Raw genomic sequence first — 72089 nt, forward strand, 5'->3', positions numbered from 1 at the left:
TGACAAAGAAGCAGCTTAAGCATAAGCTGAAAGAGATTAGGAATGTCAACAAGGTAAAGGAAGCTAGGAAAATAGGATTGGAAAGGAAGGTGTGAATAAAAGTAATAATTATATGCCTGTTCCTAATGCTCCTAGAAAGAAATGTTATAACTGTGGAAACTCTAACCATCTTGCTTCTTTTTGCAGGAAGAATAAAGATATAAACTCTTTACCTCCTAGATCAGGAGTTAAGAGTTAGTATTAGGTTTAAACCACAAAATCCTTGTTTTCATTGTGGTAGTTTATGACACTCCATTTATACTTGTAAGGAATATCATAGTTTGTACTATGATTATTATCAAATAAAACCTTCTTTGAAGAAAGTTAGTATTATTCCTTCTAGTGTAAAGTCTGATGCAAAGTCTGATATAAATTCTGATAAAAAGCATGTTAGTATAAACTCTGAAATTAAATCTGCTATAAATAGTAACAAACTTAAAAAGGCCAAAGGATCCAAGTAAGTCTGGGTCCTTAAAACTAACCATTAGTGGTCTTTGTGATTGCAGGGCAACATGAAAAACATCATAGTTCTTGACAGTGGATGTTCAGGACATATGACTGGAAATAAAGCCCTGCTATAAGACTTTGTGGAAAAAGCTGGCCCAGGAGTTTCTTATGGAGATGGCAACATGGGAAAAACTCTGGGATATGGCAATATAAATTTTAGGAATGTCATCATTGAATCAGTAGCTCTTGTCTCAAGACTTAAACACAATCTGGTAAGCGTGAGTCAAATCTGTGACAGAGGTTATCATATGGATTTCTTTGAAGAACACTGTAAAGTTGTAAGCAATTCTACAGGAAAAGTGGTTCTGAAAGGTTACAGGCATGGTAACATTTATGAAGCCAGACTTTCAACAAGTTCTGATGGTTCTGCAATCTGTCTGTTGAGTATAACATCAATTAAAAAAATCTGGAATTGGCACAAAATACTCTCTCATTTAAATTTCAACAACATAAATGAGCTTGTAAAGAAAGATCTTGTGAGAGGACTGCCAAAATCAGTATTTGCTCCTGATGACCTTTGTGATTCATGTCAAAAGGCAAAACAAAGAAAATCTTCTTTCAAGAGCAAAACTGAATATTCAATTCTTGAGCCTTATCACCTACTGCATGTCGATCTATTTGGTCCAGTCAATGTCATGTCAATTGCAAAGAAGAAATATGCTATGGTTATAGTGGATGAGTTCACAAGGTACACTTGGGTGTATTTATTGCTCAAGAAGAATGAAACTGCATCTACTCTAACTGATCATGTCAGACAGCTGGATAAGTTGGTCAAAGATTCTGTCAAAATTATAAGAAGTGATAACGGCATTGAGTTCAAGAATTCAATTATGGAAGAGTTCTGCAAAGAACATGGAATTAAACAGGAATTTTCTGCACCTGGAACTCCACAACAAAATGGAGTTGTAGAAAGAAAGAACATGACTCTCATTGAAGCTACACGAACTATGCTTTATGAAGCAATGCTTCCAACCTACTTTTGGGCTGAAGCTGTGCAGACTGCTTGTTTTACACAGAATGCTACACTCATAAACAAGCATGGAAAAACACCATATGATATGGTGAAGAAAAAGAAGCCAAATTTGAAATACTTTCATATATTTGGATATAAGTGTTTTGTTCTTAAGACTCATCCTAAACACCTTCCAAAATTTGATCTAAAAGCTGATAAAGGAATTTTTGTTGGATATCCACTTTCCACAAAAGCCTTCAGAGTCTACAATTTAAGAACAAGGGTTGTCATGGAATCTATCAATGTATCTTTTGATGATAAGAAGATTACTGGACTTGAAGATTTCAATAATCATGATCAGCTGAGATTTGAAAATGAAGATTTAAACTCTGATACTATATATTCTGATGACTTAAACTCTGATCCTGTAAATTCTGACGGGTTAAGTTCTGATGTCATTGAAACTGTGGTAACAACTCCAAAGGAAAATGCACTTATCCAGGGGGAGCAAGCTGAAGATCCTACCACAACTCAAGACTCTCAAGAAGCATCAGAACCTGTCACTGGCTCTTCAAGTTCTGATTTATCAAGTTTTGATGAGCCAAGTTATGATAATTCTGGAAACTCTGATACTTCAAATCCTGAAGGATACAACTCAAATTCTGAAGTTTCAGAGAGCATTACTACAGGGGAGCATCATAAAATGCCGATGGAGACAACATGGATCATAGGGGAGGATCAAGTTCTAGAGAACAACTTCCATCTGCAAGGAAGTGGATAAAATCACATACACCTGACTTGATAATTGGAGATCCTGAAACAGGTGTCATAACTAGAACTGCAACATCAAATGAATGTCTCTATCATTCTTTTCTATCTCAGACTGAACCAAAGAAAGTGGAAGAAGCTCTTCAAGATGTTGATTGGGTGCAAGCAATGCAGGAAGAGTTGAATGAATTTGAAAGAAATAAAGTCTGGACCCTAGTGCCAAGACCAAAGAACAGATCTATTGTTGGCACAAAATGGTTTTCAGAAACAAAACTGATAGTGATGGCATAATTACAAGGAACAAAGCAAGGATGGTTGCTAAAGGCTACTCTCAACAGGAGGGCATTGATTATGATGAAACATTTGCACCAGTTGCTAGATTGGAAGCCATAAGAATCTTTTTAGCTTATGCTGCTCACAAAAAGTTTAAAGTCTTTCAAATGGATGTGAAAAGTGCTTTTCTCAATGGAAATTGTAAGAAGAGGTATATGCTGAACAACCTCCAGGATTTGAAGATCCAAAATTTCCAAATCATGTCTACAGATTAGACAAAACACTTTATGGCCTTAAGCAAGCTCCAAGAGCATGGTATGAGACTTTAGCTCAATTTTTTCTGGAAAGTGGATTTCACAGAGGCACAATTGATAAAACACTGTTCTACCTCAACCATGGAAAGAACTTACTTTTGGTACATATATATGTTGATGATATCATATTTGGTTCTACTAATGCCAAACTCTGTGAAAGGTTTGCAAAATTAATGCAGTCAAGATATCAAAGGAGTATGATGGGAGAACTTAGTTATTTTCTGGGACTTCAAGTCAAGCAAAATGAAGAAGGAACTTTTATCTGTCAATCCAAGTACACCAGAAATTTACTCAAGAAATTTGGAATGCAAGACAGTTCAACTGCATCCACTCCCATGGCCACTACAACCAAGTTAGATAAAGATACTAGTTCATCAGTAGATATTACTAACTACAGAGGTATGATTGGCTCTTTACCGTATTTAACTGCATGTAAACCTGATATCATGTATGCTACCTGTCTTTGTGCAAGATTTCAGGATGATCCAAGAGAACCTCATTTAATAGCTGTGAAAAGAATTTTCAAGTACCTCAAGGGAACAACTGATCTAGGATTGTGGTATCCTAGAGAATCAGATTTTAAGCTAATAGGTTACTCAGATGCAGATTTTGCAGGATGTAAAATAGACAGGAAAAGCACTAGTGGAAGTTGCCAATTTCTTGGAGGTAGATTAGTTTCTTGGTTTAGCAAGAAACAGAAATCAATTTCCACATCAACTGCAGAAACAGAATATATTGTTGCAGGAAGCTGTTGTGCACAGATTCTTTGGATGAAGAATCAGTTACTGGATTATGGGTTAGAATTTTCTATAATACCTATTTACTGTGATAATCAAAGTGCTATTGCTATGACAGGTGATCCAAATCAACACTCAATGACAAAGCACATCAGCATTAGGTACCATTTCATAAGGGAACATGTGATGGAAGGTACAGTGGAATTGCAATTTGTTCCAACAGATTAACAAATAGCAGATATCTTCACAAAACTACTATGTGAATCTACTTTTACAAGACTGGTAAATGAACTTGGAATGGTTTCAGGTTCTTTTTCTAAATCTGCTTAGTTTTGATTCTCATGCATCAGACTTTATGATCAGTGTTTACATATTGTCTTATCTTCATGTAATCTGTACTTAAATTGAAATACATTAAATGCTGATTGTTATCTGATGTGGATCTATATACTCTGATAGTGATTTGAATATTCTATGACTATTCAATCCAATGAGGATTCTGATAGTGATTTGAATATTCTATGACTATTCAATCCAATGAGGATTAATGTGCTAGATGATGACCTAGTAGTCTTTAACATACTCCCATGTTTGAATTAGTTGTTTATGTGGAAATTCATTAACACAAGCAAATTCTAATTTTAAATTTAGTCAAATTTACTTTGTGTATCTTATTACTAAGTCACAAACTAGATTCTTTCTTCTTATCTGTTAAATTCTGATGTCAGTAAATCTTAAGGATGAACTAAATGCTAATAAGCCTCACTTATCTGAAGAAAAGAAAAGAAAAGAAAAGAAAATTAAAATCAGGTACTCCTTTGAGATCTAGAGTAAATATGTGGAAGGGAAGACCCAAGTGGATTGCTGGTATAAAGTAATATGCATTAGAAAAGCAAATAATTTTTTCTTGGTGACTTTTCACATTCTTTGATTACTGGAGAAATACTCTGATAATATCATAAATTCTGATAGCAGTTGTGACTCATTTACACTGAGAAGCCATTGTGAAAAAGAATTCTAAAAGATGCATAAAATGAGCACAAACAGTTGAGGTGGACTCATCCACAAATTTATCATATAATAGACTTCATTATTAATGACATATTTTAAGCACTTTTCTTAGTTATGCCTTATTTCTAAGATGTACTGAAGTATATCAGACTTTAATCTTTATCTGATATTTTGCTAATGCTTACACTCTCACTCCATATGAATGATGAAAATTATTGTGGTGATGAAGTTATCTTTGACAAACAGTTAAGTGTCATTTGTATAAATTCTAAGGACAAGTTCTGATGAAAGTTCTGATGATTAAACTCTGAAGAAATAAGTCAGTATTTGTATGAAGAATCACAGATACAAACATTCACTTTTTGAGTTGATAAGCCATATTCTGATGACTGTTAAAATCTGATAACAGTCAAGTTCTGATATTAAATTCTGATGGAAACTCTGATGCTTACGTGACATTATTCTTTACTTGACCTATTTGTGGTAAATACTGTAACGGTCATAATTAATCAGAATATAATTAGGTGAGATAAAACAGTCATAATCATTTGGGTTAGTGGTAAATGTGTTTGTCTTGAAAAACTGCATGTGCACAGTAATTACTACTTATTTCCCGTGCCCATTAACTCATGTACCTTGGGATGAAACTCATAGGGGAGTAGAGTGGACCAAGAAGTGGAATGAAACTGATTTCATTCCAAGCTCTAAAGTTCTGACAGAGCACATTGCTAAAGCTAATGAGCTTGTGATAAATTCTGATATCAAGACACAGCTCAAGATCACTGCTCTATCTACCAAGAACCTTCAAGGTCTACACTCACAAACTCATGAAAAGGTTGATAAGCTTCTTAAAAAAGCTGAAAAGATAGATATGGAGACCAAGCTTGACAAAAAAAAGTTTATCAGACCTATTTCTGAGAAAGTAGAAGCAATCGAGAAAGCTCAAGAGAAGCAACAGGCCCCAATCTCTGAGGTCTTGGCTAATCAAACTTCTCAACAGGCTCAATTGAATGATATTCAATCTTCAGTGGAACTTCTTCTCTCACTCCTACTATCAGATGATGCCAAAAAGGGGGAGAAGATAGTTAAGTCCAAATGCTCTAATGATCAAATACTGAAGAAGAAAGATGATGAAGCTGATGATCAGGGAAACCCTAGCAAGGGTAGAGGTCAAGTTCAAAGTAAAGGGCAGAGCAACAAGGTTTTTTCAAGGAAACTAATTACTGAAGCAAACAAATCTTCTATTCAAAAGAAGACAAGTTTTGAAGCTGCTCAAACTCAAAATCTGATAGCAAGTACTGAAACTCAAAATCTAATATCAAGTTCTGATGAGCAAAGTCTGATGACAAAGCCTGATGTTCTGATACAAGGTGGAAGTAAAGATTCTCAAAAGTTCATGTAAACTCTGAAGCTCAAGGGAAAGCAGACTACTGTCTACTACAAGGATCCCAAGATTCAGACACTTGATGAGGAAATTTCTAGAAGATTGTTTCTGAAGCATAATCCAGGAATGGATTTAGCAAATCTCAAGGAGGAAGAAGCTAGATTTAAAGCTGAAAAGAAAATTCTAAAGCCAAAAGCTTCTGTTGCAAAGAAACCTCCAAGACCCAAGGTAAAAGGCATTGTGATCAAGGAGAAGTCAAATACTGAGGCATCAAAGCCCAAAACAAGATCACAATTTGAGATTGATCCCAAAGACAAAGGGAAAGGAAAAGTTGATGAACCAATCAAGCCACATGAGATGAAAATTCCTCAAATTCTGATAAAGCCAGTGTGCAAAATGGTTAAAGTTACTGATGACACACTTGTTGAAGATGAAGATGTTCAAACTCTGAAAATGAAAAAGATTTATGAAGAATCAAAGACAACCTCTGACAAGGCTCAAGTTGTTCAGAGTGAAGAACAACAAATTACAACAGAAACAACAAGTTCTGATAAATTCATCAAGTCAACCTCTGACAGTGCTCAAGTTGATTTAGACAAGATGGAAGTAGCTAATAAAAAGAAACTTCTGTGGAAAAATGTCAAACCATCAGATCCAAAGAAAAGCCAATTGCTGTCTACTTTCATGAATTTTGGGTTAAATGCTAGAGAACCAAGAGACAGGGTTGGACTAGGTTCTGATGAAGCTGAGATTAAAACAGGAGTTGAAGTTGCTACTAGAGATCCATTTCTATTAACTGACAGACCTCTTGTAGATGTTACACAGAAACACCTTGATAAGGTTATCTCTGTTCAAGTGGTACTGGATGCTCATGACAAGCACAATGTCAAGGAAAATCTGATTTTATTTCTTGAAGATGGAAGGACATATCAGATGTCAGAATCAGATGTGTTGAATAAATCACAGAAAGAACTTTAATTCTTTCATTACCGTTTAGAGGTAAAGTCTGATATTACCAGGAGATGGTCAAACTTCATATTGAAGACCATAAGAGATAAAGCAAGAATTTCTGGTTCAAGGATTACATAATTCATTCCTAATATTATTGAAAATGATGGAAGTGAAACTCCAATGAAGAAGGATTCTGCTAAGCTTGAAGTATTACTGAATGAGAAATGTCTATGCTACAATGAAGATTCTTCTCATCCTAGGGTAATAAGACTGAATGATGGTTTAGAAAGAAACCATATCTCTGCTTTAAGGACTGCAATCTATCAGATTGGAAGTCAGAATGAAGAGATGAAGCAAGTCAAGACTACACTCTCTCAAGTCCTGAGGATTAAATAAGAAAAGCTGATATCAAGCTTTGTCAAGAATCATTATGAATTCAGATTGACTCAGTGAGATTGGTAAAAGCTACATGGACTATAAGTTGTAGTTATTTATCTAGTTAAACTCTTATTTGCATTTGTACTTAAATGTTTTTGACATTATCAAATATATTAACTTGTATATTTTGCTTAATTTACAAGTTGGGGGAGATTGTTAGATATATTTGAGATGTCATGTCTAATATGATTCATGTTTAGTTTTCAGATCTTAACAAACATGACATATCAGGACTTACTGAAATCAGGACTTATTAGAAGTCAGAACTTAAGGTCATATCTGAACTTAAGTGCGGGAAGACTTATAGTTAAGGAAGGAAGTTGATTTACAGTAGAAGATCGAGACTAAAGCAAAAGAAGATATGCATGGAAAGAGTTAGAAGACTGGAAGACTTGTAGAAGATATCTGATTGATATATTTTAGGAGACAGAATTATATTCCATATCAATTAGAAGTTATCCTGTAACTGTGTACTATATAAACACAGACTTAGGGTTTACACTATATGTGTTATCATTATCGAGAAGATTATACATTATAACCTAGCAGCTCTTAGTGATATTTGTTTATCACTGAGAGAGAACAACAGTTCATATTATAACAGAGTTTATTCAATATACTTGATCTTTGTTACATACTTGTGTTAAATCAATTTGATTGTATAAACACTGTATTCAACCCCCTTCTACAGTGTTGTGTGACCTAACATGCCTTCTTTCTTTTCTCGCAGGGTTATATCTTTGCAGATGTAACCGGATTACTGATTCATTTAAATTGCTATAACACTCTTTATATTTTGCGGACTTGCTGAGCAATTGTTGGCTCACCCCTTTTTGTTGTTATTCACCTTATTGTTTTCAGTTAAGAAGGAAAATAAAACCTATCAGGACTCGAGTAGTAAAAAAGCGAGTCAAGCCGCGAGACCCTCTTATACCCAAGGTGTTGATTCCAATCCAGGAAGAAAGCTTTGAGTTGCCCGAACATGTGGAGTGTAGATTGTTAGTGTGTTTGTTTGAAGAAAGATGAACTTAGTTTAAAACTGGTTAGACAATGGTTTGTAATAAAGAGAGTTTGTAAGATTTTGAAGTTGGTTTGTAATAAAGTAGTTAGTGGTTCTTGTTTTCATACTTCAACCTAAAAAGATCCTGGTTAGTGTTAAAGGGGTTTATATATATTTCATTATTATTGTTATTCAGGTTGTACAGGTTTGGTGATTAGCTAGTAACCTCCAGACTTATACCCCGGGTCTGGAGGGCGTTACACTAAATCTCTATCTGGATGAGCTAGAAGAAGTAAGAGCTATTGATACTCACAAGAATCTTCCAGAGAGATTGGTCTTAAGGTATAAGGGTGGAAAAGAGGTGAATTGGCCTTTTTATCGAATTCTCTATTAAGGCTATTCTACCTTAGTGAAGATATTCTCCATAATAAAGAAGAACTTTAGGTTCAATGTTGTTGCCAAAAGGGAGATACTGAACAAAATTGAAAAGATAAGGAATAGTTGGAAAGGCCCAAATGCACTCCCAAGAGTCTTATCAATTCCATACACTGGAAATAGAGTGCATTTGAGGCCATACTGGTTGATGGAGTTCATGGATGAGAAGTGCACCAGAAAATTCTTCAGATTGAAAGATCAGCTAAAGATTTCAAGCAATGAAACTCTCATGGAGATGCAAAAGATGTCGGATCAGACTAATGAAGATGAATCTGAATTCTACAGGCAACTTCAAACCCAGATTGAAGAGAACAATGATAAATTGGGAAAGAAGTTCAGACAGTTAAGGAAATAAGTTAAATTTGCTCAGTCTAGAGGAGCACCTTGAAAATGGCTTGTGAAATTCCCTATAAACTTTCCTTTGTATGTTTTTCAATAAATTTACAGCACATGTTAATTTTATCTACTATAAATCAGTTTGTATTCATAAAGTGTTTTGTTATTATCAAGTTTCTCTTAATTTATGCTTACAATTCCAGTAGACATAAATTGAGGGAGATTGTTAGGAATATGTTGTGTACTTGATGATAAGTTAAATAAAACACCTTAGTAGATTTAATTTAGTGAAATTGTAGCTTTCAACGGATGATCACTTTAACATCCGTTGAGAGAGTAGCTTATGTATCAATAAGTCTTGTAACACATTTCTGCATTCTACTATACCTTAAAGATCTAGAAGTTGTAGGATATTCAAAGTCATGTTCACTACTAATTTGATATGAAAAATAGATTGGCTAATTGTAAATATTAGATGCCTTGTAATTTTGCATAAGTGAAATGGAGTTAGCTGCTATGGAAGACTTTCAATGCATGATTCTACAAGGTTTCGACGGATGACCCAAGTCATATTCAACGGATGATCTTATGAAGCTTCAACGGATGATTCAACCCAGCTTTAACGGATGATCAAATGAAGTTTTAACTGATGTTCTAATTCAAATTGCAGTTGATAGTGACTTGAAAGTCACATGGGTTGATTAGATACAAATGGAATGTGGCAGCCTATTACAGGTTTTAGAAACAAAGAAGCATTTCCATTTCCATGCTAACTTCAAGATATTCAAAGATGCTGGATGGAGAAATGAAAAAGCATGTAATTAGACTAAGAAACATTTTATCTTATTAGTTTGTCTTTTTATCATGTAACTTGGTAATATATAAACCAAGAGTAGCAAGTAGAAAAGTATCAAGTTTATGAGCATTCAACTAGAGAAATAGATAAAGCAAAATCTGTAAAGAATTTCTCTATAGTTTGTAGTTCTACTTGTAAGCAGCTGCATACAATCTTTGTATCACAAAGTTCTTAAATTTATATATATCTCTAGTGGAAAATTTCAATCCACAAGAAAGTTTTTAAATACTTTTGTTTAATCACTTTGTGTTTGATTTCTTCAATACTTTCATTCCGCACTTTAGCCAAATCAAACACAACTATATATTTAAATGATAGGGATAAATAAATTATGATTGTATAATTAAATACTGTATTAATTGTACAAGCTGTGGGCTGCTAGGCCCAATAAAAAGATATATGAAACTCAGACCAGAAAGGTTAAGCCTGATGGACCAGATCAGGCCTGATGGAATAAAAAAGGCCCAAAAGCCCTAATTATTAATTAATTTCGTAATTAATTAATAAGGGAAAAATCAGCTATTGAGAAGAGTCCCGATAAGGATATAAATCCTTATAGATTAGCCTCAAGGGGACCTAAAAGGATAAGGAATCAGCTTCCTACTTCCTAGGACTCCTAAGTCTATCCTAATTCAGAGGCTTGTCCACCAAGTCTCCTATACCAAGTCCAATTCAAGGACTCCCACATCTATATAAGGGGTCTCACCCCCACAAATCAGAACTACGTTTTTTGGCTTGATTCTCTAATACACAGAGATACGTAGGCATCTCGTAAAGGCAGATCGAGCCACGAAACACGAGAGCAGCCATTAAAGGCCTTGAGCTCCCGAATCTTAGTAATAAATACAGCATATAATAACTTTCATTTTTTATCCATAACATTTGGCGCCGTCTGTGGGAAAAACGGAACAGCAACCATGGCGAGAACACGGAGAACAACCAGCACTCTGGAGGAGGGAACACCATCAGGGACAACCCAGGTGATTTCATCAACCTTGGAGGTTCCTCCCCATTCAACTTATGCATCTACTCAGGGGGAAGCCCAGACAGGGGCAACTCATCCTCAGCCACAAGGGACAACTCCCCCGACTATTCAAGGAAGCGGATATGCTGGGCGAAGCGAAGCACGAGGGCGGTCGCCCCCCTATATACGAGGTTTGGATCCTATCCCTGAGGATCGGGAATTTTCTGGTCCATACACTGAAAGAGACTCCGAATCTTCGGATGATGAAGTGGCCCCGAGAAGGAGGCGTCCTGGAAAAGAGCCAATGGCCGATGGAAGGCAACGCCCCCAAAGCACCCCAGGGGCGAATCCCCAAGAAGTGCAGGAAAAGATCAGGGCTCATGAGGCTGAAATCCAAAGGCTGAGGCGTGATTTGGAGGCTCACCAAGCCACCAGACCCCACATACCTCCTAGGGGGAGAAATCCTCCTCCTATCATAGACCTGGATGGTCCGGTAAGAAGAAGGGCTGCTGTCTCAAGAACTGATCCGAGCAATCTCCTTCCCCTTGGAGATCCTGATGATCCAACTCCACCCTTCACAGAAGAGATAATGAATGCCCATATCTCAAGAAAATTCAAGATGCCCACTATCAAAGCCTATGATGGCACGGGAGACCCCGCTAATCATGTTAGGACATTCTCTAATGCACTGCTGCTGCAACCCGTGAATGATGCTATAAAATGTCGGGCCTTCCCTCAAACCCTGTCGGGTATGGCTCAAAGATGGTACAGTCGCCTACCCCCAAATTCTATTGGATCATTCAGAGAACTAAGTCAGGCTTTTATTAAGCAATTCATCAGTGGAAGAGTCCATGAGAAAAGTTCAGCATCTCTTATGAGTCTTGTGCAAGGAGCTAAGGAATCCTTAAAGATTACCTGAATCGTTTTACAAAGGAGGCTTTAAAAGTCCCAGATCTTGATGATAAGGTAGCCATGATAGCATTGCAACAAGGAACTAGGGATGAGTTTTTTAAGATGTCTTTGGCCAAACGACCCCCTGAGAGCATGTTGCAGCTCCAAGAGAGGGCAGGGAAGTATATCAAGGTTGAAGAAAGTATGAGGAAGACCGTAGTAAGTAATGAGCCCACTGGAGGCAAGAAACGAAAAACTGATTTGGAGTATATCGCTAAGGACAAATATCCTAGAGCCGAACAAAACCCTGATTCAACCCCCAAGAAGGGAGGACCTGGGCAAAAGTTCACTGAATACGCTAAGCTGAATGCTCCCAGAAGTCAGATTTTGATGGAGATTGAGAAAGACAGAGATATTCGCTGGCCTAAGCCCTTGAAGGCTGATCCCGCCAAGCTAGATAGGGGCAAGTATTGCAGGTTTCACAAAGATGTTGGCCATGACACCGATGAGTGTAGGCAATTGAAAGATGAAATTGAGTTTTTGATTCGAAAAGGAAGATTGAATAAGTATACTGGAGATGGAGGGGACAGAAATAATAATGGAAGGAAGAACTTTGAAGATCGTAGGAGGGACCAAGATGATCAGGGGCGGAATCCCCAACCTAGAGGACCAGTTATAAACACCATTTATGGAGGGCCGAGACCTCAAGGGCCTGTGATAAACACGATCTTTGGAGGTCCAACTGCTGCTGGATTGTCCAAAAATTCCAGAAAGGCATATACTAGAGAGGTTATGCATATTGTTGGAGAAGCCCCGAAGAGGGCCAGGACAGAAGTAACATTGGCTTTTGATGATTCCGACCTAGAGGGTGTGAAGTTTCCCCATGACGACCCGCTGGTCATAACACCAATAATAGGAAATAGCCCGGTTAAGAGGGTCCTTGTGGATAATGGTGCTTCCGTGGATATCTTGCTCCACGACACCTTTCTAAGGATGGGGTATAACGACTCCCAGTTAACACCAACCGACATGCCGATATATGGATTTGCTGGAGTAGAATGTCCTGTGGAAGGGATAATCAAGTTGCCAACCACCATAGGTACGGAGCCAAGGCAAGCAACGCAGATGCTGGATTTCGTAGTGGTAAAGGCTAGTTCAACTTATAATGCTATCATGGGGAGAACAGGGATACATGCCTTCAAGGCAGTCCCCTCTTCCTACCATTCAGTCATGAAATTTCCCACCCGAAACGGGATTGGAGAAGAGAGAGGAGATCAAAAAATGGCTAGAAGCTGTTATGTGGCCTCCTTGAGGGCAGATGGAGTCGGGGGGCAGGTTCTTCCTATTGAAGATATGGATGTTCGAGAAAATGATGAGAATAGAGGAAGGCCAGCAGAAGAATTGGTTTCGGTTCCTTTAGATCCCAAGAATCCTGAGAGGATGACTTTCATTGGAGCCACATTAGAGGAGCCCCTTAGAGGGAAGTTAGTGAAATTTTTGCAAGAAAATAGTGATGTGTTTGCATGGTCAGCAGCTGATATGCCAGGCATAGACCCGGAGTTAATTACTCACAAGCTAAACGTGGATCCAAGTCGGAAGACAGTGAAACAAAAGAAAAGAAATTTTGCCCCGGAAAGACAAGAGGCTATAAAGCAGGAAGTGGAAAAGCTCTTAGAGGCTGGTTTCATTGAGGAGATTCAATTTCCGGAGTGGTTAGCAAACCCTGTAATGGTGAAGAAGGCTAATGGAAAGTGGAGGATGTGTATAGACTTCACCGATCTGAATGATGCATGCCCCAAAGACTGTTTTCCGCTGCCTAGAATTGATACTTTGATTGATGCCACCGCTGGACATGAGATGCTGAGTTTCATGGATGGGTTTAGCGGATACAACCAGATCAAAATGCATAAGGATGACATTCCAAAGGTATCATTTATCACCGACTTTGGTGTTTATTGTTATCTTGTTATGGCGTTTGGTCTCAAGAATGCAGGAGCCACCTATCAAAGGTTGGTGAATAGAATTTTTAAGGATCTTATTGGTAAGACTATGGAAGTCTATGTTGATGACATGTTAGTCAAGAGTCTAGTAAAGACTGATCATATAGCCCATTTAAGGGAAGCTTTTGAGGTCCTGAGGTACCACAAGATGATGTTGAATCCGACGAAGTGTGCTTTCGGAGTAGGATCTGGAAAATTCTTGGGATTGATGGTCTCAAAGAGGGGAATTGAGGCTAACCCCGATAAAATAAAGGCAATCCTGGACATGGAACCCCCAACAACTGTCAAGGATGTTCAGAAACTCACAGGAAGGGTTGCTGCGCTAGGACGATTCATCTCCAAGTCAGGAGACAAGTGCTTGTCATTCTTCAAGTCATTAAAGAACATTAAAGACTTTGTATGGAGTGAGGAAAATCAGAAGGCATTTGAAGAGTTAAAGAAGTATATGGGCCAGGCCCCGTTGTTGGCCAAGCCAGTTCTGAGGGAAGTTTTATTCTTGTACTTGGCTGTTTCAGAAAGCGCCTTGAGCGCGGTGTTGGTTAAGGAGGAACTGAAAGTCCAGAAACCCGTGTACTACGTCAGCAAAATTTTGCATGGTGCTGAGTTGAATTATTCAGCCATTGAGAAATTCGCTTTAGCCTTGGTAATGGCTTCAAGAAAGCTGCGTCCTTATTTTCAAGCTCACCAAATTGAAGTGCTAACAAATCAGCCACTGAGAAATATCATTCACAGTCCCAAGGCAAGTGGGAGACTGATTAAGTGGGCAATAGAGTTGGGAGAGTTCGATCTCAAGTATAAGCCACGTACGGCCATAAAAGCCCAGGCACTAGCTGACTTCGTGGTGGAATGTACCATACCCAACCAAGAAGTCGGGGGGCAGGAAGATACCATACCTCAAGACAAGGGAGTCGACAACGGGGACAAGGAGAAAGAATATTGGGTTCTCTATTTTGATGGAGCATCAAAAACAAATTCCAGTGGAGCAGGGTTGGTTTTGCAAAGCCCTGATGGATTCTTAATTGAGTATGCCATGAAGCTAGACTTCCCAACCACAAACAATGAGGCAGAGTATGAAGCCCTGATTGCTGGCCTTGGTCTAGCTGGGACACTTAGAGTCAAAAACTTAAAGGTCCGTGGAGACTCGAAGCTGATCATATCCCAGGTAAAGGGAGAATTTGAGGCAAGAGATGATACGATGGCTAAATATGTTCGCCTAGTAAGGGCTGTGATGACCCAATTTAATGAATGCCATGTTGAACACATTCCAAGGGAAGAAAATGCTAAAGCAGATGCGCTATCAAAGTTTGCTTCATCTGAGATTGAAGAAAGTTCAGGAAGTGTGTACTTCCGTGTTTTGAAGACACGAAGCATAGATGTTAAGCTTGTGGCTCCCATAGGCCTGGGGGCGTCATGGATCGATCCCATTAATGCTCACATTCAAACTGGATGGTTGCCAAGCGATGCAACTGAAGCACGAAAATTAATTGTTCGAGCACTAAGGTACTCCTTGATAGATGGAATTCTGTATAAGAGATCTTTCGTGGTTCCTTACTTGAGGTGTCTCAGGCCCGATGAGGCACGCTTGGCTCTTGAAGAAGTGTATGAAGGTATTTGTGGACAACACTTGGGGGGCAGGGCCTTGGCTCATAAGATAACTCGTTTAGGCTTCTATTGGCCAGAAATGATGGCTGATGCCAAAGAATATGTAAAAAAGTGTGACCGCTGTCAGAAGCATGCACCAGTTGTTAGACAACCCCCCGAGATGCTGACCTCTATCAACTCGCCTATTCCCTTTGCCATGTGGGGGATGGATATTCTAGGGCCTTTTCCTATGGCCACGGCACAAAGGAAATTTCTGATTGTAGCCATTGATTATTTCACTAAGTGGATTGAAGCCAAGCCCTTGGCCAAAATCACAACTAAGCAAGTTGCACAATTCCTGTGGGAAAACATTATGTGCCGATATGGAATTCCCCGTATCCTCGTCACTGACAATGGAACACAATTCAACAACGAGGAATTCAAGAAGTATTGCGAAGAAAATGAAATTGTGTTACGGTTCACCTCTGTGGCTCACCCGCAAGCCAATGGGCAAGCGGAGGTAGCAAACCGGATAATCCTGGATGGACTAAAGAAGAGGATCGAAAAGTCGAGAAATAATTGGGTAGATGAGATAATCCCCATATTATGGGCTTATAGGACTACCTGTAGAGTCACGACAGATGCAACTCCTTTCATGTTAGCATATGGGGCGGAAGCAGTAGTTCCTGTGGAGATATCACGTTCCTCTCCAAGGATTCAGGCTTTCGATGAGAAAGAAAATGAGGAAGGGCAGAGATTAGCCCTGGATTTAATTGATGAAGTGCGAGATAAAGCACATGCAAAGATAGTAGAATATCAGAAAAAAGCTTCATTCTACTACAACTTAAGGGTTAAAGAAAGGTTTTTTAAACAAGGCGATCTAGTCTTGAGGAAGATAGAAGCATCTGGTGTAGGACAAAAAGGGAAGCTTGCCCCAAATTGGGAAGGGCCGTACAGAGTCAAGAGTGTTCAAGGTAGAGGAACCTACAAGCTCGAGACTATGGATGGTTTTGAAGTCCCGAGGACCTGGCACGCACAAAACCTGAAGGTTTACTACGTGTAAGATAGGCGAAGTACGATTCTCACTTGTCATTGTGACAAGTAGGTTTAAAAGCACCTGGAAGCTTTGCTTGCATAGGATTTTATATTCCAGTAGAATTTACATTGTCTAGTTATTATTGATTAGGGTCGAACCCATGCTATGTAAGGTTTTGAAAAACCAGACTTCAAACTGAAGAAATCGAAATTATTTCAACCTATGGATGTTTGAGTTGTGATAACACTGGTGTGGCCAATTAGTTCAAGCTTGAATGCATATTAAAGTATCAGAAAGATAAAGGAGAAAAATGCGAATAAGGAAAGAAGCATATAAAATAACCCCGGAGGGTAATAAGATCTGATACAAACAAAAGTCCAGACATAAATTAAGGATCAAATTACAGAATAGAAAAACTACTCCTCCATGTGGGAGCCTTCATTCTCTTTCTCCTTATCAGCGCCTTCAGCGTCCTTCGCAGGAGAAGCGGGAGGAGAAGCAGTGTTAGGATCCAAGATGCGATCATCTGGCTGAGGGGAGTTAAAGAGGGCATCTATACTGTCCTCCGACTCAGCCTGCTCAGGACTTATAAAGTCCTTAGGGTCGACTAAGCCCGGGTACTTCTCAGAAACCGCCTTCACGGCCGCGTCCCATCCCTGAGTAAACTGTAGGGAATAAAGACCCTCATCATGAATCTCCATGAGATTCTTAAACTTGTCAGAATCCATGTAGTCATCGATGAGCTTATCCTTATCGCTCCTAAGTTTCACCAGCTCGGAATGAGCCTGAGCCAGCTCCTCTTTCTTCGTGTCCAGCTTCTTCTCCAGGACCTTGGCTCTCTCCTCCCATTTCTTCATCTCTTTCTCAAACCCATCTGAGTTACCCTTCCAGGACCTAGCCTGATGGAGGGCCGCCTGGAAGTAGGTATTACTCTGGAAAGAAATATGTATGAGTTAGCACAAGTTCGTTGGAATACAAGAAAGTTGGGATTCAAAGAAGGAGAGAAAGAAAATTACCGCAGCTTGGGCTTGAGAACCCAGAAGCTCAATAGTCTCAATATCACTCCCCGTAACAATGTCAGTAAAGTCATGGGGAGTGACGGAGTGATAAGACCAATCTTTAGCGTGTTTGGTGGATCCAACCACCGTATCGCTCCTCCTGAAGCCCCAGTTAGGCCTGAAGGAATGTGCCTTAAGTGGAGGATCCACATCGTCCCCCAGCTCGACCACCGGGACGTGGGGCTTAAGAAAAGAAGGACCGTCAGGTTTGCTCCTAGGGTCCCTGTTTAGCTTGGCCCTTTTCTGACGGCCTGACTCCCCCTCCTTAGGCCTGTTAACATTATTGATGGCCTCGCAAGCTGAAAGGAAAAGTAGAAGGAACATTAAAATCCAGAAAAAAAAAAAAAGAAAAAAGTGCGATTAAAGAGAAGGAAAAATAATTACGCAGGTATAAATTTACCCTTATCACTGGCCTGGGAGAGACCAACTTTCTTCAAGGAAAACTCCTCTAAAAGGGTCCAGGTATCCGTTTTCCCATCATCTGAAATTAAGGCCTGGTAGGCCACCTCCTCCTCATCAGTCAATCTGATACTACCAGGACTACCATCTGATACCTTGCAAAATGGCCTACGGAAGAGTGTGGCCCAATCACCCCCAGCCCAGGTCAGCCTCACAAACTCATCCCTCCATTTAGGGTTGTTCTCGACTATAGAGTTACTATCAAAGATATGGGGAACTTTGGGTCGTTGGCGAATTAAAACCCATCCCGGTTGACTCATGGAGCTATTATAGAATTGGAAAACTTTCCTAAAGACAGCTACGGAAAGAGGGAAGTTATTCCTGAGACAAAGGACCATAAAACAGATAATATTCCTCCAGGCGTTGGGAGGGAGTTGACAAGGGTTGATTTGTACATCGGCTAATAAACGAGGAATAAATTCGTGGAATGGGAACCTAAGACCTGCGGTCAGGGCTCCTCGATAAATGAACAGGGTATCCCCCTCCCAATTACAAGTCCTATCCCCAGGGGCGGCTGGAGTGATCCTAAGGTGGGGTGGAAGTCTGTACAGGGTATTCATAGACTCTATCCTACCATCTAACTCATGAAAAGTGTTACCATGATTATACGAATCTAACTCAGACAGAGAAGGATATTCATCACCTCTCGAGTTAATCATATCAATGAGGGAAGTATATGGAGATTGAATTTGGATGTTTGTACCTCTCTTAGAGACATTCATCTTCTGCAAACGAGCTAGGTCACGGTCCGCCATTAATATGCTTCGGTTGAAGGCTTGAAACCCAGAAATACTTGAGAATGGAGGAGCTGCGGTAGCTTTCGTCGCCGGGAATCGCCTTCAAAAGGGAGAACTTTAGAGAAAAATGTGAGATGAAATGAGAAGTGGGAAGTGAAGTGAGGATTCTCACTCCACACTCCACTTATATAGGCGAAAAGCTCGGAATACGAGGCGTTTTTAGGCCCATTTAGCCAGGCCCAACCTAAAGGCCCATCTACAAGAAGTATCAGGAACAATCTAGAAGCTCATATAGAAAATGAATGGTCAAAAATCGACCAGAGTTTTAAACTGGATCGATCGGAGTCCTGATCGACGCAAAAAAGGATCTTGATCGATATATTATTCGAACAGAAGGGAAGAAATCCCCTAAATTCGATCAGAGTCCTGATCGATACAAAAAGAGAATCCTGGTCGATATATTATTCGAACAGAAGGGAAGAAATCCCCTAAATTCGATCAGAGTCCTGATCGATACAAAAAGAGAATCATGGTCGATATATTATTCGAACAGAAGGGAAGAAATCCCCTAAGATCGATCAGAGTCCTGATCGATACAAAAGAGAATCCTGGTCGATATATTATTCGAACAGAAGGGAAGAAATCCCCTAAGATCGATCAGAGTCCTGATCGATACAAAAGAGAATCCTGGTCGATATATTATTCGAACAGAAGGGAAGAAATCCCCTAAGATCGATCAGAGTCCTGATCGACACAGAAGAAAATCCTGATCGATATTCCATTCGATCAGAATGATAGAAAATCACTTAATTCGATCAGAGTCCTGATCGAAATCGATCAGGAATCCTGATCGATTAAGCACGTGTAGCAATCGACTAGGGTGTCACTTTGAAGGCCAATTCGGTCAGAATCCTGATCGAAATCGATCAGGAATCCTGTCGACCAGAGTGTAAGATCCTGAGCTAATTCGATCAGGATCCTGATCGATTTTGGCTGCATCCTGATCGATTTTGGCTGCATCCTGATCGATTTTGGCTGCATCCTGATCGATTTCGAATGCATTCTGATCGATTTTAAGCCAGAAAATTAAGGGATAAATCCCAGAAATTAAGGGAAAAATCCAGAAATTAAGGATAAATCCCAGAAATTAAGGGAAAATTCCAGAAATTAAGGATAAATCCCAGAAATTAAGGGAAAAATCCAGAAATTAAGGAATAAATCCAGAAATTAAGGATAAATCCCAGAAATTAAGGGAAAATTCCAGAAAAATTAGGGAAAATTCCAGAAATTAAGGGAAAAATCCAGAAATTAAGGATAAATCCCAGAAATTAAGGGAAAATTCCAGAAATTAAGGATAAATCCCAGAAATTAAAGGATAAATCCCAGAAATTAAGGGAAAAATCCAGAAATTAAGGAATAAATCCAGAAATTAAGGATAAATCCCAGAAATTAAGGGAAAATTCCAGAAAAATTAGGGAAAATTCCAGAAATTAAGGGAAAAATCCAGAAATTAAGGGAAAAATCCAGAAATTAAGGATAAATCCCAGAAATTAAGGGAAAATTCCAGAAATTAAGGATAAATCCCAGAAATTAAGGGAAAAATCCAGAAATTAAGGGAAAAATCCAGAAATTAAGGATAAATCCCAGAAAAATAAGGAAAAATCCCAGAAAAATTAGGGAAAATCCCAGAAAAATTAGGGAAAATTCCAGAAATTAGGGAAAAATCCCGGAAATAAGGGAAAAATTCCTGGAAATCAAAATAATTCCTAAATAAAAAATTCGTTGTAAACGTGTAGGTCGCTCCACACTTTACGGAAAAATGAAACCCTGTAAGGGAACAAATAGACTTAACTTCTGCGAAACCTATTCAATGTTTCCCAAAAGTTGGGGGGCAAATGATATGGATAAATAAATTATGATTGTATAATTAAATACTGCATTAATTGTACAAGCTGTGGGCTGCTAGGCCCAATAAAAAGATATATGAAACTCAGACCAGAAAGGTTAAGCCTGATGGACCAGATCAGGCCTGATGGAATAAAAAAGGCCCAAAAGCCCTAATTATTAATTAATTTCGTAATTAATTAATAAGGGAAAAATCAGCTATTGAGAAGAGTCCCGATAAGGATATAAATCCTTATAGATTAGCCTCAAGGGGACCTAAAAGGATAAGGAATCAGCTTCCTACTTCCTAGGACTCCTAAGTCTATCCTAATTCAGAGGCTTGTCCACCAAGTCTCCTATACCAAGTCCAATTCAAGGACTCCCACATCTATATAAGGGGTCTCACCCCCACAAATCAGAACTACGTTTTTTGGCTTGATTCTCTAATACACAGAGATACGTAGGCATCTCGTAAAGGCAGATCGAGCCACGAAACACGAGAGCAGCCATTAAAGGCCTTGAGCTCCCGAATCTTAGTAATAAATACAGCATATAATAACTTTCGTTTTTTATCCATAACATTAAGAAAGAACAGTCCTTAAAATAAAAAAGAAACCAGAATTACATTCACCCCCCTTCTGTAATTCTTTGTTAGATTGTTTGGGAATAACATTTACTTTGTAATTGTATCCAATCCCACTTAAAAAATTACTTTATTGGGCAACAAGAACCAATAATATCTCCCCTTAAGATGAAGAACCTTCCCTTGGTATAATAAAGGTGAAAATTCTCCTCCTTAGTATAAGAAAGACTATTTTCAGTATACTCTCTATAATCTCTCTATAATTTATCCCCCTTAATTGAGCAATCATTTAAAATGTATCATAGAATTTGGGTAGGACCACACAATCAAGTGAAGAGATTATGTTATTCACTAACAATCAACTTAGGTTAATTTGTAGAAGGGGGTTGAATACAAATAAAAATTTCAAGTTAATTTGTGCACGGGAAAGGAAATATAAACACGTATATTTATAATTTCACGTGGGTTATTTTTTGACTTGCTACATGAAGTTTATTTTTGAAGAAATAATATGTTGCAATTACAAGTATAATCTCACTAATGCGGTTTTCAGTATTTCACTAAGAGGAGGATATTTCTCTTAAGCTCTGTAGAAATGAAAAACCTATTTCTTGAGTGAAACACTGCTACTACTTGGTTTATATCACTAAGTTACAAAGCTTGCTAGAAAAAACATATTGCAGTCTTCGAGGTCCAGCAAGGTCACTTCTTCGTTCGCTTTCTCGTGATGTTTGGCAATGAGAATAGATTTTATCTTGATATATAGCCTTGAATATATCTCCAGTTTATCATGCATGGAAATGGAATGCTTCTTCTTCTTCTTCTTCTTCTTCTTCTTCTTCTTCTTCTTCTTCTTCTTCTTCTTCTTCAGAATCTAAGATCACATGCAAGTTTGTCTTGGTTACTCATCTTCTTTTATTGAGATTCCCATCAACCTATGTGTTGTGACAATCCTAGGTTTTGACTAGTGATGACCATCGGGTCACTTCGGGGTCGGGAAGTGCTATCCCCGCCCACGATCCCAAAATCGATCCCCAAACCTGCCCCGATCCCCGAACATGGATTATTTTACTCCCCGTTCCCCGCCCCAAACGGGGAACAGGGATCCCCGCGGGGATTCAGGGATTTTTTTTATTTTTTTCGTTTAATAAAAATTAAATTTTAAATAATATTTTTCAATAAAAATTTACATAGTAAATCATACTATATAGATTTTCTTTTAAATTTAATATTAATGTTTAACCTTAATTTGAATTAATATTTATTTCTAGTATAATAATAAATAAAAATAATATTATTATAATGAAATAATATCACGGTAAGTAAATTTAAATCATATAAGAGATAAGAAATTGAAAATAATACAATATTTTATATATTTCAATATTTATTTGAGATATATATATATAATATTATTTTTATTTAAAATACGATTCAGGGTCGGGGATCGGGGCGGGGAGACACTAATCCCCGCCCCCGCCCCGATCCCCAAATTTTTTGCACATATCTCCCCGATCCCCGCCCCGTACAAGTTGAAGGGCACGAGCACAAGTTGGGCAGCAGTTGTAATATCATCCAAGGCCGTCTAGAATATTTACAATTTTAGCGTGGCAGATGCAACGGATAACCTGTGTTTTAATTATGTAAAACCATTTTGAAAAGGGTGGAATTTCGATAACTTTCATTTATTTTTGAAGGGTAATTGAAGGAGGTTGGGTGAATTTCAAGATTGCGTGTTTACCAGCATGCCAGCTGGAATGACTGTTTGAAGAATAGAACTTATCGTTGACTGCTGGTACTGGTCTCCATTTGCCTGTTGTAATTTGCCGAGCATTATAGAAGGTTTTGTATCACAGTTCTCTATGATTGAAAGGTACTAAAGTATTAATAGTAATGCCATATTTATCGAAATCCAAATCGAATCTTGTACCGCATTCTTATAATGTTCTGCCTCTTCTTCCAGAGAAGCGGTTTTAAGTTGCTCCTCCTTACATTGTTTTGATAAGATTTTATTTTTAAACTCATATCGCGTCTGCATGTGCCAATTCTTCCTGGCCTCAGCATAAAAGTGGCCAGACTGTAGATAGTACCAATCTCTGTCCACTTGAACTTTTTGTTCTAGCGGTAAGGTAATGGAAGGACTGGACTGCAGTGGACTAACGATGTTGTCAGAGGAGTTGTTTTTGGAGCCAAATTCATCAGGCTGGACGTGTCTTGCCATTTTCTAGATGAGTTAAAAATAATTCTAATAGGTACACATAATATAATTATAAAAGTAAGATTTTTAAAAGTTAAGTACGCATTTGATAAGACGATAATAAACTTGTTTGGACAACAACATCGTGTGCTTTTAGCAATGCACGTGTTAGAATACATTAAAAAAATTATAAACTTATAGTGAATAACTGATCATACCTTGTTGAATGCTGATAGACTTGAACTTACAAATAATTGAGAAATTTATAATGAGCTTTTTAAGTTTTTAAAGTAGACTATGTCAAACAGGGGATCAACGCAATTGAAGTTGAGCAATATTTTTCTTGATTATACATATCGAAATCATTTATTTGATGGATATTGTAATCTTGAATATTTTCATTGTTGCCTTTTGTATATGCCTTTCGATACGCCTTGATATGTCATGGGTTTCAGTATCATATTGTACACAATATGAGAGCAATTCCTAGATGGAAGTGAGGGGTGAATGAGTGATACAGTCGTAAATATTGAAACAACAATCTCTACTTTGATTACTAATTAACTACGGGCTAAAAAATTTCATTTGACTGATTTATAAACCTTTTTTTTTCTAGGGCTCAAAAATGGCATAAGTTATTATATATTTAAAGTTTTTGATCAAAGTTGTTAAAATTATGATTATGAGGTATAAGTTAAGTGTTTATAATCTTTTTGGTAATATGTTCCTTTTGTTAGTGAGTAAAGTTATTATAAATAACGTAAAGTGAGTTTAATTGTGATTGTACTCTACACTCTTTCATTTTACCCGTAGCTTATTTTTCCGCTCATATCTCAAATATTATTGACTTTAAAGTAAAAATTATTATTATTATTTTTTAAATAGAATTTTAAGTTATATATTTTTTTGAGAAAAGGATAATTTAAAAAGTTACTATTTTAAATATGCGGCTGAAGCAATTAGAGATGAGTGCAGTTAAAAGGAAACAGTTGAGTATAATTTTGATTGGAGTTTGTGCATATAATATAAATTTATGGACATATATAGTATTTATAGGATCTAAACTTGAAATAAAAAAAATTTAAAAATGATTTAAATAACGATATAATTACAATTTCCCTTCGAATTCTTGAAAAAAGTCATAAATATCAATAATAAGTCTTTACGATATAAATTTATTTTTATGTTACAATCATGATTGATACTCGATTGGGTAAAAAATATATATAAATTGTTTGTCAGTTATATTATTGGTGTCTTGTAAGTTGTATTAAAGGTGGGCGTTGGAAAAACCTGGAGTGATGCCTACGTTAAAATTTTAAGAGTCTTTATTTTCATTAAAAAGCTATAGTTACAGGTTGTGTAACTGACGTGCATAAAAATAATTATAAATGTTGTACATAAATATTTTTATCTTGCTTATATATATATAGTTCCACAGATTCTATCATTAGATAAGCACTCAACCCAATCAAGAAAAAGGTCATCTCAAGTGTTTCTATTATTTACTTTTAAAGATGATGAGGTCTAACAGTTACACTTTCCAGACCTTGCCAACTGCTATAATAGTGAGTATAATGCACCAAGTTGTGTTAACAGGTTGCTTTGAAGATTTTTATAATTATTTTATTTCCTGGTCACATCTACATAGTCCAATAGAAATCGTTGTGTTGTTAAGAGAATTTCCATTGAGCGAGTTTTACAAATTTGGAAATGCCGGTAGTCTAGTCGATAAAGATTGTTTTAATCATTTTTTTCATATCGGCGAACATTTAATGGTGGCAGAAGCGATCATTTATATTCATTGCAGAAATTTGCTTTCCCGTGTCGGAAATATCGAAGATCATTTTTTGGTTCTTAGCAATTTGGCGGCCACCGGGCATTTCTTAGCAATGGTGGCCAATTTTATTATAAGAGTTTTTTGTCGAAAAAGGCAAAGGATTTTTACATTGCAAAGTCTTCTCTCTATTTATAGTCATCCATGTTATGCAAGAGATATTGTTCCTGCTCTCAAATACGTAGAGGTTATACGGTCAAACATGGGAGTTTCATATATTGCATTTGATATTGATGTGAAAGCTTCATGTCCGTTCCATCCGGGTGGTGCAGAGTTATTACAACGGGATGAGATTGAACTGTCTGAAGACTGTTTTTTCTGTAATGTTAGAAGCATAATTAATATGTTTTCAAGCATGGGATCGTAGCTGTTATTGGTTTGACAAATTATTATGGACATAGCTAGTTTAATATTTCATTTGCGTCTAGTTTTAAGAATAAGGTAATGGTCAATTGTTAAGGTCTTGTTATTATTAATGGTTTGTACAGCTGAATAAATTATGTTTCATAAAATTATTGTATATAATGTTTTTGTTAGTAAGAGGAATTACCTGTGAGGATTGCTTGATCCACTCGTCAATGATCGATTAGCATCTCAACCATTCTCATATCTGCTGGAACATTTAACTGCAAGACATGCAGGTAGAGGTGCATTACATTAATAAATCCAAGAAAATATGACAGAAGCTGGTATTGTAATGTTTTACTGTCGAGCTCTGACCTTCGCATTTAATCTCAGAACTAAATTATGAATGAAAATGTACTATTAGTAGAAAAAGTTCCAGGTTGATGAAATTAGCTCAGGGAGGTTATCAGTCATTTTTCATAACAGGATGAGTTTGTTGCCTGTATAATTATAGGCACATTTTAGAATCACAATTACTAAAAATTTGGCTAAATCATCTTTTACTGCTCTTATACTCTATGAACCAAAGGGATTACAAAGTAAATATTAAATATATTTATTGTCTTAATTATTAATTTAGATTTTAGAATATACAGAAGGGAAAACAAGTGAAGTAGACAAGCCTCTATAATAAAATCATACTACGAAGCAGAAAAACTTATATACAAAACATTTACTTAGAATTATGACAAGTGGTTGTGCTAAGTGCAACACAAGGAGTGAACATGACTACAATGTGCTGCATGTGTGCTCAACACAGGTTACTCTGATATATGATGCATAAGGCTTTCTTTCCTCTATAAATTCAGAAAAAGGAGGGGTGGAAGAATAGTGAATAATCGTATACCTTAGCTAAATTTGTTAAAGAAAGTGTATTCTGTAAGAAGGGGATCATCTTGCACCGAGTTTCGATACTGAATGCAAATGATGTTATCTTGAATCCCAGTTTCACCAAAACATGCTAAAGTAGCCCCTGTATGAGAATAAATGTAGATAAGTCAATATGAAGCAAATAATGGCAGTTCATGTGAGAAAGGAAGGATTTTTATTTTTCGGCTTGTTTCCTGCAAGTATAAAAAAGAAAGCTAGTATCTCAAAATCATGAATCGGCAAATGAAGTATAATATCAAGAATGCCGTTTTCAGTTATACTATTCAGTTAGGTTTCCCAGTACCTTGTTTTTCCTTGAAGTGCATAGTTGGTATTATCACCGTCAGGCCTCTCTAGAAATGATGACAACATGATATACTTCTCCTTCCGAGGCGAACCAGGATCATTTACTCTCTTGAATAATTCATAAGGAAAAGGATATGATATTCTGAAATCAGCAAGTGACAATTACCAAGTTTGCATTAGTAATAACACTCAAGTATAAAACTTAAAAGAATTATAGACTAATATTTTATATGTTATACAAAAAAAAGATTAAAATTTTATTTTTTATTTTTTTAAACTTAATAAATAAAATAATATATTACACTTCCACGCTGTTGACCTTGTGCACAATTTTTCAAGTTCAAAAATTAAGAGTATCTGCCAACTATTGAGAGAGAAATACGATTTAGCAGGAGTGACGATAATCACACCTTTAAACACCCACAATCGAATTCTGAGTCCTGCTTCATAGAGAAGCCGGAAGAGGTAACATTATTCAAATAATGCAGTATACCCTAAATATCTCTTCGAAATGAGTTCTTGCAAGTATATAGATGCAGGTGTTGCTGCTTGTATCAACATTGTTATTGATGCCATGAAAATTATAGGTGAAAGAGAAAGTTGATCAAAGGAGGGGTGAAATATATATTATATGTTGCAGTATGTAGTAGGTAGTAGCCCCTTTTATTGTCTTAAGTAATAGACAGATAAAAGGGATGCTAACAAAAATTTAAGCACATACGAGAACGGAAGATAGATACCAAACTAACAAAGACACAGTAAAAAGACACATCAACACCCAAGGTATATACTTTCCCCACTTAGAGCAAATCCCATGTAAATTTCGGGTGCATTGTATTATTACCGCTTGATGGAGCCTGAGGTTTTGGATGGACAGGCATAGTCATTGCCGGTGCGGGATCAAAGGTCTCCCATTGAATTGTTATGATCTGACATAAGGTGAAGCCCAAACATGGTCCCACAAAAAATAGGATTTTCAACACAGGAAGTATCGAACTTCCTTTGAACAAAGATGAACTAATTGAAGTACCTACGGTTGAAGGAATGTATATATGAGCTGCTTTTTGTTCAAAAGCCTCTTATGGCCCTTACCTTTGTGTGTATAACCTATCGCCGCTATTTCATAACAATTCCTAGAGCCAATATTCAAGTGCCGGGAGCCAGAGAGCAACTAAGTGCTATGCCCGTGGCTGCTGGGGTGATCATTTTTGGAGTATGCCTGCTCTGACCATGATTCCGCTAATAATTATAGAATGGCAAGTGGTTTTCCATTCCGAAGAACCAAGATAACGAAGTTGAATTACTAACAATAGAAGACAAATCTAGATGATATGAATATATAAGGTATAGGGGTGCATAGGTGCTCCACAAAGGGGAACATCGTTGTAGGCACTATATATCAATTTAAATTATCCGACCATATCCAAGTATTTCAGAAAATATAATAGAATTTAACAATTGTGATAGTCACAACTACAATATATTATCAAACACTTCTCGGTAGACAATATTTTTGGTATAGCCTTTTGTGACCTCGTCATTATCAACTGTAACAATCCTCAATCCTTTTGGGGATGTCACCCTTGAAACTGCGATATATAATTGGCCGTGTCCGAAAATGGATTCAGGCAGGTATAAGCCCACATTTTGGACAGTTTGACCCTGACTTTTATTCACAGTCATTGCATAACACACTGCAATTGGAAATTGTTTTCTCTTCAAGACAAAGGGCAGTGTCTTATCAGCCGGACACATTGTTATTCTAGGAATGTATGTGGTATTGCCAATTCTATTACCCGTTATAATTAGTGCTTCAATCAGAAAAGGGTAGCATCGAGTGATTATGAGGCGAGTGCCTTTACACAACCCCTTCTTAGCATTGAGGTTACGTAACAACATTATCGGTGCACCAACCTTATCCTTGATTTCATGGTTTGGCATGCCACTAAATTTTAATGAGTTGAGATATCCCGGGGGGTATAAGATTTCGTCAGACTCGGAAGTGGATGAACCTTTGCAAATACTGTCACAACTCTTGTAGACTTTGAATTCTCCTGGAAGGCTTTGTAGAACGGTGACATTAACACTCTCTATGTGTTCATTAAGTGGTGTTAATATAGCTCTACTACGCAGATATTCTACATCCCCATGTTTTTTATGCAAGTCTTTGTAGATTTCATTGACTATTGCTTTGACAGCATCACCAGAATAATTCACACGGACCTGCAAAATAATATTTTAGGGTAGCTTTCAATCATGCTTGAGTAGAGTTATGGGTTAAGGATATACTAAGAACTGTTATTAGGAAATATGTTTCATAGTGAAAGTGGGTGGTGTTTAATGATATTTCTAAGTACCGCAATTGGGTGAGTGGAATAATGTGTGTGGAAATGTAGCTATAGGGGAATTTTATAATGAAAGTATATCATTAACTTGCAATTCTTTTCTAAGCTGGGTGGTTTTAACGTGTTAAGTCAACTATTTGTAGAAGTAACCTATATTGGCCATCCTTTGCAGAGAGAAATGATTTAATGCTGCCAAAATGAGAAGACACTATAATGTATGTTCAACTGTTAGACATTATGAAGATGCCAGTAAAGAGTTTAGACCGATTTAGTAGACTAAGACTACATTGTTAAGACCAGCTTACGGGCATTATAGGAGGAATAATTGTATAGCATGCTTTGCAGTTTGCATTGCATATTCGGCTGGCTAAATCGTGTCTAATATATATATTAGTTTATTTAAATTTTCAAACCATGTCACCTAGATTTGTGTATTACTGGTCGTCGAAGCAGGGCTTTTCGCAACCCCGTATCAAATACCATGAGTAATATTGGGCTAGGTAAAACGTGCTACACAAACCTCCTCAGGTAATGATACCCATGATGGCTCAAGGTCATCACCAATTGCAATAGTTTCCTCTAATCCATCTCCTAAAGCCAACACCCAGTCCCTGAACTGGACTTTGTCCCCACGTACAGTAACTGTAGGGACATTTATTTCAATGCGCATATTTTCTCGCAGAGTGAATACTTTACAATAATGCAACAAATCTGACTTGCTAATGCTTGCTGCAACAATTTCCACACGCCTCTTCTTTGGAATAACCGGCAAAACTTGACGAAAATCTCCGCCCAAGACCATGGTTAAGCCACCAAATGGTAAAGTCCCAGCCTCTTGATTAACCTTGGAGCATATATCTCGGAATGTGCGGTCAACAGCTTCGAATACATAACGGTGAGTCATCGGCGCCTCATCCCAGATTACCAAGCTTGTGTTGCATATTAACTCTGCCAGGTATGTATTCTGTTTTATTTCACAACAACTAAATTTGTCAGCGTCAATTGGTATTTTGAAGCGTGAATGAGCTGTTATGCCTCCTGCAATCAAAAGTGAAGCTATACCAGATGAAGCAACAGCAAGGACTATTTTTCCCTCACTCCCAAGCCTGGCTATGGTAGTCGACCACAAGAAGGTCTTTCCAGTTCCACCAGGGCCATACACAAAATAAAACCCTCATATATTTCTATCCACCGATTCCACAATGTGGTCAAAAATGATGCGCTGCATTTGATTCAAGAATTGTATACCCTCACTTGCTTTTAATCGAAGTTCCTCGCGATCATACATCATCTTTTCCATCAGTAATTCATTTTTATATTTAGTAGGGGAGACAACTCTCAGCTCTGGCAAACCAGGGTAATCGACCACTTTTTTCCCATACTGCTTCAACAACTCATTAACTGCTTCAAGTGCCAGCATTTCCTTGTCAGCATTTCCGATTTTCAATTTTGGGAAATTTGTCATTTTATGCCGTGTATATTCAATGTCGTCAGCCATGTCCACCCAATGGCTCATCCAAAGTTCCAATGGGTTGCTAACTTCACAGAAAACTAACAAAGTGACAAACAAATCCCGGAATTGAGAGGCACTTGCACATACAGAGGCATCAGCTAATGCAATGTGCCATTCTTTATCAGATTCAAGCAATCCTCTATGAAAACATGTCTCTTTGTAGGTAGGGTAAACAATTCCGTCAACAGTCCTAATGTTTTCATAGTTCTTGGGCCCGACAACAATGTTTAGCAATAACCGCAAGTAGAAGCGTTCACCAAATGCTGGGTGGGCATAAAACATACACCCAACTACATCAACATTTTGTTTTCGGTGAAACCATCATTTAGAAGCTGCATCCCATCGGAACTTTATTGGGTATTTGATAAATGTTAGATCTTGACCCAATTCATCATAACGATTATTCAACATCCATTGAATGAACATTGTGCCATCAGGATCAACCCTGCGAACAACTTCTGGCAATGTCTCGTTATCACGAAATCTAACCTCCTGTTCATTTTCCAAGTGGAAGTACAGTCGCTGTACAAAGGGCTCCCTGTGATGAATGGGGAACTCAAATAGACGCCAACATGCCTCAGCTGCTGATACATATCGACATGAAAGATAGTTGTTCACTTCATCTGAGTCAGAACTTTTAAGAGTTGACGATCCTGCATTTTGGGTAGGGGGTTGTTGGGGACCTTTCTCTAATCGTGTTGTTGCCGTATCGGGACCCTTGCCAATATACTTAACTAAATATTTTATGGAGAGTGACCGATTGCACCATTCGACATTTATGTGCCCTTGATATTTCACCAACAAACCACGATGGTATGGGACCACATGCCTAACAATGAAACCGAGGCTTGGTAATGAAAAGAGATTGGTTCAAACAATGTTATATTGAAAAATTAGGTGTTATGTAAGTAGGTCATTCATTTTTTCAGGGTGGCATAACTTGTATATTTTTTTATTATCTTAATTTGGGTTCATAGACAACATCCATGATCTCAAGCACATATATGTATATTTATAATTTGTAGAAGTAGAACTGTACTTATTAAAGGGGTGAATCCAACCAGCTACAAGGACCGTGTATTCTAGAAAGGATGTAAAAGTTTGAAGGCAACACATTAATAGGGGTAAATTATGTACAGTTTAAAATGACAAGTTTAAGAAATATTGGTAAAGAAATGTTACCTGTTATCCAACTGTATATTTTTACACTCCACTGTTACCTTTGTATCCCTCCTTCTATACAAGGCGTAGCCGTCAACATCAATAATTGTGTTATCGCTGAAAGGTTTCGGATAAAGTTTTGTGCATCGACCGTTGAACATGCAGGGACACTTAGGATTAGCTTCTCCACATGGTTCATGCATCATGAGTTGTGACACAGATTTGTACCCTTCTGGATCTGCAATTTTATCTGGGATTTCAGCACTAATGACATTATCAATGTCCTCTGGAGTTAGCAACTTGTCTGCCGCCGCCAACCATAGTACAATATGAGCATGCGACAGTCCCCGCTTCTGAAACTCCACTGTGTACACAACTGCAATTTAATGATAGAGAAGTAAATAGGTTCTTAGCGTCAAACATAATGACAAACAAATTTGTGCAAAATTAAAAAGTATAAAATTCTTAAATGAACATACAAAAATGAAGCATTTGACCTATTTTGCTTTCCCAGTATCAGTTTACGAGGTGTATTGTTAAAAAAGTGCGTTGCCTAAAAACCAGTAAATTAGATTCTTATATCCAATAATTTAACCCATTTTAAATTTAATTTTGAAAATGGATAAGGGGTAGCTCACGTCTAAATACAACTGTAACTATTTTTTATTTTAATTCTCCTTGCCCAACTTCAGACAATTTTTGTAATTTGGATCATATGCATGTATTTTTTTAAACTGAAAACATATTGGCTTCAGGTAGTTGTGCGCACCCACCAGGAGTTCAGCTGAACTCCTGACCCCCGCAAGAGAGTTCACCACCCCAGATTATTGATAGCACTCAAATATCCTGTTTACACACGTAAATTTACTTATGGTATTAGTTCCAATATAAAAATAACTTATAAGCTCTTAACCTTTTAGTCATATTCCAAGTATCTTACTTTTAACACTCATAATGGTCATGCACCACCAATTATATATTATTGTTGATTTGAATTATTGATGTATGTCTGCAGTTTTAACATTAATTTTATGTTATAATTTTCCTATCAGTGGTCCTGATTACTAACTCTAGCATGGGTGCTGATATTTCAAAAATTAATCATTGTTGAGTACAAAACTGATAATTTTTATATTTAAGTTTTAACGGCTTTGTCTTCCATAAAATTAATATTAAAGTCATATCCACAATATTTTTCGATAACAAAGAAATTTTTACGCATAAGCAAAAAAAATTGAATTACGAATTAGAAATGCAAAGCTGTGCGGAAGAAGTAATCATAAGGCAATGAAGAGAAACCTGCGAGGACACGACCCAATACATGTTTTTTGGTGAAGTCATTGAGCATAGCATCAAGCTTCAATTTAAATACACGTGCTACAATATCAGGACGCACAGAGGCATCATGGGATCCGGAAGACTGAACTGCCTCCTGTATTTCCACCCATTTTGGATTACATGTAAAGGTGATAAATAAATCAGGATGTCCATATTCCTTACAAACAGCCAAGGAATCCTGGAAATTTTGTTGCATGTATCGATAGCCACCAGTGAAACTCGATGGCAATATCACACGCCTTCCAACCTCTGTGGCATCCACATCACCGCGTCTTAGGCTGTCTATAATGTTGTTATAAAGATCTGATCTTATGATTGATTGATGTCTGTGCACCCATAGTAGCCGGCTACGCTCCACTGAGCACCAGGCGTCAACAATAAATTGTAGGAATAGGCGTCCATCAAGCAATAAGGTATGACCTTCACCAATACGATAATGTGCTCTAAATGCATAATACTCACGCATGCTGACCGTATCCTTTTCACGTTCAGAATTATCTGCATTCCGGTGTTTAATATTAATTCTATACCCATCTTCCCCAAATGGGAACAACAAAGGGTACTGCAGTGACATGAACGAAGGGTGCAAGTCACTAATGTGTTGTAGGCCAGTTGTTCTATGCTCGGCAACCACATCCCTAGAGCTCACAAAGTCATTATCGACTACAAGACCCGCAAATTCGTAATCATTGGCCGTTGGGAGGTTTTGAAAACGGCCATCAGAAGTTCGTCTTTCAAACAATCTAAGGCGAACTTGTTCCGGCTGAACACCTGCAAATCTTTCCCGCACTTGCTTAAATATATTGACTAAAGTATTCTCACACTCCAATATTTCTTCCAGAATGGAGACAATTGTAGGATCCACCTCTCCTGTTTTACGTGTAAAGTTAACCCAGTGGTCCACTGCCTCCTGACCATCATACATATACAGTTGTACAAATTTTGGCGTTTGGCCATTTGGCGGGACTAAAGAGCCTAGACTGTGATATGTGCGACCACACACTCGAAAGACATATGGCCCCTTTCCATTATTAACTGAATGATCAATATTTCCACCTAATGAACAAAATGCAAAAATATTATTATCTACCCGACTCTTGCTGAAGAAAACATTGAACCCGGTCCCTCCAAATCTTATCAATTCGTTTAATTCTGGTGGTGTTTCATGTAACAAAGGCAGTTGCACTTTTCCCTTCCCACAACAGATTGAATACCCCTGTAAATTCGGCGGCCCATACCCTGGCTGCGCAAAAATTGCATGTCTCTTCTTGCCTGCCAATATTGTGGACAGTATTGCTTTCCACTATGTCATGGCAAGTCAATTGTAAGTACATCATAAAGAATCATTTTTCTGGTATGTATCAAAACAATCATGACAAAACACAGAAATGACGTCTTACAAAATTCCCTTTTTCTTCGATTTATGGATGTGCGCATTCGCCGTGATTCTGCGAGTCATTCAAACTCAACACATAAAAATAAGAAAACATATCCTAGTATTTTTCCTGGGGGGAGCTATATCTGTTCCCTTACGATTTGCAAGCAACCATGATTTAACAACTTTTTTATTTGGAAAACGCATGCCTTTGTATCTACGTAAAGATTTCCCGCAAAAGAAAAATCAATTCATACAGTAGAAGGTTAGGTTTAGTATGAGCACCTGCAGGTGCAACTTCCTCAGCAATAATTCCTGCAGCTAAAAGTCACGAGCAGAAATTTTTATTGAGAACAGTCAAGCACAAGCAACCTCGCCAATTATTACATGTTTTATTATGGGGGTTTACTTTTTGTTCCGTGTGATTCAGGACTTGGTCTTGATATGCTGCGCGGATCCAACACGTCTTCGGTTATAATGCCACCAGACCTCCCTCTCTTCCTCGAAGGGTCTTCCCCTTGTTTTGAACATAGAATAACAAGAAAGCCGTTGAGGTACACATACATTATATGAGTCCATAAATAGATTTGATTCATGGCCAACTTGGGGGTGTTAATATGACATAAGTTGTGGATAAAATAAATTACCCCGGCTTGTTCCTTCCCCACTTGTCGAACCTGGGAATGGAACCATGTTACGCTGACAGCCTAGTGCTTGCTCCTCCGCTTGAAATAATTATTAAGAAAATATGAAACTAATTAACACTGAAAGGGATTCCTGATTGTTATTTCTATAACCATGGATGACCAGTTTTGGGCATAGAAGCATTAAATCAAAATTAGTACCTTCACCGGTAGCCTCGGTAGCATTAGTAAGATCTCCTACAAAAATAATTTATGGGCAGTACAAAGCTATGAGGATAATCAAGCATGACCAAATTCATTTATACTATATGTTTTATTGGTGTGGGTTATACTTTTTGTTGTGCATGGTCCAGGCCTGTGTATTGATAAACTCTGCGGATCCATGACATCTTCGGCCAAAATGACCTTAGACCTAGCTCGCTTTCTTGGAGGCTCTTCAACTGGTTTTAGACATTAGACAAACAAAAACTTGATGATCATTACATACAAGAGCAGTTTTAGAATTTGGAATAAGTGCAGGATTGGTGGTTGCACCGTTTGACCACAATACCTGGAAACTGACAATGATGTAGCTCATAACTCTTCTATAGTAACTTACTTTTTTTACGTCGAGAATTAACCCTCTGTCTTGATAATCTTCTTCTCTCCAAAACCTCTCCAGTCACAATAATTTTAGGACGCCCGTTATGCCTTGGTGGCCCCACCCCATCTCTACCTGTCAAGTGCAGATTTAAACCAATTCAGGCCTTAATCAGATTTTTAATTTAAAATTTTATCCAAAGTACATTACAAGAGTTTGTAAGCACGGAATATATGTACTTTGAATAGAGTTGATATGCACAGCAATGAGTCTACTAAATTAAACAGCCAACCATTTAATCCAAATTGTATGCAAATCAAAACTCTTTTACAATAACTTACTTACTGGACGGTGGGCATTCACCAATTGCCTTAATTCTCTTCTCCAAAACATCTTCAGTCACAGTGATCCGAGGACGCCCCCTTTTCCTCGGCGCCCCCACACCATCTTTACTTGTCAAGTGAAGATAAAAACCGTTGGAATAACTTGATAATCAATGTGGAAAGCAGCTCAAAACGTCCACACATGGGAACTTTAGGCTCTGGTTCTACGTTTTCACAGTTCTAGAAAGTTTGGCAAGCAATTTTTGAACCCATCTGTTCAGATCAGCTGACACAGCCAACACAAAATTATTGCATTGACTGATACTAATTACTACAACTTTACAACACACTTAGATTAAACATCCAGCAGGTACAATCACTTTCATTTCTGGCTACCTTTAAGCATTCAGTTCAAACTTGAAATATCATTACCAGAGTGATTGACTGTGAAGAACTGTACATGTTATTGACATTCTTTAGTTTATGATTTGCCAATAGGTCACTTTAGCACCCATATGAATTGCTTTGCAGGGCTCAAAGCAAGCCAAATCAAGATTGAGATGTTTACGGTAGAAGGGAAAGAATCGTTTAAAAATGATGATGTGATCAAGGTTCGTACTTTAAACTGCAAGACTGTATTAAACTATATACATAATCGTTGTAACAGTTCCCTTTATCAGTATAAAAAGAATATGATTACTTCAAATATGTTTTTGTATATTGCAATAAAAATTAAAAGTAGACGGAAGAAGATAGATTTATCAGACCATATAGCTCAGTTCCTATCAAAGGTAACAAGAAAGTAATCCAACTGAAGATGAACTGAAAATAATTTGAACACAAATAACTAATATATACACCCTTAGTTATTGCCAGTCTTAGTTGAATTGTAATTCTTGACTTATTTCAGAAATGTCTTAAGTCACTTTTCTGGTATATTTTTGATCACAGTGGAGCATATTGGTATGCGACCTTTAGAAGGAAACCCCGCATAAGAAAAGATTTGTTTGTAGGGGTTTTATAGTGTTCAACTTAATTTTAATACTACCATGTTAGAGAATAAGAGACCGCCCATACACTTATTCGATGCCTCTTGGCCAAATAACAGATTCTATCAGCTGAAGTAGTAGGCCGTTGGGAGAATCATGCTATTTTTTTGCAGCCTCGTGGAGTTGGACTTTGGAGAAACACCCTTGGAATCTACTATTAGGTATGATTTTGGAATATTAGTGGCCAGGTCAGGATGATGCATGACATTTGCAAAGAAACGACCATCACTGCCTGAGGACTTCTGATGTGCTTCAAAAGTTTTCTAAAGAACAAAATTCTGAGTACTTGCATATATTGCAAAAACCATTCCATAGGTTACCACATGATTTAGTACTTCTTAAAATTTTTCCCAAAGGCGGGACTTCACAATATCTAATCCTTGGCGTGGGAATTGGAATATCAATATACATCCCACAAATTCGCTTCTGAGCAAGACATATGGTATGTTTGGGTTAGTTTAATTGCAAGTTCAAAATCAGTCAGCGATGGGTTCGGGATTTTTGTTTCAATAGCGGCTCTCATCTATTTGACCAGCATTTCTCTTCTGAGGTATATATAAGAGGAAATGGGATACTGTTGGAATCTTCTGCATTTACAAATGTGTGCAATGGGTACTGTTAGTCGTAAAAATTTGCTTAAAGAACAAATCATTCCACTAGAAACTGAAAATATGCTTAGCAAAAATTAACACATTTTCAAATATTTGATATATAATGTATCTGCAGTCTGTAGAGGGGTTTCCACGAAGCCACTTAGGAATACATTCATAGCTTACAAACTGATCCATTTTTTACAAACATTAGTATATTTGAAAATATATACATAAATATAAAACAATAAAAAAAATTAGTTTGATAACTATTCACCATTTTAAATTTTTGTTACCGAGGACATGTCATACCTAACGCTCAAACAATCTTTAATCTCAACTTTTGCTTTAAAATATTGTTATATTCAAGTTTCAAAATATTTAATTTTCTAACCATTAATTTTATAATAATAAAAAAGAAATTCCATAGAAAGAAACATGAATAAGATAAACATCAAGCTTTAGCTACTAACTAACACTAATACGCTTGAAAAGTAGTGGTTTCCCCTCAGTAAAGCAGGATAAAAGGCGTGGTTTCTGAGAACAATTTGGAATAAGAGGTAAAAGCTGAAACTTTCTGAAAAAGGTAGATGTATCACTGATTACAAACGAACCAGGCGGAGAGCTTGATACATACCAATCTAGCTGCCACTATAACATGATCAACAGGCACTTTTGAAAATATATACATAAATATAAAACAATAAAAAAAATTAGTTTGATAACTATTCACCATTTTAAAATTTTGTTACCGGGGACATGTCATACCTAACGCTCAAATAATCTTTAATCTCAACTTTTGCTTTAAAATATTGTTATATTCAAGTTGAAAGAGGTGTTACTGATACAGAAGATAAAAAGCAAAAAACAGTATGCACGGAAAGGTACAAGAGAAGAGATGCTGAGGAACATTGGCAGATGTCAGATGTAGACATTGAAAGGGAAGAAGATTGTGGAATTTGCATGGAGTCAAATTGCAAAATTGTCTTGCCTAACTGCCACCATGCTATGTGCTTGAAATGCTACCGGGAATGGTCTCTCTCTCTCTCTTTCTCTCTCTCTCTCTCTCTCTCTCTATCTCTCTCTCTCTCTCTCACACACACACACACAAAGACACACATCAAATGGTATTAACCTGCTCAATAACATGATGGATGATTTGACTTATTACTTTACAAGTTTAAATGGTCAACCTAATGATGGCTTGAATGGGTAAAGCTGTGGGTCGTATATTAATCATTTGCATACCTACTTAAGCGTGCAAGAAGAAGTGTGCTACTTGCGGGAATTGCGAATCGATGCAGATTCCAACCCCCCACCACCACGCAAAAAAAAACAACAATAACAACAGCAGAGGAAGATTGTACAAAATAAAATGTTCAAGAAGTGACATCGATAAATTAGATTGCAAGCCTATGAAGCGGAAGTACAAAACGAGAATTTGGAAAAGGACTCTACCTGATTGTCCTGCAGTATCAACGGGTACATCCATACCACACCCAGTGCGACGGGAACCTGAACTCCCGGTCCCCAACCCTTCAGTCTTGAACTCCGAATTGTTGTTTAACTGCGCCAGGATTACTGTAAGCTGTTTAAGTGAGCGTGAAGACGCGTCGAGGCTTGTGGTTGACAAGATTGGGGGGCTTTGGCTGATGATGATCCGAATCTAAAGAATCTATGCTTACGAGGGTTGACTGTTTGAAGTAAGCGTTTGTGGGCGGCCGCGGAGAACAAAGAAATTGCCGGCAGAGACTACAGACTCGTGTTTCTCCTAAGACTAATTCGATTGAAAGGGATTTGAGGCAGGCAATAACCAAGGGCAAATCTGTAATTTCATTGAGACTTTTTAATCTCATCTATATTATGTGCCTGTTCTTCTATTATATATAGAAGAGATGTATGAAAGAAAAGTTAACAGCAACCAACTTGTCAGGTTTAAAATATATTTGTTTGGCTCTGCATATATAAAACAATTTTTTTATTTTTTATTATGTATAATTATTAATAATATTAAATAGACGGTTTAGTTTTTCGGTTCGGTTATAAAGGTTAAACCAAAACCATTACCAAACCGTTCCATCGGTTCGGTTCAGTTAGAGTTTTTTTCGGTTTCCGTCGGTTTCGGTTTTTTCCAATTTGGTTTTTCAGTTTTTCGGGTCGGTTTCGATTTTTCTTTGCTCACCCCTAATATCGTGAAGGTAAACTAAGTTAAGGTCATATTTGATACATTTCAGGTTCCTCCTTTTGATCAGAGAAAATGATATCAATCTTTAATTAATCAATATCCCGAGGGGTTCTCGAATTTTGACTTCAACAAATTCATATAGATCAAGAATTTTTGTAAGTCAAATTAGTTTGACATCGACTAAAAAGAGGGATAAACACCTTTTCTTTTTTAAAAAATTCAATAGAAACCATTTTTATTTATTGGTGTTTTTTTAAAAAAATAAGAGTAATTTTTTGTACAAAAATATCTTTTATTATAAAAGATTGTAAAAAAGATCAACTTTTAAAAAGAAAATTCCATTTAAGAAATTGAAAATTTATGCAAAAATTCTTTTTACAAATTTGCAATCATATTGTAAACTTAAATAAATCAAAATGAACCCCGATTGCAACTTTAAAATAATATTTAAAATTATATGTGTGGCCAATACGTTGGTTAACATGTTATATAAGTTAAACGAACCACAAACAATAACAACTTCAGTTATTTTCCGGAGAACGGGAAAGGAAGTTGCATTTGATTGCAAATTGTTTTTTTGTAAATATTTTTTTTTAGAAAAAGAAGATAAATCGCAAAAAACTTTACAAATCTATATTTTTGAAAATTGCCCTTTTCATTAATTAATTCATAAATATTTAAATCAATAATCATGTTATTTTCCGGCCCATGGCTAATGGACTTGTACTTTAAGAAGAAAAGGTGATCCAGTATTTGAAGAAGCCTGATTTGATTAAAACCGAAAAGAGAGAAGCGGAAAGGAGATTCGAGAGAGGAGCGGGAGAGATGGTTGCATTTTGGGGGAGTAGAGTGATGGAGATAGTGAAGAAGCACGACTCCTCTGGTTTACTATGGAAAAGAATAAAGCTCACTACCACTCGCAAAGCCAACGCCAAGAAACGCATACTCCGTGTTTGGCAGGTCTATCTATCATCTTTACACACTCTTCCAATTCCTCTATTCCAATTCAATCCTGCTGATTATCTTTCTTTTTATTTTTAAATCTTCCTGCTTTTTCTAATTACTGTTTCTTAAAGTTCCTTATTTTTTACTTCATTAACTATGTTAATTTCTACGGGGATGCTTAAACACTATTACATTTTATGATTCACATTAGGGCCTGTTTGTAAATACATCATTTTTCTATTTGCTAATACCCTCGTACTATAATTATATATGTTTTGTATGTTATATTTTATTATATTTCAGGTTTTGATTGTTTAGGAGTCAACCCCCCCTCCACCTCTACCTCTAGACCTGGAAATCGATTGCAGCAGCAATTGCACACATTTCTACTTTAAACATTCTGAATGTATATATGTATTATAGATACAGATTGATGAAAATTTGTACCAGGGCTAAGCAAACTTATTAAGGAAAACATGGCAAAACCCTTTTTCTAAAAACCAGTGATACTTGAATTACCAACCTATCGATTTTTCACATTTTCAACTATAATTTTTCCTTTAAAATTTGTACTTAAATGTACTTCAATAGAAGGCACTGATGATCATGTTCAATTCAACAATAACAAAAGTTCTAACTTGTATTCTTGTGTTTTAGATCCCTTTATATTATGCATTTGATTTAGTTCGCATAAAATTCTTAGTTTTCATAATAGATTTTATCAGTTATGACACTAAACATATATTTATTATATTATTGTACATGCCGTATCACCCCAAAACCGAATTCCCGTATCATCATATTTGTCGAATCCAAGTATTTTCACACCCTTGCTTCTTAGCCCTTATTATAGGGTCATCCGTGCATAGGTTATAAACAGTGAGCTTACATACAGTACTAGTACTCTGTGAGTATGGGCCTGTGGTTCGCATGATACAAGCAACAGCCCTGGGCTATCAGCTGTGATAGTATGTTGAGATACAAAAGTTATGAAATGTTAGAGAACTTGCTATTTTGGGACCGAGCTTCTATTGAGTTGAAAAGGTTTAAGTGTGCTTCTAACAGTTTATATTTCAGGACCTGTGTGGTCAAGACCAGCTCCCACTCTTCATTCTATTCCTATTGCTTGCTTGTGTGCTCCTTTTGCCTTCTTCCTTTTAATCGTTTATTTTCATTATTCTTTAGTCTAATGGATTCTGGAGAATGTGTTGGTGCGATCTAGTGATGTCTTCCGTGGTTAAATTGATACTTTGCTGTTGCAAGTTATCCTTTGATCTGGGATCCTTCTGACTTCTTACTTCCTAGTGGTCTCTATATGAAGTATCTCGTTGGGTCTTGTGCCCTTTGCTGCGGAACATGTCGAAATTGCCTTTTGAGGTCTTTTCGGACCTGTTCCATAGTAATGCTTATTATAATCAAGCCCCTTAGCCTTCATTAGTTGAGCTATTACATACTTCGTCGTTTGGCGGTTTTTATAACTTAATTAATTTGCGGTGTATTTTCTGGTCTTAATGTAGGACAAGGGTGGGTAAGGGATAAATTGCCTATCCCAGCAGAGAATCGGTGGAGTCACAAACAATTCATAAGATTATCCAAAAAAATCAATTCATATTCATCTGTATTCTATAATAAAGGATTACAAGTGTTTATATAGTTACTTAATTACTTTAGAGGCATGTAATTTCTTAAGAAAACTAAATCTTTTTAATATATTACTACCATTATTAAATAAAGGAAACAAAACCTTATTTTATTCGACTACTATATAATATAATTGTAATTACAAACATATTAATATCTAAATATTAATATAAAACAGTTAACAACTAATTTGATTGTTTTATGCTCCGCATCAGTCCTTTTTTATTGTTTAACCTTAGATCTTTCTTGGAAGTTTTCTAATTACCAAGCGACTGTATCTAGGAGCGTGTTGACTGTTCAGTCCCCTTGGTGGTGTTGGCGTTGTGTGGTTTCTGGTGGGACCTGTTGGGGGTTGTTTTTAATGAGAGAATAACCTGCGATAGGGTTTGGCTCAAAATGAGAATGAGAACGAAAAGTTTTGTTCTTTTTTTTTCTTGAGTTGTCATGTACAGTTCAGCACTTTGAATTTAAGCTAGAATATACGGTTATCACTTTTCTTGGCGTCTCGCTTAAATCTCACCCATCATTAATATAATAAAGCCCAAAAAATAAGCTGCACTGGTCAGGTACTAGACATATAAATTAGATGCAATAGTTATAAAGCAGATTTATTAGAGATCAGGATAGGCACACAAGGTTAACTTTCGCGTTGCTTTTACTAGACCGTATCAGTTGCTTATTTCCTTGCCAACTTGCTTTTTAGATTAGTCTTATTTTTCCTTTGAAATTATAAAAGGTTGATGATCACTTTTGTTCTCCTGCTGTGTATTTGTTCATACTAAAATATATTCACGATCCACTCAGAGAATGAGAAGCTTATCACACACAATCACTATATATCATTGTGCACATTGTCATTACTTTTGATTACATTGATTTCATAAATAAAAAAAATCTTTCTAAAATGTCTGTCTTCTTGTAGAATGACGCAGTCCTAAAGGCATGTGCTGAGCCACCCAAAACTGCACAGATGGACAATGAGGGATTGCAGTCAAAGAAAGAATGAACAACCAGGGTTAGTCAATAAGTTGTAAGAATGCTAAACAAGCCTGAAAGAGTGTCAATCATTGATCAGTTCCGTAACTACTATCTTTTTAATTTTACATCTTATTGTTACTATGCTGATCTTTGTTTTTTAAATTTTCCCTGTTAAAAGTTTGGATGGTGTTATTTTTTTATAGGCAATGTGGATGACGTATTGAGGTTGCCTAGACATGTAATATAGGTATACTATAAATTGTATTTAGTAGTACACATCAAAATGTAGTGTAACCAAAAGGTAACAATGCAACTCATCAGCCTTGCCATTCTTCTTTTCTGTCAAATTTGACGAGAAAGATAGCTAGAAACTTACCCCAACAGGCTGATGTGGCTAGATATAAATCTGGCAGTCTTTTTTGCTTGTTTCTTTTGCCTAGCAAGGGAGTCGGAGACTGGCTACTTCACCTTTATCTATTAGTTTATTCTACAATCATCCTTCCTTTCCATCTATGCAACCAGCTGTCTCCATATCCCTATCCAGTTTCACCCATTTTTTGAATAGAAACATAATTGATGAGTGGAATAGCTATTTCTGTTGGTATTTGGTAACCTCACACTTCCCAAGAGTGTTAAATATTTATTATATATTATTATATATTATTTTGGAGAGTCAAATACATATTGGTGTTGGAGATGCTCTTAGCTGATGGAATCCCTACCCTTACCCTTTTGCTTACGAGGGTAAGCTTTACGTAGTACAAGCAAGCCGTGATATCATGTAAAACTAATACAATCTAGTAAATTTCGAAAGATATTCTTATTATTCTTAACCTCAGTGATAAGCTTAAGTTATAAATTATTATACTAACTATTATAAAAGGTGAAATATCTTTGGAATTCTTATTATGAAGAAGATAATTATATCAAAAGTGCTTGTTAGAAGTTAGAACTGGCAATCACATAGGAAGCATGGGTGCGGGGATTCACGGTGCGGGGATACGAGAATTCGGCAAATTCAAAAATATGGGGATTCGGGTGCGGCGGGATACGCCAAACATTTAAACATTCATAATATAATATATATACATATAATATAATTATAATCTGAGAGTCACATTTTAATTAAATAAAGTAGGTAAATAAATAAGTTCAATATCCAAATAACCAAATAACCAAATACATCCTTAAATTATTTATTTTAAAAAAAGAATTATTTGATCATAATATATTAAACATATTATTATTTACTCAAATTTAACACATAGGAGAACATAATTCATAAGAGCCAATTAAAGAAAATATCAAATAATTTTACAAATTGAAAAAAGGGCTAAAAGTTGGTGACTTGACAGACACAAAACAATAAGAGTCAAACAGTTAAACATGCTCTAGACTATTAGACTAGGCAGGCAGTTATACACACATACACACGTGATGCCTATACATACAACACTGAAAAACACATATCGACGAGTTGATGACAAATAACAAGGAATCGAAGATGGAGATAGTTAATTCGCCTCAGTCGTCGTCTCTCCTCTCTTCTTAGTCTTTCAATTGGGCAAGTAAAGTCACTCAAAAAATTACGATTTATGCCACTCCCGCACCCCCTTCCAGCACCACCACGAATTTGAAATACGGCGACATGCCATGGTGGCGCACCTTGTACATTTCCCGCCGCACCCGAACGAATTTTGTGCGCAGTACGTCCGGGGGGTGAATATATACGTATAACATGTATATCAGAAAGGCGCAAGCTCACAAAAGCACAAGAGTTGATTACGTGGTCCAACTCACTAACTGGGTTGAACACGCCTTTGGTCTTTTCTTTCAAACAATTATTATTCTAGAACATGTACACACATGGTAAAATAATTTTTTTAGTATTTCAAATTGTTAACAATGCAATAGTATGTGGCATGATCTCAAACATTATAGTAGGTCACTTTACATTAAAAAATATGCTTAATAACTTTTTATGTTGATTTTGGGCTTCCTAAATTTTTCTCTTCCCTTTGAATTATTTTTTGTCCAAAATGGTGAAATGAAAAGCTCTATGGTTATTGTTTGAGGTGGAAAAGATGAGAGTTGCATATTAGAATTTTTTTTTTTGTTTTTTCATAAAGTTGGTTCAGACGTTCAGTGGCAGAAAACCAACGAGTTTTTTGTCTTGACTCGGAGTTTTTTTTCCATAACGAATCTCGCAAAAAATTGCAATTTATTGTTTTGCAATTTTTTGACTGCTTGCGCAGCGTTAGTAAATGCATGAGTAAAGGATTGTTTTATGTAATTTATAGTATAGGGGAGGAGGAGGGGGAGGGGGAGGGGGCATGAGTCAGGAATTGACGTGGCCTTTGTCATGGGTGTATATTGCCTTCATTGCTAAGCTAAATCCTCAATAATCTAGGTCAAGGGTGGGAACGAACTAGGACAAGGGTGGGGAAAGTGTAAGACAAGAGATAAAGGCCCATCTCTGCAGAGAATCAGCAAGAAACACAATAAAAATCCGCAGATTTAATTCATAATTCAGCCCTATTCAATAAAAAAGATTATAATTGTTTATATAGAAATCCCAAAACTTGGTGGAAAAGTAACTTGGAAGCCAAGTGAAATAAACAAATTCTTTTAGCAATAATTGATGCCTATTAATTATCTACTACCAAATGTATATTTATTTTATAGAATATTCCTAACTAGATGATAAAAGCACTAACTAAAAACGTCTTATATCTAAATAACATATTAAAGTATTTAATAACTAATTTAATTTAATTATTTTATGCTCTACATCATTCTCCTCTCCTTTAAAAAAAAACTCGGCCGCGAGTTTTATAATAAAGAAGAATCCATAAATCTCGAATAGAACTTCATATGATATTGTCATGAATTTGTGAACCCATTGAGATATTTTATCACGCTTAACTTCATAAAACCATTTTGAAATTATAAAATCGATATGCTCAACAAGATTCACTTCAGATTGAATTTCTTTTCCACAAATAAACTTGTCATGCTCCTTTGGATGCTCAATTTCAACATACTCGTCATCTTCCTTTTGTGGCACATCATGCTCCATTTGTTGCTCGGATTCTAGATTCTTTACAATTTCCACATGCTCTTACGTGCTTTTTGTTAATGCCTTAATGGAATCACAAGTTTGATGCCTTCAACATTTGTTGGAGTAATGATCTTTCATGCTCGTACTCGAGACGTGCAATCAAATTATCATGGTAATGCAATGTTTCACATGATATTTATAATCGTAGCTTGATGGATGAAACAGTGGAAGTAAATTCAGTATAACTGACGATGTGTTTTAGCACAAGTTATCTCAAGATCAGTTGTTTGTGAGGGAGGACATTGTTTTTTGCAATAAAAAACAAGAAGTATTGGGCTGTTTTGGATAATTATATGTACCGGAAGCCCTCAACAATTATGGACGATACTGAAGACAACTCTTATTGGCTGGCGGGGGCTGTTGTTGGCTCTTGGGGCTGTTGGTGGGCTGCTAGTGGCTGTATATAGCTGATGGAGACTAACAGTGGTTGTTGCTCGCTGCCGGGGCTGTTGGTGGCTGATCCATGGTATTTGGGTAACGGAACGGTGGCTCAGATACTACTTGATGTAGATACTACTTGATGTACGACAAGGGTGGGGCAAGGGTACAACAAAGGATAAAGGCCTATCTCTGCAGAGAATCAGAAAAAAACACAATAAAAATCAACAGATTTAATTCATAATTCAACTCTATTAAATATAAATGATCACAATTATTTATATAAAAATAACTTGGAGGCTAAGTAAAATCAAAGACTAAAGGAAACAAATCCTTTCAGAAATAATTGATACCTATTTATTATCTACCAGGGCAGGAAGTAAGGACACGGGTGCGGGAGTGCGAGTGCATAGTGCAGGGGTACGGGAATTCGACAAATATAAAAATAGGGGGGACACGGGAAAAATAAACAAAACATTCATATATATATATATATTTCATGTTAAACATAATAAAACTTACTAACAAAACCAAAAATTGCCTTAAAAATGAATCAAGTGCATCATTTATTAATCTGAAATACAAAAATACAAGTAAAATCTTTTAGTTTAAGCAAAAATGAATACAATAATCAATACTTTTGTAGTAACTAATTGACATGGATACTTAATTTTGTAAATGTAGTTTGCTAAAATAGATTTTAACTACAATTTCTAACGATAAAATTGCATATTAGTATCATGGAAGACTCCGCGTGCCCGATATGGGGATACGTGTGTCCGAGAATCCGACACGGGGATTCGAGTGACCCGAGTGTCCCTCTTAGATTATCTACTACCAAATGTATATTTATTTTATAGAATATTCTTAACTAGATAGTAAGGGTAGTGCTAGAGTTACCAAATTGAGTACCAAAAATTGGTCCCAAATGATGTAACATTGGTGAGTTGACAATTTGGGATATTTGTTATTGTTGGATTTATGTGAATGCAGGGGGGTCCAATATTATTAATTGATTTGCCTATTTTGCTGGGCGCGGAAGCAGGGGGGTTGCACAGTTCAGAACACAACACGTGACATTTGGGAACCATTTTGGCAACCAATTTGGGACCTATAGAATTATTCAGATAATAAAATACTAACTAAACACATACTTATATCTAAATAACATGATAAAGTATTTAACAACTATTTAATTATTTTATGCTCCGCATCACTCGACCTCGCAAAACTGATATGCGAAAGATGCTCTAAGAGCAAGTCCAGTGCATAGGTACGTTACCCAAAATATTGAACTAGATTCACAATATGAGCAATCCAATGCATGGATACTATTTAATGGGTACTTAGTTTCAAATACAGAATCAAAGATAGCTATATGTCACGCCCCGACAAGCGCTAGACGCCGGCACGGTTGGACTTAGAAGGGGTCGAACTCTAAGGCCGTGACATATAGCTATCTTTTATACATCATTAACCTGATGAAAGTTTGGAGACTTGGGTAAGAGGTTGGCTAAATTAAAAGCTGGTTACTTCTATACTATGGAATCAAGCATCGGAGTGGAAATTTTGTTTTAGCATGGAAAATCACTTTTTGGTGTCAAAATATAGTAGTAAGCCGATAACTATAGCCATTTCAGAACTAACAGTAGACTCTGTCTTGAAAGTTGGATTTCCTTTTTGCAGTATTGACTTTGTTCTACATATCTTATTCTATTTGGAGTTACTTACAAGCTCCCGAGTGTAAAAGAGAGGTAAACTTCTTAGGATTTTGTAAGGGATTTTTTGATCTTTCAATACAGCGCGGAAGGATATGATTAAATTTGTTGATAGCATTGCGTGGTCCAGCCTTGCTTGTAGGGAAAACAGGATTTTTACGTGTATACGTGGACAGAAAATTCCTAAAAAGGGGCAATTCCTAAGTCCTATTTGACCGTGTCACTGTTTAGATGCCAAAAGAATTAGAGAAATTTTGAATACCTTCCACTGTGTGTTTAGGAATTATCATATGACCATTGTCTATGACAGGTGCTTCCACTGAAGGACATTTATGGTAGCGCTTCTCTGGTATTTTACAGGACTGATTGGATTTTAAGTTTGAAAAATCCTGAGAATGTTCAATATGAGTAATGAGTGTTGTTGAGATCCTTGCAGCATATAATATTTCTTTTGTACGTCAATTTGGCTGTACATTTATTGTTGTTACGTTTTCTTTTTCCTGGTTAGATTGTGTCTTGTAGACTTCATCGATCATTACGGAGGTTGTTGCAATTCCATATGCCTCCTTATCTGTTCAATGAAGTCAGCGATGCATATTTTTGCATTGGACAACAACCTGATTGCTGATAATGTTTAAATTTTGGAACTTACTGATGAACTCTGAACTCACCTCCTCTCTCTGCCCACCAGAGTTCAAGTCAGGGGCTACTTGTTCATTTACTTTATAAGTTAAGTTATTCTTTTTTTAACCTTGTTGTGTGTTGGACATAATAAATATGATGTTGAAGGATGTAGGAGGAAATTTGGTTGTCTGTTGCGTAACCCTCTGGTATTTTGCATGTGATGGTTGGTATAGGATGGAGTTTGAGAAATGACTTAATTGAGGATCATGGGACCGGTCGACATTTATTCTTATTAGGCAAGTTTACATTTTCAAAACTTGATATGAACCTGTAGTACAAGTTGAATGTAAAGAGGAGAGGTCATTGTTGCAGAGATATTAAGCAACCCAATAAACTCAGGTTTTGGTTAAATAAACAACAATTAGAAGTGGTTGGTGTTGGAACTGGTCAACTTACACATAAATTGATAAGCCATTCACTTTCCCTGTCCCCTAGGCAATCATCTTGCTATATAATCTATTAATTTTTGCAAGCAAATAATTCATCTCCCTAGAGATACATGGATACTAGTTTTGTATAAATAAACCGCTCAACCGCATCTAACCGCTCAACCGCATCCAACCGAACCGCATTTGCGGATAATCGTGAAACGCGGGTTGGTTGTGGATTTAAATTTTAAAAACCGCTCATTCGCGGTTTGAATGTGGTTTTAAATTCTTGAAAATCGCAAAATCGCAACAGCAACCGTAACTCGCAACATATATTTATAATAAAATATATTTCCAAAAATATAGTTGATATCATATAAATTAATAAGTATACACATTTATCAACTAATCTTAGGTTAATGTTAAGACTTCATTTATCAAATTCACAATCATTATAAGATATATAACCAAATAAATGAAAAATATAATCAACATGTAATTTTTTTTATCATTTTTTTTTCTTTCGCCTCCACATTTTTGTATATTTTTAATATCCTTACTCCACACGGAGAATTAGTTTATATTTTATTTTTGAATGTAATTTATCACGTAACTTAAACTTCAATTTATTAATATTCCAAATTTATTTTTTTGTAAATTATTAATTATTTTAAAATAAGTGGTTGAACCGCAAACCGATCTGCAATAACCGCAAATTCGCAACCGCAAATAACTTCAATGACAATTTTTTAAAACCGCTATTCGCGGTTTGGTTTGACTTTTACCCAAAACCGATCCGATCCGAACCGTATACACCCCTAATGGATACCCAACCCTTATACGACTCTTGGTAGGATAAGGTTGTGGGGTTTTTACTTTCTATATACAGTATGTGATTGACCCTAATGAGTTGAGAGGCTTTTAAAGTGTGGGCTAAATGGAATGGCCGGCCTGCCCACGTGATTGAAAATATGAAAGCCTCAAGACATTGAACCACAACCCCAATTATATCGCTCTTTCTTCGACTCTCTCTTCTCTCTGTACGTATATGTTGTAGGGTGAAGGACAAGAATATCACAATTTGAGAGAGTTCAGTCCAACATTTCGCAATCTTAAATATTTTTCAAGATACTATATATATATATGTGCAATTTGCTGTGATGTTAATATTTATGGAATCTTTTAGATACGGAGGATGACATGAGATATTCAAGAATTTGGCCCGGACTCTTCAAATTTGTGGTATTTATGACATTTTTTCTACTTAAGCTGCTAAAATAAAACACGTAGTATAAGAGAAGGGGAGACGTGAAGAACTAAAACAGCTCCAGCTTTTTCTCATATAAAAAAAAATAGGCCAGTGTTCGAAGAAATTGTGGTCGGCATTTTTTATTTCATTATGTCACTTCCAATTAGACTAGTGGATGTATATGTTTATGGGAAAAAAAAAACAACTATTTCCCTGTATCTCTTGTTGCATGGGGGTAGATGCCTTTAATAATTTGTGTAAACAAACAGTCACGTACGCGTGGCTTTGTAGTTTGTATATGCCGTCCTTGATTTCACCTGAGTACACCTGGCACTGTCCCAAGCCTCTGGGCCTATTTTTTCTGCGATTTACTGTATGAACTATGAAGTAATCGACTTGGGTAGTACATGTGCAACTTGGACGAAAAACCCCTTGCTGAATAGATCGCAACCCAGGACTATTGTGTTTTACTTGGCACTTGCTATATGATAATTTATGCGGGTTGATTTGCGGTTTTCATTCAAACCTCAACATACCGTTCTACGAATATCCCAAGAGGTATACTTGGCACTTGTTTATATGTAGATTCTGTTGATCTGATATAAACTTGTAGAACCGTAGATGAGCGGAGCACCTCTGCGTATGTTCAAATTTCGATGCACTCATTTGTGATTCAAATTAATTTGTGGAAACGGATTGAAAGAGGAAGCGCATGTATTCTAATTGTTTAAGATGGAAACTATCTAATTTGTGGAAACAGATTGAAAGAGGAAGCGCATGTACTCTAATTGTTTAAGATCTCTATACCTTTTTCTTCCCAACTTTGAAATCCAAAATTAACGGGGCTTTTGAATTTTGATAAATTTGGAGTTGGAAATATGTGTAAGAGCTGCACACAATATATACATCTTAGTTGGAGTCCAAATTGAAGAAGGGGGAAAGGTCACATGCTTGGGGGATGGTCATGCATTGCAAACAATATGATTACACAACAATCTTTGAACACTGAAAATTTTATATTCGTGACCTTTCTCTGGCTAGGCAGCTAATGAGTAGTACATTCAAAGATTAAATTCATCCACAAACATCTTCAATATGCAGTGCAGTCTACTAGTCGTCTTACAAAAAATCCCCTTATTTTTCATATCATAAACAATCCTCATCTCCCCTTAATTTCACAACTTAAGGCATCTTTGACAAAACCCACTTTCTTCCTGTAATAGACAGTGAGTGCCTTCCCACTTCCTTTCATGATTGCTAATTTTTAATCTTAGATATCCTTTTTTTAAATGGAGTTTCTCTTCTTCTTTTATTATAACAGGGAATCTTTTACCTCGCTCCAGAGTTTTTTTAAGGGAAGGAAGTAAGTGGTAAGAAGGTAAAATACTTTCATCCCATTTTTGGAGTGAAAGTTTTGAAATGAAAATTTGTTAAATTTGCATTCACTATCACTTGCTTTCGCTCCTTTTAAAAACTCGAGAGCACAAATATGAATGCAAGTGAAACTACTTTACTCACTCACCACTTGCTTTCCTTCCTAATTAAAACTTGGGAGCAAGGGGTAAAATCTCTAACAAAACTAAACTTCACAACCGTATACATGTAGGCGTGTTGTAAGAATAGAGTTTGGGTTTGAGTATACCTTATTCTAGTGTTGTGATGGTAGCAAAGTAGTAACGAAAAGAAAGAAGGGTTTGTTTTACAATTACAAGTTGGATAAAGTAAGGTCCAGCAAAAGGAACCTCATAAGAAGAAGCAGCTGATGCTTTGGAAAGATTATGTTCCTTATTCTTGAGCCTGTGCTTCCCCTAAAGGATTCTCTTATCTTTTGACGAACCTCATACGTTTCACTCCACTCCACATGTTTTGGCTTCCTTTCCTTTCCCCTCTTTTATCAAAACTCCTCCTCCTTTCACTATTATTATCCCCCCCCCCCAAAATCCAACCCCCTTTAGAACATTTTGAAAGTGATATCAAATAAAATCAACTACAACTCATAATCGAAAACTAACAAGTATTTAATAGATATTCATCAACACTAAACTGCGATTAAATGAGGAATCATCATCCTAAGTACACAACACAGAACCATCCATTTGTTAACACATTCATGTTTAATTTGTCCTCCTCCCCCTCCTCCTCCTACTGACAGTAGCAGCTGAAGCAAACATCAGGTTCCTAACTAGTTATTCCAATGGGATGGATGGATGATATTTGAAACAACTCAACAATAGGCTACTATGAAACGCACTAAATAAATAAATTGAGGGCTAGCAGTAGTAGTAGTAGTAGTAGTAATGCTACTAAGGCGAACGTTTGCTCAAAAAACTGGATAAACTAGTATTATTGCAGCCACTGCTTTCTTCGTGATCCTCCCCGGACTGATTACAAGAGGCTTCCGTGATTCCGCTTGAAGCAGAAGATGATAAAGCTGGGGTAAGATTCAAATCACTTATCCTCTGCTTGGTCATGAAATCGTAAAAAATGGGCTTATTGCTTTTCTTCCCTAAACTAGGAGGAGCTGCTGCTATGTTAATGTTCTGGGTTTCAAACTTGGGTTGAGGCTGAGTGACCTCATCATCATCATCATCATTCTTGGCACTCCCTCTCTTTTTTAGAAATATTCGGCAAAGAACCCAATTCTCCATTTGCCCCTGAGATTGATAATAAATAATACAAAAATGGAGTTGAGAAACTATCCTTAATTAAAACTGTATTGTATAACCAAATTATGTATATATTATTGGGCTTTGTTTTGTTTGTTGTTATTATTACCTGAGATTGTGGTGGGGTGAGGCGATATTCGTGCATGATCCAATCAGTTCTAGAACCATGTGGAGGTTTACCTCTGTAGAAAACCAGAGTTTTTTTCATTCCAACAACCTGGTTTCCTCTGCTGCTTACAATTTTCTTGTCTAGTCCAGTAGCCTTCCAGTAACCGGAAGCTGTGGCCCTGTTTGATCTGTTACCATTTGGATATTTAACTTCTCTGGTGCTAAAAAAGTACCTTTCTTGCTCCGAGTCCCCTGTGTTATGACAAGAATATTACACCAAATTCTTAATCAATCATCTTGAGTACTAGTAAAGTAAGCAAGGAAATGGGAGGAACTTGGTCTTTAATTATTAAAAGAAGAATACCTGGCAAATCCCAGGGGTCAGATTTGCAGAGATCAACCTCAGGTATAATGGAAGCAGGCAAAGGGAATGAAAACACTTTGCGCTTCAGGTAATCAATAACAAGTTCTTGGTCTGTTGGATGGAACCTGAAACCTGGTAAAAGTCTTAAAACACCATTCTTCACAAACTTCACTTTCTCCATATGTTCAATGAAGTTGAAGTTGTTTGAGCTACACCACCCCTTTGTCTAATTTACTAAATGAAAGCTATACATACATGAAGGTTGAGTGAAGTTTGTAAAGAAGAAACAACTAGGGGGCGCACGAAGAGAGAATAGAAAGGGGGCTGCATCTTTATAGTGGTGTTAACAAGAGGGGTGGGGGTGGGGTTGAGAGAAAGAAAGAGTTGGGACGTAGAAGAATTGAAGCAAGGGCAGTTGGCGTAAACTAGACTCAATCGGCTGTGTTTCTTCCTTTTTTTTTTTGTGGTTTTCCATTTGTATTAACAAAGGGGTTAAAAAGTAGGATGACCTTTCTTCTTCCTTTTTTTTTTTTTACTGTGAGTTAAGATCTAATATAACCATATCAAATCAAACTAAGTTCTTTTGTTTTAGGACTCATTCTTTTACCGGACTAACCGTAGGTGTTAAAACTTCATACACACGTTTTCTATTATTATCTGTCTGTATTTTGGCTATTGCCGTTGCTTTCTAAGAATCTGCCCCCAACTTCCGACTTGGTTTATAACATAAACAAATTTTGATTAATTATTTGTGATTACGTGTTCAAATAAGAGAAAAATGAAGCCGAGGTTCATTTTAGAATAACTTGCTGGATGTAATTAGAATTTTCAGTACAGAACTTGAGTGGGGAAGTTGTTGCTAAGTATTTATATTACTAGAAATTTCTAGGGATGCTAAACGGATAATTTGGATTATATTACTATTTGCAAAGGATATGTCTATATTCGTATCCGCAATCGTCGGATTCGAATACGGGTAATATTCATTTTATTTTGGATACAGATTTTTCGGATACGAATGCGGATATTTCGGATGAATATCGGATTGTTTGAATTTTTTTGATGGCTGTACCGTATTGACGATGATTTTAGAACATTTTTACTATTAAACTCAAATAATATATTTATAAATGGGTAAAGTATATGTACAATAATGTAAAATTTGTATAAATATATTATTTAATGCATATATACACACACACTATAAACTAATTGAATAGATTTTAAATTATATATAATTATATATTTATATAATTTAAATATCATAGATGTATTTGATTTCGAATTCGAATATCCCAGATTCGGATACGGATAATATCCGTTTTATTTCAAATACGGATAATATCCGTTTTTTCTCGGATACGAATGCGATTTTTTTTTTACAGTCCTAACTAAATATTTTTAATGTCTTAGTTTCGAGTAGTTTACTTGGGTCTTGTAAGGTTATTAGAGCATCTCCAACTATGATAGTTAAAATGGTTAACCAAATGAGGATTATCTAAAATTTTATTGCACCCGTAAGGTCATGCACTCCAGTGGTATTAGCTATAATCATTAGTTATATTCAAAAATATTATTTTTCAGATTTATATGTATATATATAAACTTTAAATAATAAAATAAATTTAGTTAATACTTAATTCAATAAATGAAAAAATATATAATTGTAATTGTTACAACTTAAAATATAATAACATATAAATATAACAAAAATTTATTTAATAAAAAAGTTACTAATATTATATATATATATTGTTTGTTAAAAATAATTAGTAAATTTTGTTAATAAGATAACAATACTTTCACAATTAATATTTTACAAAATTTAAAATATTGTATATACAATAATAATTTTAATATTTATGTATTAAATATTATATAAATATATATATGTATTAATGTGTATGTGTATGTATTAATGTGTATATTTAGGTTTAAACATTAAGTAAATCTGACGTGGAAGATATAGCTAATGCCTACAGATTCAACAAATATAGAAGATCAGATGAAGGATATCTAATTTTTTTGCTAATAGGTAATATCGTTGGAGTGCTGTTTTTTTACCTAATATCTATATTTGAGTGCCACATAAGATTTTTAGCTAACATGAAGTGATGGTTGGAGATGCTCTTGATGAGAATCAAGTCCCTTTTAACTATTACATATTCTCGCAGGTACGGGTTTAACCAAGGATTTAACCGCATTTCTAATAGACTAGTTAACTAGTTAAGTGAACTCTTAAATTTAAAATATAAGTAAAATATATACTTATACATAGGAAAAGACGAGGGTATTTAGAAAATCGTCTCATTCTATTTTTCTAATTTATTTAATTTATTTAATTAATAAATATCAAAAACTACAATTATCTTATATTCTCATAAATATATTATTATCATTCTTAATATTCTACAATTTTTTTTACAATATCTTCCGATTATAATTTTGATATCAACTTACCATCATATCATAATATTGCCCTAAAATTTCTACCTTTTCTTTAAATCAACTTACTTTCTCTTTAAATAAACTTACTATCTTTAAAATTTTAATTTTTAACATATGAAATATTACAAATACAAATATCTTTCAATATTGTTGTGAAATAAAAATTAGGATTTGTTAGTATTTAATACTAGGGTTTGTGAGTTTCGAGCTTTAAGGCATGGACCGGCTGTCCTTACGAGTTTTCGTGATAATTACAAAGGTCTATTTGCGACTCAGGGTACTTTCGACCCTTTATGGGTATCAGCCCTTCATGGGTATCATCATTTTGTTTGTTAAGTGTAGAGCGACTTACACATTTACAACGATATATACATTTTGTGCGATCACACACACATTGGGCCTTTGCACAGGCTATTTGAATATGTTTGACACTAAACTATCATAATTGGGACTAGAAAGTGAATGTTGATCACCTTTTAACATTCGTTAAGGTTAATTATCGGGTGAAAGCTGCTAACATGTCATAATCGGGGCTAATCGGTCTTAAACGAGGCTAATTTCCACGCAGAAACTGTTAATTGGGCTTAATATAGCCTAACTTTGAGCTAAGAGTATCTCCAATGGGGGTACTAAACCAAGGTTACCAAATTTTCCAACTTATCAATAATATTAATATATTATTGTCTATTTCTTTAATTGTACTTTTGACACCCTTATTACCAAAACTTACTCCAACAATTAGCACTCAAAGTTGCCAAACTATTCATATACGAGTATAATTTAAAATAGATATAAAAGTACATGTCTTTATTAGGACATATGACATTGTTGCTATTTTGCGAGGGTGTCAAAGGGTATCAAAAGTGGCTACTTTGGTTGGCACCCCTAAGCCTTAAATGGGTAGCCAACAAGAGTGTAATGCCACCTAATGCCACATGACATTTGGCACTCTTTTTTGCACCCCCATTGGAGATGTTTTAAAGTACGTTAATTGGCCTTAATCGAGGCTAATTGGCCCTAAACGAGGCTAATCGACCCTAATTTGTGCTAATTAATATGCGCAAGTCACTAAATAACCTTATTCCAGGCTAATTATAAGTATAATTAAGTTAAACTGCCCTAAACGGGGCTAATCGATCCTAATTCAAGCAGATTAATAAGCGCAAGCCACTAGTTAACCTTAACCTAGGCTAATTATGAGTGTAATTGAGTTAAGCGACCCTAAACGAGGTAAATTATATCACACAGTCACTAATTAACCTTAACTTAGGCTATTTACGTGCAATATACAATAATCGACCCTAATCGGCCCTAATCGGGCTAGGTTAAAAAAATGATTTTTTTTTAAATTTTTAACCGAAAATCTTCCAAAAATTTGCAAAAAATCCATCCTATAACGTTCTGGACCGACCAAGACATCCGTCCACCCGTGGGAGTCATGGTCGTCCAGAACCCCTCAATGTGGAGGAGTCGGCCAAACTTGGTCTTGGTCGGCCTTAAGACCAAGTCCATGAGGCCCTGGTCGGCCGGGATGGTTCTGTCATGGGACTCCTCGACTTTTTTGTTGTTGGAGAATACTCTGGTTGGTCGGGATCTTCCTTCCCACGAGGTCCTAGTCGACCTAGACCCTCCATGTGATGAGGTTGGCCTCTCCGTGTCCTAGTCGGTCGGGATCTCTATGTCCTGAAGTACCTGGTTGGCCTCAACCCGTGAAAACGGGGATGTCGGCCTGTGGATTCTGTCCTGGAGTCCCTGGTCGGCCGGAACACATTATTTTATTCTTGACAAAACTCCTTTCCATGGAGGCTATGGTCTTAACGAAACCCCTTTTTCTGTGAAGGCTTTAGCTTTTTTTAGGAATATCCATTGGCCTCAGTTCATGATTTTCCTAGAATCTTCATTTTGGGGGACATCCCTATTGGTTCTTGACATCTTTGGACATCATTGTTATTGTTTATGTCCTATAAACAACACTATTATGTTTTGTTCATGATATTGGGATTATTAATGTTTATGTTCTACCGATTATTCTATTTATAATTTATTACATCTTAATTTACTGCGAGATAAATATTAGATTAATAAATGTCCTTGAATCCGTTAAGTGGCATTTATGACACTTTATTATGCTCTAACAATCTTTGAATTGATGCATTTGTACTCAAGTTGTTATGTGTTTTAATGTGTTTTCTAGTGTTTTTGCATTTCAGGCACTATTCAGGTAATCAGGTGAATTAGCATTATTTTGGTGCTAATTTGGTGTCCAGGTGGTGTTGGAATAAAAGCTCGTGGAAAGCCGGCTTGAAGTAGCAAGATTTAAGAAGAAATCTGAATTTTTCCCAAAAGGACGGTGCGCCCGCGCAGCGCGCCCGCGCTGTGATAGCGCGCGACCGCGCCGAGGCCGAATTTCAGAATCCTGTTTCTACTACAATTCTAAAAGAGAACGCTTCCAGATTGTTGAGGGCTGCTATATAAATAACTTTAGGTCGTTTTTAATATATATCAAGTCAGAGATGGACCAGAGCGCAAGGAGAAGACGACAAGAGACCTTTAGCACAATTCAACAAAGGCGAAGACGATCTAGTTTATGCTTGTGAATCTTTGTTTTGAGTTATAATTTGGTTGCTTGTTTCTTGTTTTTATGAACCTATACTCTTGTTTATACTTGGTTTTATTTATTCGTATAAAGACTACGTTTGCTATATCATGTTTTCATCGGAACCCACATTGATGATGAGTCCGATTATGGGCAAATCGTTATCGTGGGGGTTCTAGCGGATTTATTTATGGATTTCTTTAGTTAAATTGTTTGATGCCTTAGTATGTGGTGATTGTATGATATCCTAGTATTGGTTGTGCGTATTCGTCTTATGAACGTCGCGAACTTATAAGATAGTGTGTTAATTCTTAATGAAGCGAAAGTGAATTTAAGGATTTAGAACTTGCCATGCTAGCATAGGTTCATGTATTTGTTATGCATGATTCGTATTGCCCTATATAATCAAGATAGATAACTTGTGCTTAAACCGTTATGTTGTCAAATTCTATAGACATATAGGGTCTCAATATAATTGGTGCCTATTCAGCTTCTATCTCTTTTGTGGATGTATGGTAAAATGGTACTCATGCAACAAAAGTTGGCGTTTATCAGTTTCGTGTTGTCTAATTAGTGTCATCACCATTGCATGCTAATGTTAAGAATAATAAAGCTATGGAATGAAGTATTTAATGAAGTTAGAATCCATGTTTATCATATATATTAATTTTGTCAATCTTATTCTCGTAGTTATAATTGTTAGCGTAATTCTTAGTTATAAACAATCAAAAACTTGTTATTTGTCTTATCATTGAGCGATAACCATACATTGTTGCTTAGGTGCATAAATTAGATAGTTAACCAATGCAGTCTTTGTGGAAATGAACTAGAAAAGATTCTATACTACTTGTGAACTCGTGTACTTGCGTGTATTATTAGCGCGTGTTTAACGACTAACAAGTTTTTGGCGCCGCTGCCGGGGACTGCATTGTTAATTTATAGTTTATGTGCTTTCAATCAATGGTCATTAAAGTTCATTGACTCGGACATTGTTACTTATTTATTTCTTGTCTGGTTTTAGGTACTCTAGGGAGGGTGTATGCATACGCGTTCGCGTACTCATAAGAGAACACTGGATAAAGCCGAGGAAGAACTTGTGGTAGTTTGTAGGGAAGTTTCTAAGGAAGAAGAGAAAGTTAAAGAGCCAATTGTAGTAGCTATGGGTGATCAAGCAGAAAATCCGAAGGCTTTGATGGACTATTCTAAGCCTAAGATTAATGACATTCAGTCTAGAATCACCAGACCAGCCATCAGGGCTAACACTTTTAAGATTAAGTCGAGCACAATTTAGATGATACAGAACTCAGTTCAGTTTGGGGGTTCTCCTACTGAAGACCCCAACATGCACATCAGGGTTTTCATCAAGATCTACGACACTTTCAAATTCAACGATGTGACTGAGGATGCTATTAAGCTGCGACTCTTCCCATTCTCTCTGAGGGAAAAAACTAAGTGTTGGTTACATTCTCTACCTGCAGGGTCTATCACCACTTAGGAAGATCTTACTCAAAAGTTTCTCACTAAATTTTTCCTCATGGCGAAGACTGCAGCAATCAGGAATGCTCTTACTCAGTTTGCTCAACAAACTGGAGAATCTTCGTGTGAGGCTTGGGATCGATATAAGGAGATGTTAAGGAAGTGCCCACACCATGGCATGCCTGATTGGATGATTATCAACTGTTTCTACAATGGATTGGGTGCTACTTCTAGACCCATGCTTGATGCAGCATCAGGAGGAGCCTTGTGGGCTAAGAGCTATGATGAAGCTTATCAACTTATTGAACTGATGGCTGCTAATGAGTTCCAGAATCCTTCCCAGAGACTGACTCAGGGAAAAGTAGCAGAAATTCTGGAGTTGGACGCAGCAACTGCTATCGCTGCCCAACTTAAGGCTTTGACAATGAAGATGGACACTTTGGCTAATTATGGAGTTAATCAAATCACTAGTGTCTGTGAGCTTTGTGCTGGTGCCCATGAGACAGATCAGTGCGCAATTTCTAGTAAATCATCTCAGTTCGTGAGCAACTTCCAGCGATCGCAGCAACCTGTGCTATCCACCTATCATCCTAACAACCGCAATCATCCTAATTTCAGTTGGAGCAATGCTCATAATGCGGTTCAACAACCTTATCAGCAGTATCCAGCTAAGCAGTACAACCCCCTGGTTTTCAGCAACCGCAATATACACCGAGACAACAACTCCAGCTGCAACAAGCTAATGAAAGATCTGAATTAGAGGAGTTGAAGCTTATGTGCAAGAGTCAAGCTGTTTCTATCAAGACCTTGGAAAATCAGATTGGACAAATTGCCAATGCCTTGTTAAATCGTCAACCTGGTACATTGCCTAGTGACACTGAAGTGCCAGGAAAGAAGGAAGCTAAGAAGCAGGTAAAGGCAATCACTTTGAGGTCTGGGAAGGTTGCGAATCCCGTACAAACTCAAGAGTTAACTAAAGAAACTGGGGCTGAGAAAGAAGCAAAATAGTAGGATGAAGAAGTGGAACCAATGAAGACTACTGTTGAGCACACTCTGCCTGAGGGTAATACAGGAGAGAAACAAATCTATCCTCCACCGCCTTTTCCTAACCGGATGCAGAAGAAAAAGCTGGACAAGCAATTTAAGAAGTTTCTGGAGGTGTTCAAGAAACTTTATATCAACATACCTTTCGCTGAGGCTCTCGAGCAGATGCCTAGTTATGTAAAGTTTATGAAAGGTATTCTCTCTCGGAAAGTGAAGCTAGATGATTTAGAGACTGTCGCTCTCACGGTGAAATGCAGTATTGTGCTGCAGCAGAAGTTGCCTCCAAAGCTTAAAGATACAGGAAACTTTACTATTTCATGTACTATTGGAAAAGTGTCTTTTGGCAGATACTTATGTGACTTGGGAGCTAGCATCAATCTGATGCCTTTGTCAATCTTTAAGCAGTTGGATCTATCTGATCCTAAACCGATGTATATGACTTTGCAGTTGGCGACCGTTCTATTACATATCCACGAGGTATTGTGGAGGATGTCTTGGTCAAGGTTGATAAACTCATCTTTCCTGCCGAATTTATAATTCTTGATTTCGAAGAGGATAAGAAGATTCCCATAATCTTGGGAAGACCTTTCTTGGCAACTGGCCGAACCTTGATAGATGTGTAGAAGGGTGAACTTACAATGCGAGTATTGGATCAAGATGTGACTTTTAATGTGTTCAATGCTATAAAATTTCTTACTGATAATGAGGAGTGCTTAAAAGTTGAGTTAGTCGATTCGGTGGTCACATCGGAACTTGATCAATTGCTAAGGTCTGATGCCTTAGAAAAAGCCTTATTAGGAAATTCAGACAGTGAAGATGACGAAGGTGAGGAGCAATTGCAATATTTGAATGATTCTCCTTGGAAAAGGAAGATTGATATGCCTTTTGAATCTCTTGGAATGGAAGAATTGAACAAAGCTCCTAAACATCTCAAGCCTTCTATTGAGGAAGCTCCATCTCTTGAGCTTAAGCCTTTACCTGAGCATTTGAGGTATGTGTTTTTTGGTGATGCATCTACTCTGCCTGTTATTATTATATCTCACCTTTCAGGTAGTGATGAGGAAAAGCTATTGAGGATTCTGAGGCAATTGGATGGACTATAGCGGATATCAAGGCGATCATCCCTTCTTACTGTATGTATAAAATTATGCTAGAGGAATGTAGCAAGTCTACAGTCGAGCAGTAAAGAAGACTTAATCCTATTATAAGTAGTGAAGAAGGAAATTCTAAAGTGGTTAGATGCAGGGATCATCTATCCTATCTCTGACAGTTCATGGGTAAGCCCGGTTTATGTGTACCAAAGAAAGGTGGAATTACTGTGGTAGCAAATGAAGAGAATGAGCTTATCCCTACCAGAACAGTCACGGGGTGGAGGGTCTGCATGGACTATCAGAAGCTGAACAAAGCCACTAGGAAGGACCACTTTCCATTTTCCTTCATTGATCAGATGCTTGACAGGTTGGCCGGTCATGAGTATTAATTAATTTCTTCTGGATGGCTATTCGGGTTATAATCAGATTTGTATCACTCCAGAAGATCAGGAGAAGACTACCTTCACTTGTCCATTTGGTACTTTCGCCTTCAGACGAGTTTTTTTTGGTCTGTGTGGTGCACCAGCCACATTTCAGAGATGTATGATGGCCATCTTTTCTGACATTATTGGCCAGAATGTGGAGGTGTTCATGGACGACTTCTCAGTCTTTGGCGATTCTTTTGATGAATGCTTGCAGAATCTGGGACATGTTCTCAAGAGGTGTGTTTAGACCAATCTGGTTCTCAATTGGGAGAAATGTCATTTTATGGTGCGTCAGGGCATTATTCTCGGGCATAAGGTTTCTAATAAAGGCCTAGAGGTGGACAAGGCCAAGGTGGGGGTCATTGAGAATTTTCCTGCACCAATTTCTGTTAAGGGAATTCGCAGTTTTCTTGGTCATGCGGGTTTCTACAGGCGTTTCATCAAGGACTTCTCGAAAATTTCAAAGCCTTTGTGCAGTATGTTAGAGAAAGATATTCCTTTTAACTTTGATGACGAGTGCTTTGCAGCTTTTGAGACATTGAAGAAGAGTTTAATCACGGCACCTGTCATAACTGCACCTGATTGGAATGAGCCTTTTGAGATGATGTGCGATGCAAGCGACTATGCAGTTGGAGCAGTTCTTGGGCAGAGGAAGAACAATATATTTCATGTAGTCTACTACACCAGTAAGACTCTAAATGGTGCTCAACTGAATTACACTACTACAGAGAAAGAACTTTTGGCTATTGTCTACAGTTTTGAGAAATTTCGATCTTACCTACTTGGGACTAAGGTGACAGTTTTCACTGATCACGCCGCCATTCGAGATCTCGTCTCAAAGAAGGACTCGAAGCCTAGATTGATTCTATAAGTTCTTTTACTCCAAGAATTTGAACTAGAGATCAAGGACAGAAAAGGTAATGAAAATCAAGTTACTGATCATCTCTCGCGTTTAGATAATCCTAATGCTACTTCATTGGACAAGACATTGAAAAATGAGTCTTTTCCCGACGAGCAACTGTTTGGAGTGTAAGAAGAAGAACCATGGTTTACATACATTATGAATATCTTGTGAGTAATATCATGCCTCCCGACTTATCTTATTCTCAAAGGAAGAAGTTTCTTCATGAGGTGAAGTGGTATATATGGGATGAGCCATTTCTTTTTCGTCAAGGAGCTGACCAAATCATCAGGAGATGTATTCCTTACAGCGAAACGGGGGGATCTTGCGAGATTGCCACTCAACGGATTATGGAGGACATTATGGTGGAGAAAAGACAGCAGCTCGTGTTCTTCAAGCAGGTTTCTTTTGACCAACATTTTTTAAAGATGTTCATCAGTTTGTTTTGAAATGTGATCGATGTCAACGTGTGGGTAATATGTCTAAAAGGGATGAGATGCCTCTTAATGTGCTTCTCGAGGTTGAGGTCTTCGATGTATGGGGAATTGACTTCATGGGGCCATTTGTCTCGTCTTGTAACAATCAGTATATCTTGTTGGCAGTTGATTATGTGTCGAAATGGGTTGAAGTTAAGGCGTTTCCAACAAACGATACGAAAATAGTGTTGAATTTTCTGCACAAGCAGATATTCACAAGGTTTGGAACTCCAAGAGTCATAATCAGTGATGAGGGGTCACATTTTTGCAATCGCAAGTTCACTGCCATGATGAAAAGGTATAATGTGAATCATCGCATCGCTACGGCTTATCATCCTCAGATAAATGGTCAAGCTGAGGTATCTAACAGAGAGATCAAGCGCATTTTGGAGAAAGTGGTATGTCCATCAAGGAAGGATTAGACTTTGAAGCTTGATGAAGCTGTTTGGGCGTATAGAACAGCATATAAGACTCCATTGGGAATGTTGCCGTTTCAGTTGGTTTATGGTAAGGGGTGTCATTTGCCTGTGGAGCTCGAGCATAAAGCATATTGGGCTTTGAAGAAATTGAATCTGGACTTGGATGCGGCTGGAAAGAAGAGGATGCTTCAGTTGAATGAACTTGACAAGTTTCGACTTCAAGCTTATGAGAACAACAAGATGTATAAGGAGAAAGTCAAGAGGTGGCACGATCGGGGTCTAGTGTTCAAGAAATTTGTGCCAGGGCAACAAGTTATTTTATTCAACGCTCGTCTCCATCTTTTTCCTGGAAAGTTGAAGTCAGGATGGTCAGGGCCCTTCATAATCAAAACTGTGTTTCCACATGGAGCGGTGGAAATTTTTGAGAATGATCCGGGCCAAGCATTCAAGGTAAATGGTCAACGGTTAAAGCATTATTATGTTGACACGGCAAACAGCGAGGTGGTTAGTGCCGTCTTATTCTCTACTTGATCTCGAAATTCTACATCGAGCTAGCGACGTAAAAGAAGCGCTTCTTGGGAGGCAACCCAAGTTTGTTGTACATTAGTAAGTAGAGGAAGCAAGAAGAAAAGAGAAAATCACAAAAAAATCAAAAAAAATGGAAAAATTCAGGTCTGACTACAGAAGCCTGGTGCGCCCGCGCTGTCCTAGCGCGCGGCTGTGCCATTTACACAGAAACACCGCACGCTCGCGCTGTTACAGCGCGCTGCCGCATCGGTTTGGCAGAAGTAGCGCGCGCCCGCGCTGTCCCAGCGCGCGCCCGCGCCGTGTCCTGACTCTGGAAAAAAAATAAAAGGCAGTTAAGGGGGGGAAACGGGAATTTTATCCCAAAATCAATTTCCAACCGAATTTTACTCCCCCACATCCCATAATTCCCTCTCTAAATCAACCCCATTACTCCCATTATTCCCATTATCAAATCCCACTTCTATTCCATATCTAATTCTCTTTTACCACCTATATATATACACCCATACACAAACTTCTTCACAAAGTCACAAACTCTCAAACACAAATTCTCTCTCAAACACAACTCTTATTCTCTCAAATCAATTTCCATGGCACCCAAGAGACAAAGAACTCAAGTTGATAGCAGCGCCACCGATTCTTCAACTTCGAGTGGTGTGAGGCCCAGGTTTTCTACTCTCGAGGCTGAGGAGGAGTACATGAGGCTTCTCGTGAAGCCTATTGCTAAGGAGAGAGGTTTCCTGCCATCTGGGAATGATGGTAAGCTTTTGGAGATGATTTTGGAGATGGGCTGGGTTCCTTTTTATGAGGCACCAGCTGCTGTGCCTCTGAGTATGGTTTGTGAGTTCTATGCGAACGCCAAGGCTGAGAAGAATGGCTTCACTGTGGTGCGAGGGAGGACGGTAGAGTATTGTGCAGAGGCTATCATGACTGTTATTGAGCAGCCCGCGAGGAAGGTGGGACAAGATACCTGGAATGATAAGACTCTAAAGGACTTTGATCTGGATCTTATTGTTGCTACTCTGTGCTGGCCCGACACACATTGGAAGATCAAGAGGGGCACAGTCACCGAGTTTTCTACGTTCCCGGCGTCCAGCATAAACAGGTTTGCCCGTGCATGAAACGCTTTTATATGTGCTAATATCATGTCATCTTCGCATGTGCATGAGGTTACCGTGGAGTGTGCACGTCTGCTATGAGGTATTCTGCAGGGTGATTATGTAGATTTGGGGATGGTGATATACCAGAGGATTCTGAGGTTCTTGAGGGGGAGCACTACGGGGTCTATTCCGTATGCGTCCATGGTGACAAAGCTGTGTGTGGCAGTTGGTGTGCATTGGCCCGCACATGAGCAGTTGCAGATTCCGAGTGCTCCGATCGATAGCACTACTTTGGCTACGATGCAGGATCGATATGGAGGCAAGCCCGATCTGAAAGGGCTTGGGTATTCTTTTGACCACCTACCTAGTGGGAGGCCCGCTACGGGTCAGGCGAGCAGAACTGCATGGAGATCTCAGTTAGGAGATGAAGGAGGACCATCGCAGCATCAGCAGGAGGCAGCAGGAGCGGATATGAGAGCTGGTTTGAGCTCGATGCAATATAGGCATCTTGCAAGGAGGATGGATGTGATGCACGACATTCATAGTCATTTTGCACAAGATCTCACCCAGGCACTTGGGACTGCATTTAGAGCCACCGGAGTTGACATTCAGTGGCCAGTTTTTGGTGAGGATTCCGTGTATCCGCCTCCTGACACACCTGACATTCCACCCCTTGAGGGTGAAGATTCTGATTCAGAGTAGGTATGCCTGATTCCTTACTATTACCTTCACTGAGGACAGTGAATATTTTAAGTTTGGGGGTAGTAGTTGAAGGAATATGTTTGTGTGAGTCTCATATAGTTGTATGTTCAAGATATTTTAATTAATATAGTTTGCATATTTTTCCATGTAGTTTTTTTTTATTTTGGTAGTTTTTTGATAATTTTTTCATGTAGTTTCATGTATTTGCATTATAACATGATCCCTTAGATAATTTTCCCGATTGACTTGCGATATTGATACTAGTGTAGTGATGTCATATTTAGTGATGTTGAGTCTTATTGGATTGATTTGCATGCTAGATATACTTGTATTTCACTAAGTCTTATAGGTTGCTAGAGTGCTAGATCATGATCATGGTTTATTTTATTTGTCTAGGTTTAATCGGTTATTTATATTTAGAATTTACGGTATTCTCTTAATAATAAAAAACACGGATATTTAAAAATTGGAGAAATTGGATTTCATTGCTAGTTGTGTGGCTATGTATCAATTGGCTAGTAGCCGGCTCATATTTTATGAGTAGTCTAGGGTTGAATGAGATGGAGCGAAATGCACTCATTCAGAAATTGTGAAAAAAATGAAAAGAAAAAAGAGAGTAAGTGTTATGCATAATTGATCACGAGTGGTCTCTTTAGTACTCGAGTTATTAAGTTCTTAGGGGACTTTGTGCCTAGTGACCTAAGGCTTTTATGGTCTGGGATCCGCTAACCTAATGCTCGCTACATGGGTGCTATTGTATAAGTCTTTTGTGGACCTCACTCATTGCACGATCAAATAAGCATATTTGTGTTGTTTTGTTGTGAATAAAAGCATGAATCCGTATAAAACTCTAATATAAGAATTGAAGTGTTATAAGTTATTTTGAGTCTAGCTTTTTATTTTATTTATAACCTTGCGATTGCCTTGATGAGTAGTGAGTCATGATTATTGATCTAGTTGCGATAGTATATCTGTAAGCATCTTCACACACGCACGTCTCTAGTTTGTAAGTTGATTTTTATGATTTGATTGATCTTCATGCGAATAACTGCATTTGTTGATATGTTGCTTGTTGGTTGGTTGAGTTATTCTATTGGGGATCGTTGCATTCATATAGTTGCATTCATGCATTTTTGTTTCTCGTTCTTTGAGTCTGTTTATGCTTGAGGATAAGCATCAATTCAAGTTTGGGGGTATGTTGAGTGGCATTTATGACACTTTTTTATGCTCTAATAAGCTTTGAATTGATGTATTTGTACTCAAGTTGTTCTGTGTTTTAATGTGTTTTCTAGTGTTTTTGTATTTCAGGCACTATTCAGGTAATCAAGTGAAATAGCATTGTTTTGGTGCTAATTTGGTGTCCAGGTGGTGTTGGAATAAAAGCTCATGGAAAGCCGGCTCGAAGCAGCAAGATTTAATAAGAAATATGAGTTTTTCCCAGAAGGACGGCGCACCCGCGCTGTGATAGCGTGCGACCGCGCTGCGGTTCCTAAAATGCAGCGCGCCCGCGCTGTGATAGCGCTCGGCCGCGCCAAGGCCGAATTTCAGAATCCTGTTTCTACTACAATTCTAAAAGGGAAGGATTACAGATTGTTGAGGGATGCTATATAAATAATTTTAGGTCATTTTTAATATATATCAAGTCAGAGACGGACTAGAGCGCAAGGAGAAGACGACTAGAGACCTTTAGCACAATTCAACAAAGGCGAAAACTATCTAGTTTATGCTTGTGAATCTTTGTTTTGAGTTATAATTTGGATGCTTGTTTCTTGTTTTTCTGAACATATACTCTTGTTTGTACTTGGTTTTATTTATTCGTATAAATACTACGTATGCTATATCATGTTTTCATCAGAACCCACGTTGATGATGAGTCCGATTATGGGCTAATCGTTATCGTGGGGTTCTAGCAGATTTATTTAGTTAATTTGTTTGATGCCTTAGTATGTGGTGATTGTATAATATCCTAGTATTGGTTGTGCGTATTCATCTTATGAGCGTCGCGAACTTATAAGATAGTGTGTTAATTCTTAATGAACCGAAAGTGAATTTAAGGATTTAGAACTTGCCATGCTAGCATAGGTTCATGTATTTGTTAGGCATGATTCGTATGTAATTTTAACCATCTTACTTGCCCTATATAATCAAGATAGATAACTTGTGCTTAAACCGTTATGTTGTCAAATTTTATGGACATATAGGATCTCAAAATAATGAAGTTAGAATCCCATGTTTGTCATATATATCAATCCAGTCAATCTTATTATTGTAGTTATAATTGTTAGCGTAATTCTTAGTTATAAACAATCAAAAACTTGTTATTTGTCTTAGCATTGAGCGATAACCATACATTGTTGCTTAGGTGCATAAATTAGATAGTTAACCAATACAGTCTCTGTGGGAACGAACTAGAAAAGATTCTATACTACTTGTGAACTCGTATACTTGCGTGTATTATTAGCGCATGTTTAAAGACTAACAGAATCTGATATGAATTCTATATCTCTAAGTACATGACTTAAAAATGAGATTACGAGAATATTATCGATATTCCTAAATATTCCTAGTCAAGTATTATTATCAAGGGACAATAATAATGCATTAAGACTAGTGTGTTTGTTGACTAATGATCACATCTCATTAATCATAAGTATAGTGATACTAAATCGAAAACATAGGCACATGTAAATGCACATGGGATGGATAGATCCAATATAAGATTCTACATGTCTGTTGTGTCATAAATAATTCTCACAATGATAATGATGTAATGGTCCCTAGACTTGAAATCATTATATTTTTATATGATGATTAATATACTTTGATTACATTAAAAGTTGCATTTTTACTTATTTTATACTTAATAAAATAATGATAGAAGAAATTGATGATATCAGCATATAAACTATCAAAATTTATTTATCAGTATTTGATATCAGAGTTTAGCAGAGGTGACGTCATCAACAATTGCCATCAGCATTTACTAATCACTATTTGACATCAGCATTTGGTCACTTCAGCTGAAAGTCAGGAGATATCAAAGAAGGAAAGGATTCGCTGAATATATGTCGGTATAGGACTTTACTTATTGTACCAATCAATACATGGATATGTTTTAGGATTCCTTATTGTAATAGAATATGATTCCTTATTGAATGTGAAGCTGTGCAGTATATAAGCACATATTAGGTTTACACTCTATGTGTCACGAATTTATATATCTTTTATATAACCTAGCAGCTCTCAAGGATTATTGTTCATCCTTTGTGAGAGTAGTTTTATAATCAGTTTTTATCAGTCAATACAAAACTGTTTCATTCTGGTTGGGTACTTAATTCAATTTGTATGCATAAACTGTATTCACCACCCTCTACAGTTGTATTAAGGACCTAAAAATTGGTATCAGAGCTTGCTATTGATATACAAACAGTTTAAGATCTAAAATCAATTAATAATGGCAGACAAAGAACCTCACCAAAACCCCCACCTCCACCACCAGCCAATCAACCTATCAATCACCATATGAGCATATCTGAGGCTATCAAGGTTCGAATTCTGAAGATTCATGTATATTCAATTTGGAAGGTAAAGATGGCCATGTGTCTGGAAGCAACATATCCTAAATATCTGAACATGATTTATGATGATCCTCATAGGCCGATAAAACTGGATGTTGCTGTTTCAGGCCAATAAGAAAAGATGATTGATAAAGATAAGAAGGACTACTCTCTTGAGGATCTTTCATCTATTATGAAAGATGCAAAAGTAAGACATATTTTGCATAGCAGTCTTGACATTGTCATGTCCAATAGAGTTATTGGCTGTAAAACTGCCAAAGAAATTTCGAACACTTTGGAGGTAAAGTGTCAAGGCACCAATGCTATAAAAAAGAACTAAAGAACCATAATTACTCATAAGTATGAACACTTTGACTCAAAAGCTGATGATTCCTTGACTAAAATCTATGTCAGGTTTCAAAAAATGATGAATTACCTGTCATTGGTAGACAAAGAATATGATCCAGAAGATTCCAACTTGAAGTTTCTTCTTGTACTCCCTGAAAAGTGGGACTTGAAAGTCATATCTATAAGGGACAACTATGATCTTGATGACACATCTCTGAACGAGATCTATGGCATGCTGAAGAGTTATAAACTGGAGATGGAGTAAAGAAGCAATAGGAAAGGACCAAAAGCAAGATAAGTTACACTGAAGGTTGAAGAGAAACCAAGGGAGAAAGCTAGGAGAAAAAGCCACTCTAGAGGCAAAGTCATGATTGCAAAGTCTGATATTGAGAAATGGTTGCTCGTTTGGTTAAAAGCTTCAAGAAAATGGCCTATAAGAACCTCAAGAACAAGAAGTTTTCCAGAAAAGGATCCAGTTCCTCAAACTCTGATAGGAGGAACTACAGGAGAAACTCTGATAATAAGGAGTAAAAATCTGGGAAATATGACAAGTCAAAGGAAAAGTGCTACAACTGTGATGGAGTTGGACACTTTGCAGCTGACTGTAGAATGCCAAGGGTTAATAGGAAACAAGCCTTGATCACCAAAAAGAAGAACTGTGATGATACATGAGAATCAGATGATGAAGTTAATTATGCTCTTATGGCAAATACTGATGTTGAGGCAGACACTGCTGAATTAAAGGTACCTCAAGCCACACTTGGTTTTGATACTGATGATATTTGTGAACTAAGGTTGTTTCTTAAATCTCTGCATGTTAGTTATAGGGATCAAACACTTGAAAAA

The 72089-nt window shown here is 37.0% G+C and overlaps 4 protein-coding genes and 1 non-coding gene across 5 annotated transcripts; 1 reads left to right on the forward strand and 4 right to left on the reverse strand.

Annotated features, from left to right (window-relative positions):
• Positions 1-28282: 28282 nt before the first annotated feature.
• LOC141660986 (uncharacterized) lies at positions 28283-30949 on the reverse strand. Its single transcript, XM_074467964.1, has 3 exons — positions 30403-30949; positions 29675-30192; positions 28283-29032 (listed from the first exon to the last, which is right to left on the reverse strand). The coding sequence occupies exons 1-3, from the start codon at positions 30947-30949 to the stop codon at positions 28283-28285; spliced, it is 1815 nt and encodes a 604-aa protein (XP_074324065.1).
• Positions 30950-30988: 39 nt separating this feature from the next.
• LOC141660987 (uncharacterized) lies at positions 30989-37925 on the reverse strand. Its single transcript, XM_074467965.1, has 10 exons — positions 37901-37925; positions 35784-35900; positions 35518-35625; positions 35387-35422; positions 35189-35266; positions 34951-35058; positions 34827-34862; positions 33128-34438; positions 31850-32204; positions 30989-31496 (listed from the first exon to the last, which is right to left on the reverse strand). The coding sequence occupies exons 1-10, from the start codon at positions 37923-37925 to the stop codon at positions 30989-30991; spliced, it is 2682 nt and encodes an 893-aa protein (XP_074324066.1).
• Positions 37926-40650: 2725 nt separating this feature from the next.
• Positions 40651-43707, forward strand: LOC141659077 (uncharacterized). The gene is made up of 2 exons (XM_074465810.1): positions 40651-40872; positions 43421-43707. Exons 1-2 carry the CDS (start codon positions 40738-40740, stop codon positions 43502-43504), a joined length of 219 nt encoding a protein of 72 aa, XP_074321911.1. The 5' UTR covers positions 40651-40737; the 3' UTR covers positions 43505-43707.
• An 8992-nt stretch (positions 43708-52699) lies between these two features.
• LOC141659078 (NAC domain-containing protein 83) lies at positions 52700-54510 on the reverse strand. Its single transcript, XM_074465811.1, has 3 exons — positions 54133-54510; positions 53770-54020; positions 52700-53648 (listed from the first exon to the last, which is right to left on the reverse strand). The coding sequence occupies exons 1-3, from the start codon at positions 54311-54313 to the stop codon at positions 53298-53300; spliced, it is 783 nt and encodes a 260-aa protein (XP_074321912.1). The 5' UTR covers positions 54314-54510; the 3' UTR covers positions 52700-53297.
• Positions 54511-60725: 6215 nt separating this feature from the next.
• Positions 60726-60832, reverse strand: LOC141663124 (small nucleolar RNA R71). The gene has a single exon (XR_012551209.1). It is a non-coding gene; the product is annotated as a small nucleolar RNA R71 (small nucleolar RNA).
• Positions 60833-72089: the final 11257 nt, after the last annotated feature.

This window comes from Apium graveolens, chromosome 5 (genome assembly GCF_009905375.1).
Source record: "Apium graveolens cultivar Ventura chromosome 5, ASM990537v1, whole genome shotgun sequence".
Classification (NCBI taxonomy): Eukaryota; Viridiplantae; Streptophyta; class Magnoliopsida; order Apiales; family Apiaceae; genus Apium; species Apium graveolens.

Excerpts from the sequence above, each read along its gene's own strand:
- LOC141660986 (XM_074467964.1), bottom strand. The coding sequence starts at position 30,949 with ATGTTTTATGCCCACCCAGCATTTGGTGAACGCTTCTACTTGCGGTTA. Across the intron at positions 30,193-30,402 it reads TCGATTAAAAGCAAGTGAGG|GAGGCATAACAGCTCATTCA; the intron begins GTATACAATTCT and ends TTTTGATTGCAG. Across the intron at positions 29,033-29,674 it reads GGGTATCATTACCTGAGGAG|GTCCGTGTGAATTATTCTGG; the intron begins GTTTGTGTAGCA and ends ATTATTTTGCAG.
- LOC141660987 (XM_074467965.1), bottom strand. The coding sequence starts at position 37,925 with ATGGATCAGTTTGTAAGCTATGAAT. Across the intron at positions 34,863-34,950 it reads TGAATCACACGGAACAAAAA|CTGCAGGAATTATTGCTGAG; the intron begins GTAAACCCCCAT and ends CGTGACTTTTAG. Across the intron at positions 34,439-34,826 it reads TGAGGAAGTTGCACCTGCAG|GCAAGAAGAGACATGCAATT; the intron begins GTGCTCATACTA and ends CAATATTGGCAG.
- LOC141659078 (XM_074465811.1), bottom strand. The coding sequence starts at position 54,313 with ATGGAGAAAGTGAAGTTTGTGAAGAATGGTGTTTTAAGACTTTTACCA. Across the intron at positions 54,021-54,132 it reads TGACCCCTGGGATTTGCCAG|GGGACTCGGAGCAAGAAAGG; the intron begins GTATTCTTCTTT and ends GTCATAACACAG. Across the intron at positions 53,649-53,769 it reads TCACCCCACCACAATCTCAG|GGGCAAATGGAGAATTGGGT; the intron begins GTAATAATAACA and ends TATCAATCTCAG.
- LOC141659077 (XM_074465810.1), top strand. The coding sequence starts at position 40,738 with ATGGTTGCATTTTGGGGGAGTAGAGTGATGGAGATAGTGAAGAAGCAC. Across the intron at positions 40,873-43,420 it reads GCATACTCCGTGTTTGGCAG|AATGACGCAGTCCTAAAGGC; the intron begins GTCTATCTATCA and ends GTCTTCTTGTAG.